This window comes from Sipha flava, unplaced genomic scaffold (genome assembly GCF_003268045.1).
Source record: "Sipha flava isolate LNK unplaced genomic scaffold, YSA_version1 237_pilon_pilon, whole genome shotgun sequence".
In the NCBI taxonomy this organism is placed as follows: Eukaryota; Metazoa; Arthropoda; class Insecta; order Hemiptera; family Aphididae; genus Sipha; species Sipha flava.
The window spans coordinates 393,235-465,323 of NW_020272879.1; the positions used below are offsets into that span (position 1 = coordinate 393,235).

Below are 72,089 nucleotides of genomic sequence, written 5' to 3' on the forward strand. Positions count from 1 at the left end.
ATAGAGTATACGGTCCCCCTAAGGGTAGCTGCAGCGCGTTCAGACAAGATACGCGCCGGGTGTCTCGGGATGGCCATCAATCATGGCGAGGTCGGGCAAGAGAGAGGCTCCTCCCGCGCACGCAGATGCGCGTACGCCGTACATCGCGTCCACTCGCGGACTCGCACGTACCGGCGCGCGGCGGGGTGCCGTTGTGCAGCGCACTCGGAGACGGCGCACACACGCACGCGCGCCAACGCGTACGCATGTGTGCGTGTAAACGCGCGTCGTTATCGCGGAGTGGGGCGGGGGCCGGTGGCGAGTATGTGTATGCCTCCTCCCCCACCCGCTGGCCCGCGGTGTTCTTAATTTAGAGCACGTTCAAGGACCCGCCATATCTCTATCGCGCGTACCTACTCGTCGTCGTCGTCGTGATCACCACCGTAGTCCCTTCGGCCGAAGAAAACGCGCGCGTTGACGGTTGCGCACACGCACTCCAGCGCGGAGATCTGCATCGCGCGCACCACTGCGACACACGTATACACAGCAACACGGCCATCGCACTTAAATCGCAGGTGATTTCGACGACCGGTACGTCGCGTCCCCGCCAACATGATGATGGACTCGGACTCTCCGTACAAGCCCAACGGCGATTACCTCATGTCCCCGTACGGCTGGCACACGCCGCAAGACCTGCAGTTCGCCAACGCGCCCATGTACCCGTACGGCGACTACGGGCCCGTCATAGTCAAGTCGGAGTACGAAGATTGCGGCGGAGCAGGTGGTGATGGCGGAGGTGGTGGTGATGGTGTTGGCGAAAATTTTCCAGGTGCCGGAGGCAGCGGGTGCAGCAGCAGTTCTCCCGACCTGGAACAAGACTCCTTGGAGACGAAAAAAGGTAAGCATGGAAAAAGTGCACCCCCGATTAGCTCGCAGTGATATGTATTTGTTCTACGTGCACACGTTTATGAACCCGTGCTCGTGAATGTAAATATGGTGGTGAGTAGGTAAGGCACCAGCCCTTCCTGTACCATCTTAATCATTAAGCTCTCCGTATAAGATAGGTGTGCAGTTGGTGATAGACGAAGCCCTCCATTTGTTCTTAAACTCTTTTAAACGTGTATTTGATCACCCTGATAACATCCATGCACATGTTGCACCGGCCAAAGGTATTCCGGGTTACGATTATATCTATAGGAGGTGGTACCTCGTCGCGTTTCCCATTTTAAATCCACAATAATACTATGTAATATTCGTAATAGTTAAATGAAACAAAAAGTAATATTTATGTTCAACTGACTTTGATTCAAATGAGAAATTTCTGTAATGAAGTCTGAAATAAATCCAAACATTGTAAGTGTTTAACTGCGAGTGAACTGCTATAAAACTAAAATCAACGGCTAGGTATAAAAATGAGGAACGCACTGAGGAGAAAACGATTCATTATTATCAGAATATAATTATTAAAAGGCAATATTTGCTACGTTTATATCAAACCTTAATACTAAATGTTTTTATGTTTCTCAACATGATCATATTATTACTTTTTTTCTTTGATAATCTTCCGGTTTACCCAACAAGTTTTAAGTAGAACGATAATAATGATAATCACAATTATAACTCAGACGTATGTTATAATAGATAGTTGTTTTAATTATTTTTGTTAATTATTAACAATTAATTATATGGCATGATGAAAAAAAAAATATAAAAAACGTTGAAAAATTGTTGTTACCTATTTTCATTAAATATTAATACACCATAGTAATATAGTATAATAAATTGTTATACACTTGATATATTGATAAATAATAATGAAATATTATCTTATCTCTAGTTTAGGTATATATTGATAATTTATGAGAAATAAATATTTCTTGATTTGTCCAAGAAAACGTATATTCAGGAATGACCATACATATATCAAAAAAGATGTTAAGCCCTCAAATTTTTGAATTTTTTGGATTTCGCACATAATATATATTTATACACATAAATAAATGGGGTTGACTTTTTAAACGTGAGACTCTTATAATGTATTTACATTGGCAAGATTCTATGCCTATGAGCGTATTCTCGTATTTCATTTTATAGTACCTAGTACATATTAATAGTTCGATGGATATTATATACATAGACAAATATAATCATTTTTAAATGTGCTAAATAATCACTTCGGAATTAAAACTGTGGTGAACGTATTAAAATATAAATCATAATCGGTCGCATTAGTTTATTTTACAACCACGAATAAAGATCTATCGCACGTACTCGAGTGACTAAACTAATGTGTGTACTATGTCTATTTAACCTGTTTAAAACGTTAATTTTTTGGAACTAATCGATTTTATCCCAACAAATAATACAAAATATGACCTCAATCAAACGGAAACAGGTGGAGACTTTTTTTTCCACCAGTTATCAGTTAGAGTACCTGTGGATTACGTTTTACAGTCAAATTTTGCTGCATTTACTTATTTCACTCGTCGATTTGATCAAAATATATGATTCTTTTTTATACGAAAATATTTGTGTGTCGTGCCTATTATAATTCATATATATATATATAAACTGCCTGCTCGGATGCCGGTACAACCCTAACCCGAACTATTTATATTACACGTGTGTAGTCATGTAATTCATATTTTGTACTTATTAATTATATTTCAACATTGTCGGCGAAGATTTTGATACTGTCACTTAGATTTTATTAGTCACTTTTTATACTTTCTTGCGTATTTTCAAGATTCGATTTCTAAACAGTATCCTGAATGTTAGTTTTTAATTAGTATACTTATAAAATATTATCATTTGTGTATTTCAAAAAATGAATTGTTAAATGTATATAATATACTATAAATTGATGTACCATACAGAACTACGTTTCGTAATGTATTAAAATTCCTCATCGGCATGCAGACGTAGCCTACAGTAGACATTTTCTAAATCCCAGTATTATACTACGAAGTCCGGGTATGACTAATAAAAATATTAATAGCTTTTCGTTATAAAAAATGTTTATTATTCTTATATTTCATTGCATATACCCAAGATTTTGAATTTATTATAGATCCGCCGTCATAGTGTCAATTGCTCATTGCTTTTGATAGAATCCAGGGGGAAGGGCGTGACCACTAATATGCCCTCCCTAGAATCATGGTTAGTAATAGATTCGTTTTAGTTAGGATCACATATCATATTGTGTTACAAAGTTAGAAATTCTCTTGTATAGTTGCATTATATGTTCAATGTTTTTAAAGTTAATAACGTAATATCTCATAACTGGACATGCATTTATTTAAATCATGATATTTTAAAATAAATATGCTCGAATTATAACTATTATAACTAGTTGGATCGTTAACTGTTTAATAATTTTTGTAATTTATAAATTATTAAAATGTTTTTAAATAAAATATCAATAAATTAAAAAGAACGGAAGATTATTTTGATATTTACATAATATAATTTACGGAGTATACTTGTATAGTTCTGACACTAAATATTTTAGTGACCCCTAGATCCAAAATTTCAAAAACCAAAATCTATTTCTGTAAGTATAATTATATTCGCAATACGGAGGTGAATATAAATCGAATGAGTAGCAGCTTTTACGCGTTCAAATGTATTATTTTCTTTATTCAACGAGAAATTATATTTATATGTAAAATTTTCAAACCACACTATTATGTTACTATTAATGTATTAGGTAGAAAACGGTCTTCTAGATCAAAAGAATTTCAAGCACCGTCAAAATCAAGAAAACGATCTCCGCAGACACCCGAAGAAATGCAAAGTCAACGGGTAATGGCCAATGTTCGGGAACGGCAACGGACTCAAAGTCTTAACGAAGCTTTTGCGTCTCTTCGGAAGATAATACCTACTCTCCCTTCGGACAAACTGTCGAAAATTCAAACGCTGAAGTTAGCCACGCGATACATAGACTTTTTATATCAAGTGCTGCACAAGGCTAACACGGACGAAGTGGCTGCTATTGGACACATTGATTCAGATTCTCAGCACTCCATCGGTATGCTTTAATTTAGTTAATTAATAATAAATATTTTCAATAACCTTAATGCTAAATATAACCATATTTTTACAATATTTATTAAATATTATATGAAATTATAACTTATCACGGTAGTATTTGTTGGTAATAATGTTTATATTATTCATGATTTATGAACACTAAATCAGTATACTAAATTTAAGTAATAATATATATGAGTATATACATCACAATTGAACGTTAAATCATTGAAGATACATTATCAGTAGTATAGTATGTTATAACATCAGAGTCCACCTCGACAAAATTTTGAAATTTAACTCCATGAGTCTAAGGAAAAAGCTGCTGATATCGATCCCATTTTGTTAAATTTTCTTCTTGGACTGGTTCTACAATTATCATTATTTATGAACACAATCATTATATATACACACATCAACTCATAGAGATATTCGAGTTAATGAAATTCGAATTATAAAAAAAAATGTATCTCACATATCATATATTGAAATTCAGGAGCTCAAGCGTTCCTTCGAGGTATCGAAAATTAAACTTATAGAGATTTGAGTTATCGAGTTATTGAGCAACATTGATAAATATATATATATATATAATTAATTATACATTTTGTAAATTTATTATTTAATATAATTAATCAATCATTATGGACAATGTTCACATTATATTACATAAATAATAATTTATCCATAGCACAAATGTGTACTCTAATACAAAACTCAATATGAATTTATCATTATGAGTATTAAATAAAAATTAAACTAAACTTGGAAAATTATTTAAAACGAAAATTTAATAAATTTAATATAACAATAAATTAAATTTTATTTACCTGAAATCGGTGATATTTTTTAACAAGTTTGTGCAATATTATATTTTAACAAATATTGATTACAAATTAATATTTGTACATAATAATATACTACTATAGTTTTAAATGTAAATAAAACTGAATATAGTTACCCAAGCTTAAATCATAATATTATATTTTTGTTTTGTACGAACGGATGTACTTTGTACTTAGTTTCGGTTTTTTTTTTTTTTTTTTTTTTTTTAATTGCTTTCTGCAAGGAATAATCCACATGGGTATTTTGTGTACCAGTCTCTAGTTCACTATTCGTGTATAGTTGTTATACAATAGGATTATCTGTTTCGGAACGTACGTCCCTTTAGTGTCACAAACGATTTACCATATAATAATAAATAAGGGAAAAATAAATACAGCATGAGGTCTTTTATAAGAAACAAGGGAAAAGTCACGTTTGATCTGATTTTAGTGACTAAAATATTATCTTCATGGTTTTGGACTGTAAATTATAATGTCATAAAAGTATAATATCTATATAAAATGTAACAAAATACAATTTTAAGATAACTTTAAGATAATTTTAAGATTTTAAGATATTTTAAGATAATGTCATGAACAAGTTGTGAAAAAAAAATAATTACAATTGATGAATATGTTTGAGTAATTGATGAAATGTAATACAAATATATATTTGTATTAGAAAATGCATTGTTTTGATTAACAACACATTTATTAGCCATTAAACTAGTTGATAATATATATTTAATAAAATATAATATAAGTTTTTATATTATCCTAATATGAATATCAAAATATTTCATATAAGTTTTAAGTCATATTATTTAAAATTATTTGATAGTACGCAAAGAGACTGATTCACCATATAATGTTATACAATATCTAGAAATCATTTCGACCGCATAAAAATCTATTCGAAATTAATAATATCCCTGGCATTATTCCGAAATTTTGTTCTTTCTTATAAACATCTACTAATGTGTTTAATTGTTTTTGTTTATAAAATGCGTAGGCACTAGTGAACTAGCCTATTATAAGGTAAACAATTCGTAATTAGATTAATAAAGAACATTTTCAATTTATATACCTTAAGAAATTAAGACGATTTGAAACTCAAAAATCTTAGAAAAAAAAAAATCTTTAAATAGATACGTTTAATTAGGATATCTAGTACATATTATGTGATTCTTTTTGTACTTACACAGTTCTCTAAATAATATTTATTCAGTCGAATTTAAAGTAATAATATGGGTATGATGATGAATATTAAGTGTTAAAACGGTCTGAAATACACTATAGTAATTTATGATATTTTTCCAATAAAAATATCTTCTCATTAATTTTGAATTAATATAAATTTCAAGCTCTTAAATTTATCTTTCAAATATACCTATTAACATAATTTTTTGACAAATGTCACAATTATTGGAGGAATGTGCACCGGAATCTCTGCTTATAAACATCTAATGATTATTTTATCAATATAAATTAAACATGGGTACCTTAACCAGGGGTGAACTGGGTATCAAGGAGCCCGGGGGGGGGGAGTAAACTGGACCTATTTTTTTTAAATTTTAATTAATAAATATTTTTAATTTATTGTGCTCAATTCATTCAAATTTGAATATTCTATTAGTAAATGATTGGTGTTTTACCATTATATTTTAACATTACATTTTGTACACTGTTAATTAATATGCAACTATCGAGGGCCCGGGAGGCGATCGCCCTTTTGCCTCCTTGGCCATCCGCCCCTGACCTTAACCTTTTCCATTAGATAAAATGTCGTCAAGAGGTTTACGAAAGTCTACAATTTTGTAATTGGTCTGCGATATAAGAAGTAATAATTTTTTTATAAAATGCGTAGGAAATAATTTTGAAAGTGGGATTATTATTGGTTTATTGATTTTTAATAATATATCATTAACTATCCCAACATATATATTATGTTTTCGATTGTAAATATAATATTTGTCGTTACATTTAAAAATAAATTAAATGTTAATATTCTCGAAAAATCTGACAGCATTACATCGACCCAAATCACTTGATTAACGAATTAAATTGGAATGTAACTATACAATTTAAAAAATATACATTACATATCATAAATGCATATATTTACGGAGTTGCCCGATTGCGGTCCGATCCAGGTAGTCGTATTTTATCCCAAATATAAGTATCCCGATTGCGTCCAGACACACATTGGTTCACAAAATGTTTAATATTTATTTTAAAAGTATAATTACAAGATTGCAGTAACAAATAGTAAAATAGTAAAATAATAATTTTTTTACAATATATAAAGATATGAAATACAATTATGTCAGTAAATAGTCAATAAATAGTCGAATATTAAAATAATAAATTGTCTACAATAAAAAAATAGTTAATAGTTGTTGTATACATCTATGGAAATTACCACGCCGAATATTGGTTATCGTGTGAATCGTGATAACGATAGTTGATTACGATGTCAAAATACGTATCTGATGCAATTGGGATATTTATTTGGTTTTGATAACCACTTGAATAGTAATTCCTACCTGTTATGTAGGGGCCGCAATCGGGATAGGTGAAAAGGTAAAAAGGTTAATTTGTGCCGCAATCGGGTGACGCCCTATATTTATAGCATATTATTTATGTATATTTGTGTACTGATAAAGAGAAATAGCTTCAGTAAAATGTAAAAAGTTTGTACAATTTAGATTAATTTACGTAAATTGAAAAATAGTAAAAGAGCTATTTTATTTATTTTTTATTTCTATTTTTTTTCTTACAAACAAAAAGTTTTAAAAAATAAAATAAAAAAATTATTCTTCGTACCTATTTTTATAAAATCGGTAACATTATAAACTCTAAATTTATCTCATACTATTACTTATCAGATCTTTCATTAAAAAAGAAAAGCTATTCAATCAAGATTTATGGAGTTAATTAAAAAGTAAAGTAAAGATAAAGGTTTTGTGATTTAGTATGAATTATTTTAATAAATATTAAGAGCTCACAAAAAAATATTTGTCAACATTTTTCGAGATATTTTAAGTATAGTTATTTCTGAATTATAGTTAATTAAAATAATGATATTATCATATTATCATAGTAAATAAATAGAGACATAATTCGTGATTTAACTAAAAATTAATCACATTTATTGATTACATACTTATAATAATATTAAAACAAAAATATCGTTAAAAATATTTATTTTTTTAATTAAAATCAATTTAATTAAAACTAAAAATCCACTGTATTGTATACCTGAACTAAATTTGCTTTCATTAATTTTCTTATTTTTTGGAATTTTGGAATCTTATAATACTATCCATTTTTTAAGTATCTACTGAATGAAATTTCAATTGTTAATAGATTTAATTGAAATATTAAAATTGTCTAACCATGGGAAATCGAAAAAAAACTTTAACGTAAAAGAAAAATCGAAAATTATTACTTGCTTTATTCAAAATGTAAAAATGGGCACGTAACATAGTAATATAAGAATTAGCATAACATTGGTGACGATATATTATTTTACATGTATACACTCATTTTTGCGGACATAATGTATACTTCTCAAGAGGTCTGTACATGAAGTACTTATCTGTAAATGTTTATAGTAAATATTACTAAGAAGTGGGTGAGTTAGGTAATTTATTTTCGCCATATAACTTAAAAATGAATTCGGCACTACTGAATCACAGTATGTTATAGTGTTGTATGACAGTTTTAGTATTATTATTTTCTGGCGCAAACTCAAACTAATAATTTTTTTCATATTTTAATCATTATACAGTCTAAATTCAAATATTTATTTTTTTATTTATTATCCATCAACTCAAATACTGTTTATATTAAACAGTATATTTTCAGAAATTTGTCGAATGCAATCTTTGTACTTTTTTTATCCCCATAAAATACATTTTTCTTTAATTCTAATCAGTTATTTCTATTGATCAACTATTCAATCAAATCTAAATATTTAAAAGAAACCATACTTTTAGAAGTATAAGTAATTTTATATGTTAAAAATATTTTACTTTGATATCTATATTATTTCTATATAAGTGTAACTGTCCATTGAGTACAACAATTAAATATACGTTTGTTATACCTACTATTCAATTTTCAATTATTATTTCAAGCATAAATAGGCTTATGACAACAAAAAAATTATTTTATAGTGTTAAATAATGTTCAATAGTGTTCAAAATACTGGGTGAGGTTTTCAGGGAGTGTGAAATAGTTTTAAATAGAATTTTTTCACTACGCATGGTTTTAAGTCGGTAGATGGGTTTGATCTTAAAATTACTATGGACCGTATTGTTGAAAATATATTAGGGAGCGGAAGAGTTTTAGATTGAAAAGCTTTGATAATATATATTTGAATCATTTGAGATGGTTTGGAATAGTCTTAATATTAGTATTTTGTTAAAAATTTAAGCCAAATTTGATAGCGATATTCTGAAATTTGAATTGTAATTAAAAAGGTATTCTCGATAAATATTTTTGAGTCTACTGAAAACGAAATGTTTACTTTTATTTCTTTAATCTAAAGCCGTATTGATACGAATTTTGTAACAATTTTAATTAAGTTATTAGTTTCCTTCAATAATTTAATACTTAATACTTGAGTACAGCTAATACAATCGTTTGTGTTTAATTTTAATCCCCGTTTAGAGTTAAAAATTAGATTTAAATTAGTGCAGGGGCGGAATGAGTTAATATTTCATGCCGGGAATTTTTTTTGCCAAGCCAAAAATTAACAGGGGACCAACGATTTGGTCATAAGTATGCAAAAAAAAAAAAAATAACAATGATAAAAACTTTTATTATTTAAAATATATTTTCAACATTTTATGTAAATGTATAAAATTACATATAATATATAAGATATTTTTTTTATAGATACAGTGTATACATTTTAATATAATACCTATATATTAAAATTAACTCTGAAAGTAATTCCTTTTTTACATAATTAGGTTTTATTTCCATAACTTCACTATTTTCCCCAATTCTGTCGATTAAAATATCGTCATACTATATTTTTAATTTCTAAAATATTAACAGGCCATTTAATCTATTTAATCATAATAGGCCATTGAGATTTGTCCCGGTGTCCCGCCCGGGATTATTTCGCCCCTGAATTAGTGTATAAAAATCAATTTAAACTTAATATTTCTTAATTTTTCAATTACATCAGTTAAGTGTAAATTTAAAAACAAATTCAATCAAATAAGATAGCTATACCAATATATTTCACATCTAACATTCGAAAATATAATCACATTTTTAATATTTTATCGTTTTTTATAATTTATGATTTGTTATTGTTTTAGAACAACCATCTTCCGGTACTGGATCTTGCAATTATGTTGCTCACGAACAACTCAGTTACGCATTCAGTGTTTGGAGGATGGAAGGCGAATGGAACAATGTCAATCAGGAATAACAATTTTATTTTAACTATAAAATACTTAAGGAACCTTGCGAGTATTGGTAAATCAGAAAGTATTGATATGCAATATTTTTCCTTTTGCTTGTATATTATTATACTTTTACAATATGTGTAATTTTTATACTTTAAACATTAAGTCATTTTTTATATTTATTATTTTTATGTATAAAATCCATTGTGTATTAATAAATTTTTATTAAGTTTATTTTTTTCTATACGTGCGTGGACAACTTTTTTCTCGATTACTGCAAAACTTAGTCTGACGATTATCGGGTGGGAGGAGGCCGTTCACATGCCTTCAGATTAGTAATAGTGTCTAAAAATACATTCGCGTCTCACGATTCCCGGGGGCAGATCAATCGATTGCAATTCGCGTTTGTGGTGTATAATTTACGGCGTAATGTTGCAAAGGAGGGGGTAAAATACTATAACCGGACGTAACCGATGATGTTGACTTCCTGTGGGCCTTTTATGATTCCGGAAAACACTAAATTTGTCAACACCGTGATATTTCTTATAAAATAAAATTTCTGCTAGTGAGTGAAAGTAAAGAAAACGTTTTTAATTGGCATGAGAGGGGAGAATAGTTTAAGTTAAGTACAAAAATAAATATGAGATTGCATTTGAAATTGAATCTGATAAAATAATATGCGCCAACTGCATAATTATCTCAACTAAGATGATAGATTGCCTGTAAAAAATATACGAGAAAAAATTAAATATTGTGTATACCATACATTATACAAAGTTAGTAGTTCCCATACGAATACCAATAACCGATAAAGAACAACTTGCAGTAAATTATTACATTTTTTTAAAAAGTTTACGAAATTATAAATGCACTTATTTCTACTATAAACCTCAGGGTTAAAGACATATTTTTTACAGGATAGTCATGAAAAAAAACCAAATAACTTAAACATAAAAAAACTTTTTACCGACGGTTTTTAAATGTGTCTCACTATTAGGTATTCTGAAAGAGGATATATATTTACGACGATATTCCTCATTAAAATTGGTAGGACGTCACGTACGTTATATAGAAATTGGTATTAGTGACGAGTTAATTAAAATATAAAGTGGTGACGGACTACACGCAAAGGGAAGATATTGGAAGACCATTAAAAACAATGTATCCTGCGGTGCTTATGTCGTTAAATATACGTTTAATGAGTTGAAAACGAGTAGAAATGCATGCATACGTCTCCGCAACAACCCAAATGCAATGTTTCTAATATTCTTATTACACACACACACACACACACACACACAAACACACACTTATATATATATATTTATAAGTGGTTCGTGTATAGAGCGTCGTTTTCATAGGACATGGACATGGACACTACTGCTTCTGTCGGCATTTGGTTCTAATTAGACACCGGGGCTAATATTCCGGCTGGTGCAGGCTTTACGGTTGGATTGTAATCTTTGTAATCGTTATAAATCCCTAGAGTGGATACAGGAGTAAAAATTATTATGACAATGCACGTATGAATTTATAATAATGTGAGCAAATTAATGTAACGAATAACGATAGATTTCGTGGGGAATGGAAAACGCACCAAATTCATCCGATGACTACGATGTGCCCAAAAAATATGATCCATGACTGAGATAATTCATTATGAACGGGATAACGTAACGTGAAACGTTTAAAGCGAACAATAATATCGAGTTACGTCAAGTAAACAATTTTTTCATGCCGTTCGTGGAAAACAGTATAACGGCATTTTTTTAAGAAACAATATTTTAAAATAGCCAAAAAAAAAAAATACTTCATGCTTATAATGCCAATTTTTAAATTTTATATACGTGATTTATACATTTTTAATTAATTACTTACAAAAGTTATTTGGTTTTTTCTAACCGTTATTCAAAATTCTATACATATTTGATATTTCGTACACAATACTAAGAAGACAAAAAAACTCACTAGTGATTGAGAAATACATTCTAGTCTGATGTTTCCTACTAGCTTGTGAGTTACAGGTAAATTATTATTTTTTAGATAGAACATGAGGTTCTGAATCTCGGGGTTGTCGGTTCGTGCTCCAAATCAGTCACCGATTTACTATAAAATAAACCCTTTGTAAGAGTGAGAGTTATTACGGGAGTGAATGTAATACACTCGTTGATATTAAAATTTCTCTTATTGTGTATATTATATATTATTTACCTGTTGTTTATCTTGCGTATAAAAACGACATGTTCGATGGTTTGTGTCCAATGGACTCTGAAACTACTCAACCGATTTTGTTAATAACCAAACACTCCATGTATGTGATTTTGTTCAAATTATACTATAGGACTGTTAATTTTCTATTAATATCGCAAATTAAATATTTATTACAGGACAGAATGTTATAATTATATGTCTAACAGAGTGGAGTTAGTTTATTGACACGGTAACAATAAACTTTACTACCAAAAAACGTTTAAAAACGTATAAGTATTACTTGCTTGCTTCTCGTTTTATTTTAATGCATATCCATAATCAGAGTATCAGAGAGGCACGATGTAAACCTGTTGAAAGAAAACTTTACTCGGTCAACCAAATTGCGGCGAGAAGCACTGTTTAAAAATTAGGACAAAAGAGAGTCTGTAACAAGTAATATCGAGTATAAGGGTAACGCATATAACCTTTAAACAACATTTTGAAAACAGTAAACATGTATATTTCAATGAAAAAAATGTTCTTGAAAGAGTACTTAAGCCACCAAAAACTACACTAATTAAATTTTTCTTATGGGGTCGAAAACATGACGTTTTCGAACAATTTGCATAACATAATCATATAACAATGTTCCATGCAATTTTACATGGAACCAATTTCACATAAGTATCAAAAATATCACAAGAATTATTTAAAGCAATTATTTTAAATGGAAAGTTTAAATGAGAAATCATCCTGTTGCCATGTATTTTATCAGAATCCCCAATACAATTTAAAAAGCTTCAATTTTCTATTCGTTTGACTCTCGCGATGATTATGAATAAGTCTGAAAGCTAAAAAATGTCCATTTGTGACTTGGACATGGAAAATCCATGTTTCTCTGATGAACATTTACATATTGCATGTTTATGTATAGGAAAAAGATCCAATATATTTGTGTTAACAAAAGATAGTAAAATATTGTGCAACGATGATAAATTTTGGTACTTAAAAATAATAAAAGCATTTATTAAAAATTATTCAAAACTAACCCGATGAGAAATCAATTATAATATGTGTATATAAATTGAATTATTATCTACGCTCATTAGAAATTAGTGATTTTGGATTTAGATCGTTAAAAATCTTGATATTAATATATATTTTTTTTAATTTTGAAAGTACCTATTTAAAATGGTGGTTTGTATACTACAAAAGTGTAAAAAAAAAAACAATTAAAAATCGATAAAATATTACTGATTTCACACATGAGTGCGTATCCGATCATAACAATACTAATATATTTCATTCAGAAGTATTAATCGAGAATCGTTATCAATAATACGCGTTAAATACTTTTATATTTGGAACGGAAAAAATAATATATACGTTGTGGTGCATAAAACTACTGTTCACAACACTTAATTTTATATTCCACATAAATGTTGACATAAAAAGTATGTTATGGTGAAGGGATATATTATACCTCCTGTGCGTCTCATGTATATAGGCTAGCAGAAAGGTCTGTCTCACGAAGTCACGACCCTCTTGTGGGAAGATGGTAGTCATGACAGATGTTGGTGATTTGTTTTTTTTTTTTTATTATTAATATTTTTATTTACTTACTGAACATGACGTAACACATTAATTCCGACGCCTTGTGACTATATTTTATACACGAATATATATATATATATATATGTACATATACGTATAAAATTTCACTAATTTTGCAATAACGCCATACAGTGGTGAAAAGTCATAACAAAGTCATATTTCAATTAAAATACTTCACTGAAATAATTTCCTATAGTAAAAATAAAAACGTACGGCATAAGATTTACAATCACAACCTATAGAAGTGTATTATATACAAACATATAATGTATAATAATTATGTCATCTCTCTCTTCACGTATTCAACTTTATGGTTGGTTTTGCAATTGGGTTTCACTTGATTCGTATGGTTTTAACTAGAAATCGTAATGCGGTGGGTTCGTTCACCTTCCACATCACAGTTGATAAGCCGGTACTGGACATCAAATCGAGCGTTAGTCCCACAAACATTGCAGCTGAGGTAGGCACCTCAACCTTAAGGGCTATCACTTTCGTAACTTGTACGACGTTTGAAAGGGTTCCCCTCTTCCGTAGTAACCGTTGGGTTTTAAGTTGATATTGGTTGATCAACCCAACACTTCTTTTAGAAGAGTCTCCCTCTAATTTTATCAACGGGTAGATCGACTAGTGGAGTGGGCTATTACCTTTAATCTTTTTTCACGACAACCCGGGAGGCAGCTGTATACATCATATGTAATATGTATCCAGGGGCGGATTGGCAATTATTTTCGGCCCAGAAAATATGAAACAAACCGGCTTATGAACTGCAAATTAAACTATTTTACCCCCCCCCCTCAAAAAAAAAAAAAAAATGCTTTATTTTGCATCAATTTAAAAATTTGTTTAGTTCCCCCCCACCCCTAAATTAATAAAATCTACAATAACTTTACTATAATTATAGCTATAATAGTTTTGGGTAAGTCACATTATTAATCAGTTCCAACTTGAACTTGAAGTTTGATCTTAATGCATCTTTAAATATATATTAATTTTTTTAATCATTTTTACTTAATTTACAAAATAATTTTTTTTTGCTGATTATATAATAATAAAGAGTGGCCCAAACAAGGACCGGCTCATCGGGAAGATTCCCGATTTCCCGATAGGCCAATCCTTCCCTGTATGTATCACACGCTAAACTTGGATCATGAACAGAACAAGCTTAGATTATCGTTTAATAATTTTTAACGAGTCTTTATAACCTTTGAGTATTTGTATACAAAATAACATATTACTAATATTTACGTTCCAAGATAAAATAAATAACTTATGAATGTATACTTATTTTGATTTTTTTTCAAATTCTTAAATTGTTTTAATTGTTATAAATATATAACAAACGTGCTATAGAATTGTAAATAATTATTAATTGCTTGCTTAGTAAGTAGAAATGCTTGTTTATTATGTCTCTTATGGTTAGGTTAGATTAAGTTAATCTATACAAAAAATAAATACGTTCGAAAAAACCAAATACATCGAAATACAATTTTTATTAGGTGTATATACTTTATGGAACAATTTTTCAGATCATTATCCAAGATAATTAAAATTAAAAACAAATGTATAAATTATTCTTAAAATTGATGTAGAATAATTAAGCGTTAATTATATTGATATTAGGATTAATGGACGGATGCATATAGCCACCCTCATATGTTCATCAAATAAAGTACAAACAACAAACACGTAAATATTTAAGAATTTTGAGTAATTAAAATACTCTTAAATTTGAATTCAAATTAATAAGGATAATTCAAAAAATATCTGTCCTACAAGGTGTACTGAGTAAGTACGTCTGTAGTGTTATGTGCCTTAGTCGAGACTTCGAGGATTTTTTTCTATGACAAAAAACAATTCAACAAATCTTCAGTCCCGTCACTATGAATAAAAGTAAAAATCAGTATTTAGTTATTTAATTCATCAAAATAAAGGTACTAATCTCAAATATTAACCTATTAAAATGAACACGTTAATAACTACACTTTAATTTACGAATAATAATTCGCATTGCAATATTTATACTTGCTGCGATGGACCAGAAGTCTGGAACTCCACATACAACACATATTATGAGTTTACCGATATTATATTAATAACAGTTCACTTTGTTGCAGCTGCAGCGAGACACATATATATAATTTGTTCATACACTCTCAGTATTAAAGCGTCGTCCTTCTTCGACATGTTGCAGCTGAAGAAAAAAAACAACGGTTCTCGTACGCATTGATGTGCTTGCATTTTCAAAGATGAGGGAGAGGGATATAGTCTCAGTTAACTGAAATTTGTGATAAATTAATTTGTTGTGTTTAATTAAAAACTGATAATGTATAATAATTTTAACTGAAAATTATATTAAACTGAAATATATTTAAGAATAGTGCCGAATAAACACTTGTGGGAATCTAGGCGTAAGAATGTGAAGTCTTGGGCCTTCTTGGGGGAATTCAACTCGAGAAAGTAAAATTGTTAGGAACATTGACAAAAAATAACATGAAAAGAAAATATTAATGTAAATGTTATTTAATTACAACAATTTATTTGAATAGATACTAAAAAATATTGACCGATGAAAGGTCTGTAGATTTAATAGTTTACATTCGTCCTCACTAAAATTTCCATTTTTATATAAATTTTAAGTTGAACTTTTTCTACATCACTTGCGAGAATATAACTATTAATATAACAATATATCAATTTGATATTTGTAACGTAAATGAAATACACAATTTTTTTTTTTTTTTAATATCAATTACTTTCGCATATTACTAATCAATGATAAAAAATATAATCCAAAAATGATAAATTTTAAAAAAAATTCGAGGTATTAAAAAATTATTCAATTCATTTCCGAATTAATATAATTATTAATTTTAAATTCATTGGTGTTCCCAGTGACGGTGCTAGAATTTGCGAAGCCCTGGGCAAAATTAATGTTGGGTCTTATAATTTATATTAATAAAATATTTTAAGTTCAGTTAAATCAGAACCGCGGAGTCTTAATTATAATTTAAGGCGTGGGGCCCTGGGCTACTACACCTATTGCCCACCCCCTCGCGTTATTCCTGGGTATTCCCATAGGGCAGCGATTCCCAAACTATGCACCACGGTCCTCTAGGGGCACCATGACCACTTTCTAAGGGCACCACGATCTGCGGTTCATAACAAATAGGTTAAAATGTATAAAATTGTTTTTATTTATTGTTTTCGTTAAAACTTTATAAATGATGTAATATTTTCTATAGTATAATCGGATATTCTCATTTTAACCTTATAATATTTCTTTATGATAATTATAATCATAATAACAATAATTTTTACTTATCTATTTTATAAGTTTAAAAATGCATTAAGTTGAATTTTATTAAAACTAAGAAAATTGGTTATCAATAGATTTTTTTTTGTTCTCTTTAATTTTATTCACAGCCAGGGCACCGTAGCTAAATTGGATCCAAAAAAAGGCACCGCGGAAAAAAAGTTTGAGAACTGCTGCCATATTAACATGTACGTTGTATACTCTCGTCTTAAAATTCGACTGCTTTACGTTTATCAACGTCGACCGATTTGGTCGATTAAAAAAGTTGAATAAGTGTAGACGAGAATCGATTGATGACGATCGATACCCAAGTTGACGTCGATGGGTGTCGACTGGAACCCGTATAAAGTCGGTCAAGATCAAAAGGTTTTGATAAAACCAAATTTCTATGTCTACATCATTCATAAATGTTGCTCGTGTGGATCAACATTGATCGACATAGAACAAATCTGAATTGAAACAGTGTGGACATCTTATTTGTGACATTTTATTTGAGACGTTCAGTTTTCTCTCAGACAACCAGTATATAATGAGTATGTATCACACGCTGAACTTGATTCATGAACAGAACGAGCTTAGGTTATCGTTTAATAATTTTTAACAAATTCTGAATAATTGGTTAAGACCAAAAGATAAAATTTTAGAATTGAATTCCTGCAAGTTGTGTGCAAGATTATAAACAACTATTAAAAAAATGCGTTCAATAATTGTACAAATTCAACTTTAACAAAAACTCAGTTAATCGCGAAATTCAACAAGGAATACATTTTATGCCTAGCGAGTATTGCATTGATGTACCTACATATTTTGACACTCTTTATAACCGTTAGCTCACTTTAATTACCCACTTATATTTATTATTTTATTATATTATGTTAAAAAAATATTTTGTTTTTTTTTGTGAATTTTAATATTTATTTATTTTATTTTAATATTTTTCTTATTTTAAAAAATGTTTGTAAAAAATAAAATAATTTAATGTAAAATTATGTTTAAATTCATTTTTTTTTGGTTATTTATTAGAGTTTTTAGGTAATATATGCATTTTTTTTAAATGGCAACTGTTTTATATTTTAAGGGCCTTTAAATCCCAGCTATCGAGATTGCTACTACGCGGATTTAAATTCTCGTAAAATACCTAAAATATAATGTTTATATTATCTTAAAAATTTGAATATATGTTTATAATATTCTTGAAAAATATTAGTAAGATGTTTGATGCCTAAGAAGAGAAGAGAGGATACAAGTAATTAATCTGACATTATAGTCTCTCAAGTACTTTATATATAAGGGACTAAGGGCTCCAAGATCAGTAACCGAAAATAAATCAACACTATATATACATACATAAACACACACATATATACATATACTTATAGGTAAGTATTCAGTTATTAAAATACCATAAATAATGGTATGTTAAAATTTAATTTTTATTACATTACAGTTTTATTTGATATTATTTAAAATTAAAATTTTAAACACACTTAAAGAAATCGGTTTAATCATATAATTTATATGCTACAAATTAAATAATCAAAGTATACACCAGAAATTCAACAATCAAATTATTATTTCATATATTTAACAATCTATCTAAAATAAATATCACAAACAATGAATACAATCAAATATACATAAGTTAATCATGTTATAATAAAATAAATAAATACCTTTACACAAGTTGTAATACAGATGGTTCATGTATAAATTTAATGTTTTTTATTAAAATTTTACATACCTGACTAACACCAAAACCAATAACAATTTAAATTAATTACTCTTGCTGTATTGATTGCATCCAATAAAGTGCATTTTTGATTTCGTATAACTTAGATCTATGCAAAAATGTAGTGATCAATTGATACTCTGTATAGGTGCGTTGTTTAGTATTTGAAGTAGACAACATTGCTCCACCTTCACACAATACTTTAGTGGTCAAGCACAACATCCATTGCAGTACCTGATAAATAATACAAAGTTCATAAAAAATTATAACATTTATAAAACTATATTTTTAATTAATTATAAATATTCAATTTTTACGCAAAATTTTTATAAGTTAAATAAATTTAAAATATTTAATAATATAATTTCATTATTACAGTTACAACTTTAAATAAGTATTTATAGTATTTATTTAAAAACTTATTTTTACAATATTAATAAATACTATAATTGAATTTTTGATTTAATTATTTTATTAAAATTAATTTAATAGTAAATATTTTGGGATAATGAGTTAGGAGTGCAAATAAATATTTGAAAAATCAGCTTACAATTTAACTTTATGCAGTTTATCATAACTGTGTTTTGTTTGTATATCACTATAACTCAACTACATTTATAATTTATCTATCAAGAGGGAAAAGATTTAATCATATATATTATTGGAGATCATTGTTGGTGTACAAATATATATATATATATATATATATATATATACATTAATATATAAAGATACTCATAATATGAGTATAAAATTATATAATACATAGGGTGTCTCAAAAAGAATGCAGGATTTAAATCTACAATAAATTTAATTTATTTCTATCAAAAAAACATAACAAATTTATCATTCTCTTCAGGAGAAGTTAAGGTTTAACAGTGAAAAAAAATATCGGGTATATGACCTTCCCTACTAGTTATACAGGTAATAGTTCTTTCCATACAATGTATCATCACTAGATAACACATTGCCCCATCAAGTTCGTTGAGGACACAACAAATTTCTTGCTGAAGTTTTAAGACATTTCAAACTTTATTCTGATAAACTCGTGACTTAGTGTATCTCCAAAAAAAAAAAAAATTAGACAGCGTCAAGTCACAAGATTGAAGTGGGTAACTTTGATCTCCACGCAATGAAATTAGTTTGTCTAAGAACTTCTTACGCATCAGAGTGATTTTCCCACTTCGATCTTGTGACTTAACGCTAACCAATGATTATAAAAGAAAATGTGACCCGTTCAACTTTCTGCCCACAACTATAAACCCCCCTAGCTCCCTTCTTGATTCAACACTGGTTTTATTTAACATTAGTCTCAGAAAACCCAGTTAAGTAGTTTTAAAAGAATTTTGCATTACCATTATGTAGTCACCCTAATTGTGTATTATAAGTCCAAAAGTCTACTACACATATGTTTGGGTTCTTACAAGTAGGTAAAATAGAACAATATTAATTATTATTATTAATGTAATATAATATTAATATACTTCGTTACTAGTAGGCATCACATATTTTGTATACCAAGATGATGGAGCCCATAAGTATATTTGACAAACAGTAGCAGCAAATGATGCATCTAATCTCTAAAAGTATAATTTGTGAATTAGTTATAAGTTATAACTAATAAAGATTAATAAGTTATCTAGTAAAAATTATTTTTCCGTTTTACCTTGGATGTAGATTTTTTTAATAGTGAGTAGATTAATGTACGAATAATTAATGGTATTTCACTTCCAAGTACTGGAAGATCTTTTTCATCATATGTAGAATTTTGCAATAATGGAGCTTTACCTCTTTCATAACTATAAAATGGATTAATACCAGAAAATATTTCATATGCCATTGCACCAACTGCCCATGCATCTGCTTTTGAATAATCAATATACCCAAATGTACCTGGTCGAGCAGTGACAACCTAAAAATAATTGTGATAATTAAATTTATTATAATACATATTGTACACTAATAATAATAAAAATAATTAATAAGGCATCAATATTATACCTCTGGTGCCATTAACGCAATATTTCCACCACGATCTGTATCCGCAGTTTTATATGGAAGATTAAGGCCATTAGTTTTATCAGCAAGACAACAACCAAAATCTGTAATCACTAATGTAGGACATACATCATTACCCTCAGAGACATCTAATAAGACATTATCAGTCTTTAAATCCCTAAAAACAAATTTGATTAATATTAAAATAAAATACTAATGTTTTAAATATTTATACATACCTGTGTGCCACGTTATGATTAGACATATGAGCAACAGCTTCTAATAATTGTGCAAGTAAAATAATTCTATCCCTAATACTTAATGGTTTTGTTTTTGCTAAATATTGTTTTAAACTCATACCATACCTAAATTATAAAGGAACATTTAATAATTACTCTAACAGTATTTATACAGATATTTTACCTTTTCATAACAAGAAATAAACTCATATTTCGACCATAGCCTTCAGGATTAATTCTAGTAGGTAGAGCTTGAGGATATAATGAATGAGAATCCATTAATTCTGGTACATAATCCGCAAAGCACGAATGCATCACAACAATATTTGGATGTGGTGGTAATGTAATTAAATTTTTTTCATAACTATAAAAACAAAGCATAAATTATATGTTAGTATTATATAAACCATTTACTAAACAAATAACTTAAATTTCAATGTTTAAACAATATTCAAGATTGAATATTCTTGTCTTGCAAGGGCATCAGAAAAATGAATTTCTAAGATTTTATAAAATACTTTACCATTATAATAAATAAAAATAAAGTCAAACTATTATTACATGAATATTTAATTATAATATTTATAGCGATTTCTAATATACTTAATACAATTTAAAAAAAAAAGGGTATTTGTATTTCAAAATTAATTGAGATACAAATAGATCATTTTTTTTTTTTTTATATTATATTAGATAACCACCTGCAAATTAAAGATTTATCTTTAAAAGAATATTTTTCTTCACAATATGAAAGCACATAATTCAGCAATCCAAGATAAAATAAATATGGAATAAGTATAAATATCATTGTATAGTGCCACCAAAATACCTACATGTTATTTATTAAGGTTTATATTTATCTTAATGTAATAACTTTTATATGTGATACTCTAAAAATTTAATTTTAGAATTTTAAGTTAGAGAAAAAATAAATGCACAACACAAAGTAATTAATCTTACTTTCTATGAACAAAATAAAATTGAAATGCAAATTTACAACATCTTTATCACATCCAACAAATGAAAACATATTATGAAAAATATCCTTGATATAGTAATAAAAAAAAATTGAAATATTAATGAATTAAATGTATGTGATATCTCCAATAACCAAAAATTAAAAAAAGTGTAGCATAATAACTATAATAATAAGTATTTTAAACAATTGTATTAGAAAATACTGATAAAATATTCAATATTATAATAAAAAAGGCCTGTTCTATTATACACAAATAATGTGTATTATGTTTAAACACATTTATAAGGATAATAAATATAATTTAAATTTGAGATATTTTAGAATGATTCATAATGTTATTACAGACTAATTAGGCTATTTTCAATTTATGTTAATTTGTATAGCAATTTTAATAATTTTATAGATTATGTATTTAACCATTTTATTGTTTTTTATAATAACTAGCTAAACAATAGTAAAATAACTAAAAATAACCCAATAAGCCATTGTTGATCAGTTTTAGAAGAATTGTGTTGTATACAGCGAGATGGAACTGTTTCTCTGCTCATTGCACGTAATATTGACATAGCATTACTTTCAGCATCATAGTTAAACATCATTTTGATAGCCAAAGGATAAGTTTTAACTGATGAATCTTGTTTTGACCTCTCACCATTATCTGTAAATTAATATAATTTTAAATAATTGATTTACAATACAACGATAATTATAATTATCAAATTATAAACTCTTAATAACTAATTAAAATAATAAAAGTTTATTATTGTTATTCACTATTATTTATAATTATTATATAAAGAAAACCATAATTTTTTGATTTGATTAATAAACTATAAAAACGAAAATCAATGAATTAAAATGTATTATTAAATTATATTATTGTTTATCCGTATTTACCATTAAAATATATCAAGATGCAGATAAATTTTATCCAAGTCTTTAAGTATATAGTAGGTATATCAATATTAAATAAAGTTTGCTCCCCATAAAAATTGCCAAGTTACATTCATGATGTTAATGATATAATTAGATATGTTTTAATATTTTTTCTAGTTTATATTTTTAATAAAGTTCATGTTAAAGTTAGTTAAAATGTTTATTATTACTAAAATGATTCAAAAAAAGGTTAATTTAGTTAATGATTAATCAAATAAAATAAGTAAGTAATAAAAATTAGTCAAATAAAACATTAATCAATTGATTAATTATACCATGTAGAGTAACTAAATTAGTCACATAATACTAATTATATATTACAGTCAAGTCGGGATAAGTCAAACCTCGATAACTTAAAAAACTTAACAACTTAAATTTTTTCTTATTTCCCTAGAAATTCTCATATCACTTAATGTATTATTAGTAATATCTTGTTAGCTTGAATATAAAATTGTGAAAAAAGCTTATTTGATGTATATTATTGTATCTGTTATTAAACAATTGTCAATCATTTAAAAAAACCGGATTCTATTTTAACGAAGAGCAGTATGCTGGTGATATATGTTTAGAAAACAATGAAGATGATGATGATGGATATGATTGGCAAATTATAGCAGGTAAACTTAATATCAAACAACAGAATACATTTCAATCGCTTGCTACAATCAATGATAATGTTTTAGTCAGTAGACTATTATTTGATAACAAAATCATGGGTTTAAATAATAGATTACTATTAAATATAAATATATCAAACAATAATTCCTGATGAGCCTAAAAGAACTTTAAATATGATTACGGTGAATCAAACAATGTCATCATTACAAACTGTTAAGTAATTTGTTGAATCTGTTAAAGGCATGGATACTATAATCAAAGTCATAGGCAAATTAGAAAATGTTGAGATAACATTTATGTATATATATTTATCATAACATATTTTATCGTAGCATTTTAAAATAATATTTTATTACATAACTCTAAGTTTCGATTTAGTTTTGATATTCGAGTTAGGTATCTCAAAGTGAATTGTTATCCCCCTTCAACTTAGAGTTATCGCGACTCAACTGTATTAATATAATTATTAATTAATATATTATAATAATATTATATATTATTAAAATAATTTATCGATGAAATTAGATATTTTAACTAGTTTCCATTTAATTAAAATTGTCATTTAGTTAAAAATATTTCACAGTTTCAAATTATTTTAATGAAATTAGTGCTGTTTATAGGCACTTGACATCTTTTTATAGAAGTTAGAACATTAGAATATAGTATAACCTAACTTATTAAAAAAATTGGTTCATTTATTATATTAAATTCAGAAATATTAACTGATCTACCCAACTTCTTCAATCAGAATAATTTTTTGAAAATAATATTACAATGCTTTTAAGTTAAAAACTAATTTAGTAATACCATTTACCAACATCTGTATCACTTCTGACCTAGAAGTCTTGCCTTTTTTATCTATTAATTACAATATGATTGATACTTCAGGCTAAAAATGTGTTATAATATATTATAATAAATTAATATGTAATAACAATATAAGGTAGTTATCAAACAAAATTATGAAAATGATAAATACCTATGTCTTCTATTTTTCGTGCCTCATATATAACTGCATTATTTCCTTTGGCAATGACAGATCCTAGTTCAAATTGCTTTAAGCCCAATGATGATTTTAAAATTAATCTTTCAGCAACTGTTAAATTCTTTTGCATTCGACCAACAGCTTCCTAAAAAATAAATAAATACACACATATATATATATATATATATATATATATATACATTTACAAATACTAATATAATAAATAATATAATTATATATATTATATATAATTTTTTTATAAAAATAAAAAAAATATTTACCCTGATTTCCCAACAAACACCTTCCAGCTGATTGTCATTAGTTAACATACCATTACCAGAAGCTAGGCTCATTCCAACCAAGGCAAAAAATGGTCTAGAGTTTCCATACATAAGCTGTCTAGCTGTACGCCTACGCAGGTCGGCTGACAAAGAGTTAGTTACCCGACTCAGCAGGTTGTCAACAAATGCCCTCCTGGCAAGGTTCCATCGGTTTTGCCAGCCAGAACTCTGTGGGCTGCAACGGTTACTGACGATTGGATTCACTGCTAGGGTGTGAGCGTTTCGTGGTGCCACCCTGGTACGCACCAGTAACTGAATATCATTGGTACGGCGGAAACGCAACAACGCCATACCATTTCTATAAAATATGTTCACTGAGAGTCGGAGAGACATTCAAAAAAAAAACCTGGATTGATAACGGAACTGCCGTTAAAAAACGTCCATGACGCATCAAGACAACTTAAATACTAAACGTATATCATAAAAATAGAATCTGATTTCAGTTGACATTGTTTTCATGACAAGAGTAAGGGCATTGAGTAATAATACCAAGAGTAATGATAATATTTTTGTTTACCAAACGAAATACCCATAAAATTATAAAAAAGAATATAATTCACCACTGATAAGAGTTACCATATGATTTGATAAGAAATAAGAATGCGTATATGAAACTGCGCATGCACGGAATCAAAAAGTAACAACCGTTGCGATTGGAGAAATTTTCTGTATTATGCTTCATCGACTGTACTTTCCACGAATGAAGTACTTGGTTTTGAAATCATCACTTGATGTGTTTCACAATAATTAGGATTATTGACCGTGTATTACGTTATGGCTTAGTAATATTCTCCTAACTTTACAGTCGTTTCTTGTTGCTGCCAAGGAAGAACGTTCGTCGTTCTGTTGCTTACTATTTGTCTCTTTTTTTTTTTTTCAAAGTTTTCATAGTTATTTTCAAATTCTAAGTGAATAATTAAGTCATAATTCCTTTAAAAATTAAATAACAAATTTCAAGTGAATACGAAACGCATTCTAAGGTAATATGAACGATTTAATATTTTGTAACTTTTTTGTCTAGGTTATGTTTCAAAATATTTTTCACTTCATTCGCATGTGTGTATAATTGTCGAGGTAGATAGAATTTGTATGTAGATAGAAATCTACCTTAAGTTAATTCGATCTTATGAAGTCTGTAAAAACCATTGTATTAATGATTTTCATTTTACCTAATCAATAATTATTGATTTTTCATTGTCATTTGGCCTTTGTTTTATTGTGTTGTATAACCTGTTATTGCGTCATACATTCAAGGTTTCCTTTGTAATCAGAAATCTGAATCACCAATTCATGAATCATAATGTCGTCTCTTCATATTAATTCTTAAATTATTATAAAAATGTTTAAGATATTTAATTTTTGATTAAACATGTATAAGTATACTAATCTATCTTACTTTTTTTCTTAAGATATTGTTCCTCTTATTTTTTTTCTCTTACGTCTTCCCCAACTATTTAGGGTCAGCCACCTTTGTCTTAAATCTCCACTTGTTTATATTTCTTTATCCCTTACGTACACACCTACAGCCTTCATATCATTGTCGATTTTATCCAACCATCTCTCTTTTTGGTCTTCCTCTTTTCCTTACAACTTTCATTTTCATAACAACTTACTGCATTTGTTTTTCTCGTCTCATCACATGTCCAAACCACCTTAGTCTATTTTTTCCCATTTTGTCTACTATAGATGTTATGCCAATACTACCTCTTAAATGTTCATTCCTTATTCTATCTTCTCTCATCACTCCATTCATCATTCAAAGTATTCTTATTTTCACAACATATACTCCTCTATTCTATTATTCTGTCATAAAATTTACCTTTCAACTTCATTGAGATTCTCCTATCACATAAAACGCCCAATGCTTCTCTCCATTTCAACTTACTCTATTTAATCCTATGTTATATATCTATTTCAAAGCTTTCGTCCTTTTATACAAACGTTCCTAAATATTTAAAGTTCTTAACTTATCACACCACCATTTATTCTCCTCATAACTTCTTGGTATCTTCCTCCAAAGTCATACTCTATTTTATTTATATTAATTTTCAATCAAAAAAAAATAATTTTAAAAATTAATTAATTAATTAATTTTCATCTTTTTAAATATAGTACAGTGAAGTGTCGATTATCCGCACTAATTAGGACCGAAGGGGGTGCGAATAATTGATTTGTGCGGATAATCAAAAAACCATTGAAAATTGTAATATAAAGTTAAATACTAATTTATTATATTAGATATAATACTAAACATAATTTTCATAAATAATATAAAAATTACACACACATATATATATTATAACATTATAATACATGATATAACATAACAAATAAAAACTGAATTAAATTAAACTAAAAATAAATTTGTACTCAAATTTTGTAGTCTGGATAATTGACCCTCCACTGTAATTCTAAATATGATATTGTTCCAATTTAATAATTTAAGTTAAAAATCACTTGAAGACTTTATCTCAAATATAATTTTAAAATTAAAATATATTTACCCATATATTAATCAATTATTATAAATATTTTTTTTATTTACTTAAGTATAAAAATATCATCTCTTAGCCTATTTAATCTTAGGTTTTTTAGATAACTATAACTATTTGATAGACTTTTCATTGATTTAAACAAAATCAATACAATCCATATGGAGACCATAGACAATAAGAACATATTTGTTTATTTTGAACATATTTAAAATTAAAGAATCAATTATATAACAATTTTATTATATTATGACTAAGTAATATTTTTTACTTTAATTTTAGTTTCAAAATGCAAATATTTGTGAAAACTTTGACTGGAAAAACCATCACTCTGGAAGTAGAATCATCGGACTCTATTGAAAACGTAAAAGCCAAGATTCAAGACAAAGAAGGAATTCCACCAGACCAACAACGATTGATCTTCGCTGGAAAACAATTAGAAGATGGCCGCACATTGTCTGACTACAATATCCAGAAAGAATCCACCCTTCACTTGGTACTTCGTCTTCGTGGTGGAAACATTTAGATACAGATCTTTTAAATGAGAATATATAAAAACATTTGTTAAAATGCTTTTTCACCCTATATAATTACAATTTTAATTGCTTTTTCAGTAGTTATAGTGTAATTGTAATATAGTTAACAAGCATTAATATATGACATAAATTTTGGTAATTCTGCATTTATTCTCAAAATAAATAAATATCACCACTACAGTTGTAAAATCTGTTTTATTTTTTATAATAATTTCCCTTAAATTCACCTTTTTCATATTTACCTTTGTTTTTTATTTTATATAAATTAATGTATTTCATTATTTTATTATATATATATTATAATTCATTAACTATAATCTTTGACCTTTATTGAATTGTCATTACCTAATAAATTTCAAATCAAACTGAAGTTGGTATTCAATAAACATTTTCTTTAATGTTTAGTGTATTAAATGAATGAATGCTACTTCAAATTTAATGTACTTTAACTTTTAATTTTACACTGTACTGAATTATGGCATTTTGCACCTTGGGCATCAGTTTGTTTAAATCTCCCTAAAATTCAGAACATGAAATTATTTTACTCTAATTTGGTATTTATTTTATTCTCTAGTAAAAGTATGAGTTGAGTAAGTGGTTTACCTTTTTCCCTGAAAATTGTTCAACTTATGGTTTTATCTATACCAGTGATCTCAAACATACAGCCCGTGGGTCACATAATATGTGACCATATGGCCCGCAATAAAAATACATTTTGAACAAAAAAATTTTTTTTATGCATCCTAAATATCTATATAAAATATTATCTGACGTCCAGTCAAACGATGAAACGTAAAATTGACCAAGACGGACTTTTCAAGAAAAATGGAGCTATGCATACTTTTTTATTAATTCTATTCTCTTCCAATATGTTTGATCTGTAAACAAAGTGTATCCGTCATGAAACATTAAAAGACAAGACGCAAATCATGGTAAGATTTACGATAAATTTGTAGGAAAATTACGCGAAGAAAAATTTGAAGAATCGTTCTAAATGTTTAAAATGAAAACGTATTAATAAAAGTTTAACCTAAGATGGCGTACTGCACGATTAGGGGTTTCATTTTCTTTTCCGTGTTAAGGTTTTGTTGTTCGCAGCATTTATTTAAAGACTAAAGAAAGTCTTAACGTTAATAAAGAACTTGAATTTCAGATTTTCTTCCCCATGTATTTATTATTCAGTAGGTACCGATTACCTGTATGGTTTATTTAGGAGATTTGAAGGAAGACTCAATCTAGACGACACGAAGGGAATTATTAGATATACGTAATTATTTTTTCGTAGGACAGTTTGTACATTATAATGTCATATGTGATGCGGTGTATCAATATATATATATATATATATATTAATAATTTATATAAATTATTTGTTCACCAAATCTAATTTTTATTTTGACGATGTCTCTGTGAAATCATTTTCGGCTAATAGTAAGACCCATATGAGTCGTCCAGTTGCAAAGGGTAGTATGTCCAAACAAATAAAGTTTTCACAAACAGCAAAAAACTGATATTTCCATTAATATTTTATAAAACGTCACCATTTTTTTTCCATAAATATATATAAAAAAAAAATATTTTACTTTTTTTAGACTATAGAAATCGTGGATAAGTAGTTTTTTAAATAATTTATATTTAAAATTGGACATATTCCCTTTTGCAACTAAAATATGGACATACTACCTTTTGCAACTGGACGACTCATATGATAGCTTCATGTTCTTCCCGTCAAACCCACCACAGGTAAAGATCAAAAGTAAATATACTCTGAGTAGCCCACGAATTCGTTATAACCCGCTCATTGCTTTAGCACCATAGACATATAAAGATAACTTTTACGTGTCTATGCTCAGCACCGAGGTACGTATTTTTTATTCCATATATATATTTTTTAATCTCTTATCAATAACTCTCGAAATCTTAAATATCAATTTTTGTTCTTGTTATTTGTGTAGATTCTAATTTTTGAGATTTAATTGATTCCCGAAAGTATCAATTTCCACCACATATTTAATGTCTGATATTGTGTTGGTTATGATTGTAATAGATTGTTCGAAGCGATCATAAATTGATTGCTCGACGTCTACATACATCACGTATTCGATACATGTTTGTTGCCATTTAGTGATGTTTACATATTCTTGAACACAGCACTGCTATTTTCGATCCTCTAACGCACACAACGTACATATTAAACATACACGCACTCACCTAATTCGTTTGAACAGAGTATGGCACCTAAGACTTCATCAGCTACACTTCGTCTGAAACAAGATTACGTACGGTTGAAAAATGATCCAGTGCCGTATGTAGTTGCTGAACCAAACCCGTCTAATATATTGGAGTGGTATGCTGTGCGAATGGAAAAGTGTTATTAATAATTGGTGATTGAAACTATTCTGTGTGTGATTCAGGTATTATGTGGTAAGTGGGCCCGATGATTCGCCGTATGCTGGTGGTTATTATTTGGGAAGGCTTGTGTTCCCCAGGGACTTTCCATTTAAACCACCCAGCATTTACATGGTGACGCCCAATGGTAGATTTAAAACCAACACTCGCCTGTGTTTGTCCATTAGTGATTACCATCCAGACACATGGAATCCGGCTTGGAGCGTATCTACCATACTTACTGGACTGCTCAGTTTCATGGTAAGAACTATCATTTTAAGTCACAAGTCTTTCAAATTCAATTTAATCGCTTCTATGCTTATATTTATTTCAGTTGGAAAATAGCCCTACAATGGGTAGCATTGAGATGACTGATTATGAAAGACGTCAGCTGGCTGCTCAGAGTTTAGAAGCAAATGTACGTGACGAAAATTTCTGTGAACTATTTCCAGATCTTACCGTGGTAAAATCAGTAAACATAAAATTCTATGCATTTATAATAATAATTTATATTTATCTTTTTGTAGACAATTCAAAAAGAAATAGAAAAACGAAATTTAGCTAGAGCTAGTGAAGAACAATTGCCAAGCACAGATAGTAGCCAACCAGAAAACAATATTTTTCACTCAGTTATCTATAACAGTGTTGTAATGGTTGGCTTTGCATTATTTATTTATTTGGTCAGATATGTTTTATATAATATGAATGTTGAGTGAAATTTCCTACTCATTCCCTCATTCCCTCTATATTTTATTAATTATTAGATTATTTTAATTTTATGTTTTAAATAAAATGTTGTGTTACAAGTTGAAGTTATGTGGGGATGGTCATTATACATTGAAAACTACTGGTCACTTTAGTTTATCAAGGTAGATTAGATGATCAATTGCATTAAAACTGGACGTTATACATTTTTTTTAATTGACTTAAAAAAAAATAACTAAATATTAAAATAAAATATACTTTTTCAGTTTTTTTTTTAAACTAATTATAAAATAATAAAGTATTTACCCTAGCTGAAATGTACTTCTTTGATTAGATAATATCGTGTTCTGATCAAAGCAACAACTTTTTTTATTATGTTCATTAAATGGTATCACTTATTTGTTTAACATCTATTCCAAATAATCCAAATGTCTGGAATAATTTGGTTACTGGTTATTTAATATTCCACACAAATATTTGTATGAACACAAAATATTTATAATTGTTATTTTTTTTTTAAGATAATATTTTTCGTGTGGAGAATACTTATGTTATACGTTTGTTGATTATTTATCTGAATTAATTGTTGCAAAATTCAATCTGATTATTTAAAATATGTTTTGGTGTGATTATACTTAGTCAATAAAGCATTTTACATCAATGTAAATAATTTTTGTATTATATTGGTTTTCTTTAATTAACCATAGTTTTATACAAGTAATTTTTGTATCCATTTTGAGCGAATCATTTTCATACTACATATTTTGTTTCAATGCGATAAAAATAAAAATTATAATACTGTTTTTGCAACAAATAATTCAAATATTTTTTTTTATTTTTAATAAAATATGTGAATTTTTTTTAAAACAAGAAATAACAGTTGTAAAATTATTTTAATTTCTGATCTAACAGTATTCAACAAATAAAACCTCAAAAATAATCTATATATATGATAAATATAATATAAATATTTTAAATGATTTTATAAATTAAATACAAGATATAATTTTCGATAGTTTGAGACAAGTAGCATATTTTAGTTATGTATTTCACGTTATAAATATATGTATATATTGAATGCATTTTATATATATTTATTCTATTTATTTTGAATGTCAGATATATAATATATGATGTCCATGTCATCAGCCTTCAATCCAAAGATATTTAAGAATTTTTTTATGTAAACATTGAATGTGTATTTTGTTTCAAAATTAGATTCTAAATAATTTTTCATTATTATTTGTGTATTAAATATACTGAAAGGCTGGAAATATGAAAATTTCATAATATAAAATCTTTGTCAAATCAAACATTTTTTCCTTTCTTTTGGGGAAAATTTTTATACAGTGAGTATATGAATTATTTATTTTTTATTTCAATCATTTGAATTGGTATTTTTCATTTTTATTATATTTGATTAAGGAATTTTGATTTTGATATTTCACAAAGAGTAAAATAAATTAAATAACAATTATAAAATCAATCAACTAATTAATTTGAAAAAATATCAAAATAATTGTGTGAAACAAAAAATAAACTCAACTAAATCAACTTCATCATTACAGGTTCTACTCGAATAATTTTAGAGTAATAGCTTTTAAACTGTAATATGTCTACACTGAGATGTATACATTAAACGTCAAAACAAACACATAGAATGTTTAAAAATATTGCTAGTTCCATATTATTGAAATTAAGAGGGATTTTTTGGCCTTCACATATTTTTATTATTCTCCTATTTGCGGGATTCCTATTTGTATAAATATTAACTGATTAATTTTTATTACAAATCAACTGAACAGCTGGATATTGAAATTGTTCCATTTCGAAATTTTACATATTTGTAAGACTAATTACTACCTCAAGGTCAAAAATGTTTAAATCTGTATAATAGAAGATGAACCAGTAATACATTTATTCAAATGATTATTTAGGATAAAAAGTAAAATGCACAGGATCAAACAAATTTTTTTTATTTAAATAACATTAAATATAAATTAAGTAGTAAAAACATTAATCATAATATACTTAATATTTAAAATTATTTCACTCAAAAATTAAAAACATTTTGGAAATTCTAAAGTTATATAATAAATAATAATGCTAATTTCATGGCTTACAAAATGCATATATATATATAATATTATTGCCCAAAAATAAAATATTCGGACAGTTAATGTGATGTGTTGTAAAAATTTGATATAATCATTAATTAATATTATATTTTTTATAAAACCTGCAATGGTACAATATTAATAATTAACTTATGACTTCGATAATTCCCAGTAGATAGGTTTTCACATAAATTAGCAACTTAAAATGTTGAAGTATTGTTGTACCATATGCTTTATTATCTCAATAAAAAATAATATTTGTATTTAATGTTTGACAATAGTGGTTTATTATGAGATCTTTGATTAGTTAATTTATCAAGTAAGCCACAAATATAGCCGTGTTTAATTCTAAGAAATATTAAATTTTAGATGGTAATAACTAAGCGATTCAAATTTAATTTTATAAAAAAAACAATAATACATTTTAATTGTCTCGGAAGTCTGAAAAAACATGAACTAATAAGTACAATAAACAATAACATAACAATAATTATTGATTAAAATATAAAATATCAAAATAATCATAACATTCCATATACAATGGCAATAATTTCATTAAACCTATTTTTAACCCTGGAATGAGTTCCTATATAATTAACGAGGAAGATCTTATTTGCATGTGTATAAATAAAATATGAATTATAATATAATAATAAATATATATATATATATATATATATATATATATATATAAATGGTAGTTAGTGTATTTGAGATATTTTACAAGATTATTTTGCAAAATTATCTTTGTTGTCCAGTGAAGGTTCCAAAGCATTGAAATTCTTTGATAACTCCACTATGTATCATAAAATTAGGTTATAGATATTTTTGGTATTTTGGTTACAGGGATGAAAAAAAAAATGTAAATGTTAGTTAACAGTTATTAACAATACATTCAATATATAAACAAAGTTGTTTTACATCTATCAATTTCCTTATTTTTCTACAACGAATTATTAGATACCTAAGAAACAAAAAATAAAAATAAATGAATATACACAAGCAAGACAATAATATATAATAAAATATAGCAATAGCAAAGAATTGTCAAATCAGCTATTGAATTATAAAAATAAGAGTTCAAAACTTTAAAATAAATAAAATTTTATTTGATGGATCATTGAATAAATTTAACTAATTATTAGTTTAATTAATATAACTTAAAGTTTAAGTTTCCAATAAAATAATTCAATTTTTTTATACTTCATTTCATAAATTTTTTTAAGTTTCCGAGTAGTTAAAATGTATTATTTATTTTTGAGATTTTTAATAAAAATTTAAAAAAGAAAGATACAATCAATAAATAAAAAACTATAGTATCTTAAAACAATTAATTTTGTTTAGTGTACAATTAAAATGCATAGATTTTATTCATCAGCCGACGTATCGTCTTCCAGAGCAGCTGTAAGAAATAAATTGTATAGTATTACATATATTTTAATCCTAATTTTAATATCTTTCACAACTATGAGTAAACATATTATTGTCAACTTTACCATCTTTATTCTGTGTTATAACTTTATCTAGTTCATTTCGAAGTGTTTGTACATTGCATTGATATATACTAGTAGAGTCCTCAGTAAATTCAGTTTTGTCAAAAGTGGGACTTGGCTCTGGAGTTCTACAGAGTGGTAATATCATTTCTGGTGAACTTATATGTCTACAATTTATGAATCAAGACAAGTTTTAAATTTAAGTTCTATAAATATACACACAGTATACTATTAGACAAATAATAATTACTTAGTGATACTATTCAAAAATTAATAGCAAATAAAGTTAATAAAAACTTCAACATTTCATACATACAAATTATTTATTCCATAAGTCTTATCCAATAATGTTTTCCATTTTTGGTCTTGTGTTTTCTCAATTTCTTGTGACAATATTTCACATCGTTCTCTTAATATTTGTTCTTCCATTTCTTTGGCTAAATAAAAATGTAAGGAAGTTGATAATGGTAAACATTTAAAAAAAGTACTCTACTTTTTTTTTAACTCACTCTTTAATGTTGTTTGAAGTTTAGCAATTTCAAGTTGAAATCTTTGTCTAGTATTTTCAAACTCTTGCTTTAATTGACTTTCAATTTTTTCTCTTTGAATCTCTAATTTTCCTTGTTGGTCCATCTATAAAAAAAAATATAAATAAATCGTGTTAAGAAATTATTATTAATAAATTTAAATATTTATTAAAATACACTTACTTGTTGAGATAATAATTTATCTAAATCATAAAATTTGTCTGCTAATTTCTTTTCTGATTCCATTTTCACTTTACTGATTCTCCTTTCTTGCTCAGTTTTCAATTTCAATATTTCTTTTTTGGGTACATAATCTTTATTTATTTTACATTGTAAATCTTTAAGTAATTCTACTGTTGAACTACAAGATTTATGTGCACTAACTTCTTCGGATAATAATCTAACACGTTCATCAAGTTCTTTACGTCTATTTTGTTCTATTTTTAATTGTTCTTGGAGTTGTTGTATCTACCATAAAAATATATAACTCAAAAATAATAATTTGAAAATATTTAATAAATTAATTAAATAATTTAAATTTGAATAAAATAATAAAATATATTTATATATTACATTTATTTTAAGTTTAAGATTTAATTTAGAAACTTATAGATTTATGTGATAAATATAATACATGGATAAAATGATTTATTTGAGGTAAGAAACTTAAAAAATAACATAATACTAATATAGAAAAGTGTCTTTCCTCAAATGAATTATATATATAAATATGTAAGAATACTTCACTTACAACTATTTTGCTATTATCGGTTTGATCATTTATATTGTCTGATTCATGTTTCTATACAAAAAAATTAGAGAAAAATTAAATTTTATAAGTTATAGTATATATTAATTTTTATAAGTACTCATTTAAAATAAATGTTGAAATAAGACTTACAGTTGATATTTTAACTGGGTTAGATGTACTGCTAGAAGTATATATGTTATTTATTTTGTCCATAAGCTGATAATAAAATATAATTATATTGTGTTTGAAATAAAAATACAAAATAATAAAATTTTCTTTACTTCGTCATTTATTTGTTTTAAATATTGATTTTCTTTGTCTAAATTGGTTGAAGATAATTCAAGTGTTTGAATCCTATCCAAAGCTTCTGTGTATTTAGTATCTAACTGATCTAGTTGTTCTTCAAGTCTTTTAGTTGTTTCATTTTGACTGGATATATCTTGTTTAAGATTTTCTAGCTTGTATTTGAGTAATTCAGTTATTTCTTTGTAACCCGATGATTCTTGTTGTAATCTGTCCTTATCAATGGTAACCCTTTTCAGATATGCTTTAAGCGATTCGGTTCTCTAAAATAAAAAGTGTAAATAAATTTCCAAAAAAAATATAGGTTAATCTATATGAGTTAATCTAAAATTTGTCACCTTTAAAGCATATCTTGTGCGTTTATGGGTTCCATAAATGTCTTCATGGCTGGTTGAAAATGATATTGTATTCTCCGTATCAGAGTTATCTGATGTACGATGTTCTTTAGTAATGCCTTTTATTAAATCATGTAAGATCAAATTGTATATTATTAAATAGATATTTGTTAATAATTTTTTATTTACAGAAAATAGATGGTTACAATTATATTTTTATTTTCAATTAAAAATCCACTGTGTATGTATTTTTTTTAATTACTAACTATGAATAATAATACTTAGTTTAATCAAAATAAGAAAAATATTGAGTATTTAAAACATAAATAAACAATAAAATATTAATTATTGTTTTAATAAATTATTTTACAAGTAAATTTTATATAATTATTAATATGGTATTTATTTTTTTTAATAGCTGGTAATATTTACCTGGTGTTGACTTAGATTTTGGTAGGCCAATTCCTTCAGAGCTGAAATTCATACAATTTTTTAGTTAATAAACTTAAAATTGAAATGTTGATAATATTTATGGATACATAGGTAAGTCTTAATAATATAAACATGAAACTTACTCGCTATCTTCAGATTCACTGTAGTTCCTTATTATGGTATCTTGTTGTACAATTTTATCATTTCTTTTATTTGGGCTATACCAATAATGTGGACCTTCGTCTTCAGATGTTTCACTGTCTTTAACTTCTAAATGGGTATCATCATGATGCTCGTCATGTACTTTAGGCATTCTCATAGATAACAAAAGACTACGCTTTGAGCGAAGACTATCATCACTTTGGCTATCCGAATCTCTCTGTTGATTTTCAGATGCATCATACTTAGATTTTATTTCTAAACATAATGATTTAGAACGTTCAAATTCTAAAGAATTATTTTTAATATTTTCAATTGGTTTATGTTCATTAAAAGATTTGCTTTTACTGAATGAAGAATGAGCAAAATTCATTTCTGGGCTAAGCTGATATAATGCTTTATTTACATCTGATGGAACAGTAAGTTTAAAAGTTCTTAGTGATGTAAAAGATTTATTTCTAACATGTTTATTAGAAGTAGTTTCCTGTTTACTCGTAGTAGAAGTTCCATCAATAATACTGTCTGCAGACGCAGAAACTTTTTTTTTATTTGTATTCATCAGTTTTGTAGTGATAAAATTATAAAATGTATTACATTTTTTACTTTCTACTTTTTTTTCATCTGTATCAGGACCTGTTTGATTGGGATCAGTTGGAAGACTTTCATCACTCCCCCATTCTAATTCTGAATCATCTGTATTTACTGAACAAATAATTGGATCAGGGATTTGTTCGATATTTTCTTGGGTTTCTTTTTCAGTCTTTTCATTGACATCTGTTGTGTGCATTATACTAGTCTGTATGAAATCCCAGCTTCTAGGTGGATCCATTGGTGGTGGCATTGTGCACTGAGATACTGATTCTTCATCTTTGATCGGTACAGTATTAACAGATGTGTTTTTATCAACTACAATTAATTTATTTTTCTCAACTAATTTTTTATTTGATTCTATTGAGCAATTATCTGCTTCACTTTCCAGTGTAGAATTTAAATCTATGTTTTCTTTTTCATTTTGATTGTTTTCAATTGCTATTTTTTTTGATTTTAAACTATCAGCATCAATAATTTTAGAGTTTACAGTTGTATTTTCTTTTTTTTGTACTTTTATATTATTTTTCTCAGTTTTTAAATCATTTACATTAATATCTGAAAGTGTAGAGGCAATGTTTTCTTTTTCATTTTGATTATCTTCATTGTTTAATTTTGTTACGTTGTGTTCTTTTTCATGAAGTATAGTTTCATTATTTGATTTTGTTACTATATGTTCTTTTTCTACAATTACAGTTTCAACATCAATAGTTTTTTTATCTTTTGAATTTTCTTTGATTTCTTGAATCTGAGGTTCTTTATTTTGGTCTGAATCATCCAAAACATTTTCCTGAGATCTAGTTCTAGCCATAACACTCATTTTTTGCATAGAAAGTTGATTGACTACTTTAGAATGTCCCTCTCTAGATGCATAGTCTTTCACAGATAAACCTAGAAAAAATATGTTGAATTAATACCATAATTATTAATATTACTTATTTTAATTATCTTGCCATTTATATCACGAGCATCAAGATGACTTCCTCGTTCTAATAACAAATCTATAATAGACATATTTCCCAGTTTTGCTGCTACCATCAAAGGTGTACGTCCTTGTTTATCTGCTAAATTTATTAACGCTCCATTGTCTAATATATATTCGATTAGGTCTCGATTTTCAGCAGCACATGCAATATGTAATACTGATTCACCTACCTAAAATTATAATTTTATATTACATTATTTATAAATATAACATAAATCATACTTCTCAAATGCTAATATACACCATACATGATGTTTTTTAATATTTTAATGAACATTAGGGAATGGTTTAAAATTAGATAGTTATACAAAAAAATAATTTATTATATTTGATGCAAAAATTGTATAGTCAATAAATCATTTGAGAAACATTTAGCAAGTGTAAAAAAGCAGTGCATTAGGTGGTTATACTTACAGCATTTTGTGCATTTATATTAATTCCCTTTTTAAGTAACATAGATATTATAGTGAATGAGCCCTGTTTTGCAGCTAAATGTAAAGCAGAATTTTTATTTATGTCTGTGCATGTTACATCAGCTCCTCTCTCCAACATTAAATGAACACATTCTTTTTGACCGCATTCTACAGCCTATACGTGCAATGTTATTTTACTGATATTTATATAATGCTAAATATTAGATGTTAAAATATAGTATATTACGTATAGTAAATTGTAGTTAATAAAATGTTAGTATTGAACAAATGACTTTGGAGAATTAATAATTTTATTGTGAAACATTATGTATCTGCTACATTTAATAATTATAATACAAAAATATTTATTATTTTTTTTATTAATATTAATAAATATTACCCATAGAAAATCATTAATTACTATTAATTTAACTTATGTAGGAATCATTCAACATATATTAATAATTTTTGTGGATTATCTTAAATTTAAAAATAAGTAATGAATTAATAAAAAGCAAATTTTAGCATACATTATTAGTGAGTTAAAGCAACATGTCAACATATATTTTTAATTCATCTTTAATTCTACGCCATTACCTACACCAAATTATTTAGTTCTTCAAAGTCATTGCTAAGAAAGATTAGAAAAAATCAAAAAAACTACCACCATATTTAAAAGATACCTTCAAGAACGGTGTAAACCCATCGCAATCAACATAATCTAAGCTAGCATTGTGATTCAACAGCACCCAAGCTATGTTATAGTAACCTTTAGCTATTGCCAGGTGCAATGGAGTTCTATCAAAACTGTCCACAGAATTCACATCATTAGGTTTCTTTTGTAACAACATTTTGACTTTTTCCAAGCTGCCATGCCATGAAGCTCTGTGTAATCGGGTCATTTTTTCCTCAGCTTCGGAGTCAATTTTATAGCAGTACATTGTACTATCCTGATCGTCGTCCAGCTCATCTCCTGAAGGTGTAGCAGAGCCACTTTTGTCTTCCTTCTTTCCTCCACCTTTTACTAATTTTAACATTTTCTTCATTTTGATTGTTTGGAATGTATCGTACTATCTCAAAAAAACATCTACAAACACTACTTTGGTGCAAAAAAAATAAATGTAATTAATACATTTGCAGTGTACGCGTTTAGTATTTAAACGCTATAGCTTTTATAATATCATGTGTGAGTGTGTAAGTATATGCAGTTTGTTTATTTTGCAGTTTCAACGACCACTTTGCGAGTTGGCGAAAAATCAATACTACCTTCAGCAGTGTTTTCGCTGCATGGAACTGTTTAACTATTCATTGTGCGCAAACGAGAAGAGTTACATCCCGTGTGTAACTGGACAAAGGGTCAATGGACAATCGGCAACGCGTTAAACATTACCGAAAAAGCAATGTTTACCGATAGAAACTATTAAAGACATTTCAAACGCAAACATTTTATCACAGAACATCCGGACGCTAAGTTCACATGCGCAAGACGCAAGTGAGCCAGTGTGAGTGTCGGTTGGACGTCGAAGCCCCGAGCGACCGAGCCGAGAGGGTTGAGGGATAATATATTAATTTTCAAACAATCCCCCACCGGCCGTCCAATCCCCACTTTCGGCTGGTGTACTTTTTCACCATACGTCAGTAGCACACTGGCCCGTCACTCGTCACCATGGATACTGATGCTACAAATAGTAAGCATTTTTGCTTTTTGCGTTCGCCGTTGGTTAAACTGTTGTTGTTGATATCGGCCAAATTGTTAATATTTTCATAATTCCACGGTGTCGGGTAACACGACCGCTACAATAGTTGACTAATAGTTGACCGTAGTCCGTTGGTTACGTGTTTGAAATGTTTCCCATAGTCCTTTCATGAGTCCACGACCCTGGTAGGCATGGGTCGTTTAATCGTTAGAAATGTATCGCCAGTGGCGTATTTTCAATTTTTTCTGGGGGAGTCCACAGTTTATACATAATTAATATAATATATAAACTAAATATTATATTGTAATAGTTACGTCCTTATGCAATTTTTGAAGGAGGTTGAACTAAATATATAATGTAGTAATCGTACAGTCTTATGTAATATTATATATTGTATTTAGCATTATATTTTATATTGTTATAAAATAAATTCCAGTTGTCTCGAATTTTTGGCCAACTCCTCTATCACTTCATCAACAGTAATTTCAACTTCCCTGCGAATGTTTAACATAGCCAATTCTGCAAATATGTAAGAATTATAGTTTATTTTTAATTTTTTTGAGAGGTTCTGGGAAAGGGTTCAGTACCCCTGGACCTCCCCGTAAATACGCTACTGTGTATCGGTGTATATCGTTTGTTATTCGCGTAGATTTCCGTAATCAAGTTGCGAATTGTTAAAATTTTTTAGCAGCTGTAAGCATTTTGTTTCACACAGCACAGGACCCTTTTTTGCGATCTAAATATATTTCTATAGGTATTTTTAAAACTACTCGTTTCATTCTGTTCCGTTGATTTTTTTTTTACACTGAAACTATATAAATAAGAAGTAAAAATGTATATCTCCCTAAGACTATCTCATGATTAATGATTACACGTTATATAACAATACTTTCAGATATAAAATGAATCCGAATATTTTAAGCATATGCCAAACTTGAAAATTCTATAATTAAATAAGGCTTTAAGTTAGAATATCTAACTAAACAATTTTTTTATTAATCAAAATAGCACATCTGCTTATTTAATTATGTATTTTATTAATCGTCTTAACGGCAGCACTTTTGTGACTTCTTGGTTCCGAACAAAACATGATAATACCGGCTTTTGCTTGGTCTGTTATTCACCTCCGATAAATAATATTTTACTATTTTTTTTAAAACCTACTTGTAAAAGACACGGTTGCATGTGGGCGACGATCTATCCTTCGTCTTTACGGTGGTAAGACTTATTCAAACTGAATGCTTTTGTTGTTAAGTCGATGAAAAATTACTATAACGGCTACTTGGCAAGGGCGTATTTGAGTTGAGGCCATGGGGGGGGGGGAACTATTTTTATTTCAATACAAACTTAAAAATAATTTACAGTTTATTACCTATAGCTCATGTTCCTGTTATAATGATAACATATAATGATAGACTAGTAATTTATATTATTAATTATTTATACATTACATTTTTTAAATAAATCAATGTATTATATTTAAAAAAATACGAGCCATGGGTTAGGCCCCTCCCCCCTCAAATACGCCCTTACTACTTGGTACATGTGACACCCGATTTTGACCTGAAACCGCAACCTAGTGTAACAAATAATTTTTCAATAGTTAAACGAGTTAATCGTGTCAATCAGGGTCAAAGATTTTGGCTTGAACATTTTTGAAAATTAAAACTTAAAATCGATTTGATTCACTGAAGCTAATTACTTTCAGTCTTTCTATAATTGAACAGTGAACTTGTAGGAATTAAAAAATGTAAACATTTTGGTGTTCATTTTTATGGTCAAACTAAGAATATTGAAAAAAAAATTCAATCCATTTTATATTATAAACAGTAAGATATAAGTTAGCGATTAAAATGTACATAACTTTTATGAAAATGTTGTCTATATTTAACTTGTACAATTTGGTAATGAACTAGGTTAGGTTAGTGGGAAAACATTCTAGTTTATGTTAAACGTCTATTTATATATAGTAGATGCATCTAAACGTAAGTTTACTTGACTTTTAGATTAAAAGCGTACAAAATACATTTGACCAGATCATAGTATAGGTATATAAATAAAAAAAATAGTATAAAATAAAAAATAAAACTAGTAATAAAATAAAAATAAAAATAATATGAATAGTAATTATAGTATATAAATTTAAAAAATGATATAGGTAAAACGAACTAATCACTAGTTATAAATTATTTGGTAACCCGACCGTTTTCTATCTATTCGAATAGATTAGCTATTATTTAGCTAATTGTTTTGAATAATATCTATATTTTCTAATACATTTAAAGTCACATTTTTAACAGTAAATGTAAAATGAAAACCGATGACACACCTTTCGCATGCAGTGCCGTAGCAAGACCGTTGCGAGGCCTTAGGCAAAATCAGTACAATTTTCTTACGTCTAAATATATTTAACTATTCTAATTTGACAAATTTTGGGCACCTGCATTTATTTTAAGTGCGAGGCTCTAGGCAATTTCTTAAGTTGCCTGCTCGCTAACGACGGCACTCGAAACCATCAAAATGCCCGTAGGATGGTATACGAATATTAAATATTTGTGTATTATTGCAATTTACAAAATATTAACAATAAAAATAAATTATAAATTGTAATCTATTTAGTGATTATCTATTTGATTATGTTTACCTTAGAAGACAGTGTTACTATATGTAATGAAATAACAGCATGTGTGAGGCGCGTTCACTATTGCGACGATGACAGTTGTTGAGTCTGATAACCAGTGATCACCGGCTTATCACCATGTGAGTTCAACTTCAACGATTTTTCGCGTACAAGTGTCCGCTTGATCTTCGTCTATTATAATATTAATTTGTGTTCTAAAAACTAAAACTAAATAAATTATAGAAAATGTTTTATTTCGCTTCTGCCGTAAGGCTGCGACCGGCTGTGATCGTTACGACGGCCATACGGTGTGTCGAGCGGAACCTATCTATCGGTCGTCCGTTTTTAGGAGGCGGATATTTGCGAAACTTAAACACTTGCAATGGGTCAACCGCGACTATTCAAGTTAAGGGTATCAAGAAACGTACTCAGAGGCGGAAGCCGATTTCTGTGGATGATATCGGCCAGATACCAGGGGTGAGTACCTCAATACAAAATTCGCACAGAAGTCTGTCGTGTATGTCGTATGTTATTTATCTTGGCTATTTTTCATTATTTCGGACAAGTATTATTGTGTACCTCTTGGTAGATAAGTCTAAGGTCTTCTAATCAACACATAGACATTAGACATTAGAATGCTACAAAAAAGATTTACGGCATGTACAAGACATTTTCCTGTTTTTGTGAAATATTTAAATGTAAAAAATGTTTTTTGAATATTTCATGTGTATATATTTAAATAAAAATTTGCTTCTTTATTTGCAGTTTTGGCGTGTATCTGCTTTTTCAACGTCAGAGGAATTTCGGTTGGAAGAACTTCATACAGCACTCTTAGAATCCAATATGTACCAGCCCACTAGTCTGTACAACGGTTCTGACGACAGTGCTGGTAAATGGATGAGTGGCAGAAGTGGTTTGCTCTATGCAGGATACATCATAACTTATATGTTTTAGAGCCTATGCCTCCTGACGTCATCCATGCAGTGTCCAAATTTCATGTGACCAGTGAGCCCAGACACTTGTATTTTTTTCGCGAAGGTTCAGTGGTAGGCTGGAACATGACTGACCTTGAGGTTAATACTTTGATGAGCTTCTTGTCTGAACATGAGATTGGGCCCTATAATGATGACATTGTCCAGAATGAGAAGGAGATTATGTTCTACACATACACTGAAGACAAGTAATGCCTGGTTTGTTGTTCAAGTGTATGATGATTTAAATTGTGTAACTTGAACTTTGATTTTTCTTAAATAGAACTGTAATTTAAATGGGAAGTATGATTCAAGTATTTCTGAGTAATGTCAATCAAGCTTTGAATTTTTTATTTTGATAGCTTTTAACTTATAAGCACAGGGTATTTATTTATTCTGGAGCATAATTACTTTTTTTTTTTCTGGAAATATAAGTATTTTTGTTAATAACTAATAAGCAACTCAAGTTACCAGCTATATTCATTTAAATGTTAGAAAAATAGGTTAACAAGAAAAATAAAGGAAGAATAAAATTTTATCTTAAAATTAAATTTCATAATATATGACTAAAAATTATTAATTATTTTAAACCTATAGGTTTTATAACTAGAAAAAGTATTAACAATCTGATATAAATCTTTTACCTTCTCAGCTACACTAACTATTATAAATTAGATTATTTAGTTAAGTGATAATAGACCAAGAAGACATGATAAAAAGAAATGTATGAACAAATTTAAAACTAATATTTAGGTTTGTTAATCATAAATACAAAATCAATTAGTTAATTATGATGTATCTGGATTATTAACATTTTGAAGTTGGTGGTATCATCATACCCAGATGTCTTTGTTTCTAAAGGATTTTTCATTATAATAAGAAATAAAAATATTAATTTTGTGATCTATGAGGTATAAATAAAAGTGAAGGAACATCTGAAAAATAAATAACTATTAAAAAATATTTGAAAATTAGGTAATTATTGATTTATTATTTTTTAACTATATTTTAATAATTTTTTTAAATTTCAAAATTATATATTTTAAATTAATTTTAATGTACTTCTAACATATTTATGTAATTTTTGCTATTTTGCATCAAAATGTTGATCATATTTGCATTAGTTATAACTAGGTCTTTTAATGGTGGTGTCTGCATTGTGTTTTCCAGGAGGAGTTCCATTCAAAAGGGAAATTTACATCTTATTACAAAAGACTGTGGCATGGCCTGTGATTTGGATAGGTATACATTCTCCAACGCTATGGCTCACAGTGTAAAACTGGGTACATGGGAAGCACAGCTCGAAGAATACATAGATTCTGTTGAGTTTGTGACCCAAGTGAGTTGGTCATCATCGTGATCACTCTTTAAACTTAGTGTACCTTTCATGGTACATCCCATTGTTTAGGATCTACAACATGGGCTGCCTATTCGAATCACTAGAAAAGAAGTAATGAAAAAAACTGGTGAATTGTTTGGATTGAGGCACAAAATTAATTTAAGTTCAGATCTCCTTGATTTACCAGATTTCTATTGGGAACGAGAACAACTAGAAAACTTCTATCGTTCTACGTGTAATTATTTTAGCATTTCTTCACGCCTTAAGGTAATACAATTATATTTTTTTTTTGTTTATATCAGTATTTTTTATTTGATTGCTTTTTCAGACAATGAACTTGAAAATAAACCATTGCCTAGAACTTGTTGAACTTTTGTCATATAATTTGAGTGACAAACATCATATTAGATTAGAATGGATGATCATTGTATTAATTATGGTAGAGGTTGGCTTTGAAATAATTCACTACATTGAGTTGTATGTAAAATAAAGACTGTTTCTAATTTCCTTTATTTATATTATTTTCTCTTGCTACTATTATAATTTTATAGAGCATTTGCTTTGTTTAATTTAAAACTTATTATAATTATTATTTTTATGTTTCTTAATAATGTGTAATAAATTGAAAATCTGTAATTATTTATTTTTATATTTTAACCAACATTTGAATACTTAAAAAAAAAAAAAAACATTAGTCTTCACTTGTACATATTCTATTTCTTCTTTGACAGTTATGACAAATTAATATAACCTACACTGATTTTTAGGGTTTATGAATTTCGACCATATTGATCACAATCATCTTTCCCAATATTAGACTTCTTTTGCATCTGCGAACCCTTCCTTTCTTGGTTTGATTCTTATTTTATAAATACAATTTAATGAGTTGATGTCCTCTCAGCTTTAGACTACTTCACATCTTTAGTTATACCCCAGGTGGTATTCTCCTCATTTCTGTTTGGTTAATTTATAAACTCGGCTGCTTTCGTCTTTCATAATGCAAAGCTCCAAACCTTATTTTTGCTGATATGAAAATTTTCTTCTAAATTAAACCTATCTCTGACTGTCAACTTCTTCACAATAATCTTCAGCGATTAGTGTCTTGGGGAGAATCCTTACGACTTGTTCTTAATGTCTCCAAAAGAAAATTTCTCTGTTTTCTGCTTATAAATTTAATATATCCTGTTCACCCCATGACTATACACCAGTATAGTATATATATCTTTTATAAAGTAAAGTCTTTGTGATCATTGACACAGCAAAAATACTATTCCTGTCTATCCTACTTTCCTTAAAAATTGACCGCCCTGAATCATTATATTGTTTTTTTTTTAATGGTTCTGTCCACTATAAACAATATGTTCTCTTTGAAATTTCATTCTTTTCCTCAAACTACTATTTTAACTTTCCAATCGTCCATTTAATGTGCATTGTCCATACTGATCTCTATCTCCCTCCAATAAAAGATTATTTTCCATAGAACATTTAATTTTCATTTGTATCTTATCTGTAATGGGCTTGTCTCATAATGTAATATAAAATAAAATAATATTAATATCTTAGTGCATATTATATATTAAAATAATAATAATAATAATAGATTAAAAGTTAATGTCTAATGGAGTGCTGGTGCATAACCAAAAAAACTGTTTATTTCATTAAAATTCATTACAAACAATTATTAAAAATACAAATAATTTTTACAATTAAACCACTAAGTATACAAAAAATGTATTGTATTTTTATCAAAAGAAAATAATAATTATTAATTCTCAAGTAATATAATTTAATGTTTACAATATCACATTTATAAAAATTTATTCAATAAAACAATAAAAAAAAAATATTGCACAGGGTTAAAATAACATTTTTGTTTTAACTTATATCTTATAACTTTATAATTCGTCAATATTAGATTAAAGAGTGTACTAGAACTATAATATTATTAAAATATTAATTTTTCTAGAATAATTTTAGAATAATTAATAATCAATTTGATAAAAATATGAACATAAAAACCCATACACGAGTTGTATAAATATTAAATTCGGTTCTGTAAATAAAGTTTGATAAACAAAATTAGAAGTAATCACCAAACTGATTTCTTTCTTCTGTGATCCTAAAAAAAAACATAAAATAATTAAATATGGAAGTGATTTTTTTTTTTTTAAATACCATTATTTTAGAATATTCAATGATCTTAAATTTCATATGTTATATTTTTATAAATTAAGAGGACGTAATAATTCAATTCAGTTGTCTAAAAAAAAATTATTTTGCGAATATTTTATAAATTTGATTGCATATACCAGGGTTTAGTAATTAATATGTATTTTTGTTTTGATATCAATGTAGAACAGTATTTTGAAACTATGTATCAAATCTAATTCTCTGTTCCAAAACAGCAGTCCGATTTTGTTTGCTTCCACCATTATCAAATTCTAAGTTGTGTTCATTTTTTTTTTTTTTACTAGTCATTTTTTTATTACATTATTCTATGCTCACCAGTAAAATAATTGTCACGTTATTTGTTAAAAAAATACATATTAATAATATAAATAACAAATATAAAATTGTTGCTGATAAGATTTGTCTTGCATCGCATAACGAAATATTTATGGAGAATTCGTTAAATCTTGGGTCTGTTGACGGCGGCTCCGATAATCTTAATTACCAACAGCTTCAATGCCATAGAGTTTAATATCTATGTTAGATAATAATGATAACGTAAAACATTCGAATCATGCAAATAAAAACAAATACGTAAATACAATGTTTATTAATGATCAAATACAAACGCCATTGATTAAGCAAATGTATGCTTAATCAATACAAACAGTGCTAATAAAAACTGAACCACATAGAAAAATAAAATACGTCATTGAAATTCTGAACTAGCATCACCTCGTCCACAACTTATATACAAAAGAAAAATATTTGCAACACCCAATCGTTTTAAATAAATCACACAAGAACCTGCTGAAAATCCGCTATCTGAAATTAAACACACTTCGATACTATTGAAAATGCATCTATTAAACCATCTCCGCCAATATTTGTTAAAGACGGGGATGATTTTCCAGAATTATACTTGGTTTTAACAGAAAAGATTGAAAACTTTATGTGTAAATCTACTGAGGAACGCATAGAAACCCAAACGACAAATCCTACTTCAAATAAAGTATTAGCTCTTAACGGGCCAATATACGTGATAATTGACACAAAAGCGCAATACCGATTTTGGATATAACACATATTTTTAGATTATTTAACGTTTTTTTAAAGATAGGTTAAAAATTTCTCGCTGGCTAGATTCGGCTTACGGGTCATAGTTTGGAGACCCCTGCTTATAGGTTAGCTCCAAGTCCAAATCAAACTCTCTATGGTATTCTTCTTTCGACCTAACGAATAGTTAAATAAAAATATAAATAAAATATCTTTACCGAAAGTTGGATTAATATTAAAATTATATTTACCTCTTATAGTTGTAAAAATTTAAATAGTCACAATGTGAATAAATAATATATTTATATTATTGTACTAAATATAAGATGTTAATTATCTAAATATAATGTTATAATAATTAATAAGCAATTATATATATACTGAGATAAAAATGGGTTATATTGAGAAACAAAGTGGTAACATAAAAGTATAAAAAAAGGTAATTCATAATTCTAAATACAAAAAAGATCAATCTTTTAATGTACATTTTAGAATGTAATGCATTAAATGTAACTAATGCACTGAGTATTGTGTTATATACTTACTGTCAATTTCTGATCTAATAAATTCATACGAGCCATTTCAGCCAACAACTTTTGTTCGCGGTCTGTGACCTTAAGAGCCATTTTTTCAAATTTTGTAGGATCTATATTATCCTGTAAAATATTAATTATCTATATTTCATATATTATATTAAATAGAAAATGAGGATTACCGATGATTGTTCATTATTGCCAAACTCTGGATAAAGTTTATAGAACTCAGCTGATTCGGCTTCCAAGCGTTTCAGTTCGTCATTACCCGTCTCAATGATTTTGATGAACTCTTCACGTTCACTTATCAAAATTCGTTGTTCGTTTAGACACTGGTCAATTTTCTGTTCCAACTAAAGCAAATTCATTGATCCTAATTAATCAAATTCTTTACACTCTGGAGATATTAGATCAAAATTATAGCAATTAATAATAGTTATAGACGGAAATATGTTGATTTAGGAGATGTTAGTTAATTTATTAATATTTCGAAAATAATATGAATTATAGCTTTTAATTTAATCAGCAATACGTCAACTTGCTGGAAACTCCTTTACGCAACACTTTTACACCATCATGTGACTTATAACTCAGAATTAAATAATTGTTATTTTATACACTAAGGGAATACATTTTTTAGACTTCATTAGATTTTTTCAGGTTTGTTTAGAAAAATGAGAATTATTTTTTGTACATTTTGTCCCGTGAATTTTCAAAAATATTTAAAATTATATTAAGGTTTAACATATTTAAACGGTATAGAATTTTAATTTAAACGTTTAATAATATTATGATTTACATAAATTTTAATTAATTATTTTCATCTAAAATACCATAGGTTCTTAACCCCATGTTAGGTTAGGGACCCATGGGTTAACCCCATATAAATCTGGAAAATAAATTACCATTAGGTACATACTTGGGTTTTTATAGTTGTAAATAAATCTTCAACTTTCATTTTCCGAAGGGCATGTTCGCTCTTCCATCGATCTTCTTGAGATCGCCACATATTTCGAGCTTCTTCTCTACAAAATACCATGGTATGAAATATTTTTTTTTTAAATATTACGAAAATAAGGCTAATAAGGAGTAATACAGAAGAGACTTGATTTTGAATCTCCGAATGATTCTATGTTTTTTAAATGGTGACATTTTAAAAGTAATAAAAACCTTCGCAAATGATAATTGATTCTAGTGTGCTGAGGGTATTGTATTTTTTTAACTTTTTTTTAATTGTTTATAAAATACTGAAGAAAATTTATATTGAGTTATCGATTTTTGTATAAAACCGGATGAAACTGTTCGGTTGATTAAATTTAATTGATTCAAAAAATAAACAGACCACTGTTAAACCAAAGGACTTTTTCGTTTCACTCGAGTGGAAGAGTGTAACAATACCTTTACGGTTTAGTACCTACTCGAACATAAAGTCCATCAGGTACAATCGCTGACATTCATCGTCTTCGAATCGGATGAATAAATCTTTCAATTCGTCTACTTTATCACCCAAATCGACCGCAGCCGCCGCATTCGAACGGTGCACAGTTTTGTCAAAATCGTCCAAAAGTTTGAGGTCTTCACGCAAGAATTCGATCATCTCTTTGGATCTCTGTTTCAACATGGTCAGGTATTGCCGAAGTGCCCTAGCCCTAAAAATGCAAGACGTGACCGTTAAAACTACACTTTTTTTCGTAGTTACTACCATTTATTTGTTACCACCTTGACAAGCTTTGAACTTTTCGCTGTTCCAATTCCTCATATTTTTGTTCAATATTTTCCATTTGACCTTGCAATGATAAATACGCAGACTCTTGTCTCTTGAGTTCTTCGCACCGGTCCGAACGTCTTCTAAACGAAATCAATAATTGTGTCAATATGTGATTTGATAATAAATCAATTTTGCGATTGAAACCAAGGACCAAGCAATATACTGCATATATATGTTATATTCGCATGGAGCTCTATTAATTTATCATTCTATACAGAATATTTTTCAGTTTATTTACTTTAACTCGGCTACTTGGTCAACGAGTTCGTTTTTTAACTGTGTCGCTCGAGCTTGTCGGGTTCGTTGTTTGTCTTCTTCAACCAACTGATCAGCTACCAACTGTTCTTCCGATAACCTCTGATCACGTTCTGATTGTTCCCGTCGTTTCTGGTTTGCTGACTTTTTCTCCTCCATCCGGTCGTCCCACGATGATTCCGACGAACGCTCACGTACCCGCATTTCATACTAAAAATATTAATAATCTATAAGTCAAACGGTTTGAGTAAAAGACTAAGTTTACGACGCAACCGAGAAAAAATATTTTACGAAAATATCATGTACTTGAATCATTTTTTTCAGAGGTATTAATAAACGTTTTATAGTTTTATACTATTAATATACATTTTTTTTAAAAAAGATACACGATTGGTTTCCGAAAAAGTATACGAAAATTAAAATATTTTATTTATATTGTTTAATTAAAGCTCTGGAAAATAGGTAATAGTCCAATAAGACAATATCACAATATAAATGGTTAGATAAATTACAGTACATATTTAAAGGATGTCGGATGTTCATTTAATAAGTAATATCTATGTCTACATAAAATCTAAACATTTACATGTATTTTCACATAAATTAAATTAAATTTTAAACGAAGAAAAATATTTTTCACAGCAAATCGAAGTAAATCTTGACATACACAGAAACGTGTCACTGTCTTAGATCACCCTTCTATTTTTATAAAACTTATTATCAATGATACGATTTGGAATCCGAACGTATATAGTATATTATATATAATTTACTTGTTTAGCTTGTTTAGGATCACACGATTTGGAGCGCACATGATGTTTTAACTCAATTTCCCTGTCCATAATTGCGTCTTGTTTGCGTTTCAATTCCATCGCCATTTCTTCACAAGGCGTTTTTTGCCCCACTGAATTTGGCCTTGATAACGGAATGGGCTTTTTTTTCATCTGACCTTTCTGTAAAAGTGGTAAAATATATAAAAATTAAATTAATATTCGACATTGTTATTAGAGATATATCCTGATTTTACCCACCTTAAATTCTTCATCTTCACGTTGTCTGTCCTGAATTTTCTTACGCCACTTTTTTAATTCCTCTTCTTCTTCCTCAAGTTTTCTCTGTTCCCGTTTTTGAATTTCCAATTGCAACTCAGAACTGTAAACATATAAAAATATACTATATTAATCGTTCGTAAATACTTTTACTTCTAAAATACGTGAGAAACTCTGTAATTGGGCTAAAATGAAATATTTTAGTAATTAGTACTTTGGTCTACAATTCAAAATTTATACAAGTCCTGAATAACTTGATATAATGGTAAGAATCGCATTTAAGAAATCAATGCAAGGCCGGTGCAAGGGTTGTGTAACCAGTAAACTTATACAGGGCTCCGCAGAAGTGGAGCTCACAACAGAAAATCATATTATCATTGAACAAATACTAAAAATGTAGAAAAAATGTCGTTATTAAAAATGTTATGTTTTTAAAATTATAGTTGAAATAATAGTTCTGTAATATCCTAGATAATGGTACTAATGTACTGTAATTATATTAATACTTGTTCTTGGCACGGTAAATATTATATACAGTGGCGTATACATCCCTTTTGTATGGGGGGATAATTTGGAAAGAAATCATTTTTTTTTTACGTTTCTAACGACCCCACACTAAGAAAATTATTTTATAACATTTAAAAAATGTCTTGGGGGATCTAACCCCCACAACCCCCTTGTATACGCCACTGATTATATTTGTAATATTATTGTTAATAGAGACTGTTATGTATTATTTCATTAAAACTATTTTGCACGCTATTTGTAGTACCGGCCCTAGTTCTGAGTATGAGGAAAAGATCTATAATATGTATTTTAACGTTAGGATTTACCATTTCTTGTAGTACTGTGGTGAAGTCCAACTAGTGAACTTGTTTGAGTTGTTCTCCCATGTTTTAAAATACTGCGTGACACCGGCCCATTGTTCTCTTGCTTCGCATTCAGCTGCACGTTTCTTGTGCAATGCTTCATAAACCTGTGCGGGGTTCGCACGCCGGTTATTATTGCCTTTATAACTCATGATTATTTCTTTCACGTCACGGTTTCACTAGAATCTATCAGCTGTGATATGAAATAAAAAAAATTTAAAAAAATTAGAATTTTTAGCGAAGTAAAACGGTTAACTTTACATGTTTATACAATCTAATGTAACTTAAGGGAAAAAAGAACAAAACGTCAATAGACAGGTAGTATACTAGATATATTTCTACATACTATATCGTAACTAAGGCTTAACGCTCCATTGTAAAAAACAGAAGTAAACATATTGTGCTTACTCATATTGATTTTTTTTAAGTATACGATGGCCTGCATAATAATTAATTTTAGTATTCTCTAGAACTGAAAGTCATTGGATTTTACTACAGTTAATATTTTCTGTAATTAACGCAATAGAAGCACTATATAGTTATAGAAAGTTCTTATCGTGCGCTACATTCACTAAACACTACTTAAAAAAATGCATTATCTGTTTCCTATCATAAAAGTTATATGTAATTTATTTTTGACAAACACAATGTTTTTCATTATTATATGTTGTGGTGATCTATAACCATGACATCAAAATAACTACTATACACAATACAAGGCCGTATCCTTGAAGGGGGAGGGTTCAGACACCCTCGACATTTTTTCTTAATAAAAAATAAATTGAATGATTTTAAATTCCTATTATATTTCTTCTTTTTCTTTTGAAAATTTAATTTAATTTAAATAAAAATTTTGAAATTTGACATTCAAAAAACATAATTATATTTTAAACCTCTCACAAATTTTTCGTTGGCTATGGCGTCGGCAGAATATGCTTAATACAAAAAGGTAATTAGATGCCTAAATTAAGAGGGTTGAGGACTCGAGGCTTATTTTTATAAAAACTAGTTATTTATATTAAAAAAAAAAAAAAATGTAATTCATAAAATTTATATTTTTCGTGTTAAAAAGAACTGAAGTTTATTGTTAATATTTGGGATTTATAGTTTTCATTTTACAAGTATTACAAGTAGAAAAAAAAATTAATATAAATAGTAATTGAATTTCATTTATTTGGTTAAAGATTATGTTAAGCGATTATACAAAATCAGTCAATACTTCGGAATGGCACTAAAGGTTAAATATAACATATGTATTGTAAAAAAAAACTGTTGAAACATAAACATTAGATAATATTTGATCATTACTTACTTTGGTCCATAATACATCTGAACCAGAATACCATACAACATTTATACAATTTTGTTCACACTTAATTTAAGTAGTTATATATTAAAACTGAATAGTATCGAACGTTGAATATTTAATAATTTACAATTATAATTATAATTTAAATGTTCAGCTGATGGTCATTGCGAAACTTAAAACAATATGTAATAAATTATTCGAAAAGATAACGACTTACTAGAGAATAATTTACTTATTAATATTAAAAAAACATGGAGATCAGTTATATCACATATAAATATTTAAATCAAACGACTTACAAATGTTGTGCAGCGTAAGAAATTTTTCATAATAAATATAAATCGTTACAAATAACGTTATCAACATTTTGAAAATGACAACAAATATCTTATCTTTATTGGTGATAACAAACATAACCTATAAAAACATTTAAACTATAAATTTGAAATCATTCAATAAAAAAACTGAAAATGAGCAATTGTTACAAATTCATATTATTTGTAAATATTTGTACATTATTTATTGGAGTAGCTACCATAGGGCAAAGCGAGGCAGTGCTCCGGGACCTCGGAGGTCAGAGAACCTTGGAATCCTTGGAAAATTCTAAGATTGTATTTCCTTAAAATAATTTAAAATGTTGATAAATTTAATTCCTAAATTATACATGGTAGTTTGATAATTTGATAATTTATTTATTAGTGTCCGTTAGAGAAAAGAGTATACATAATGTTATAAAGAACAGAAAATAATAAAAGTAAATACAGAATATTGAGAACATTAATTATGGAATATAATAAATGGAACAGAAATTATTAAATATTAAAATTAAGTATTACGTGGCAATTATTTATTCAAAATAAATTCTAGCTACGATTGAGTATTTAAATAGAATAATAATTCACGCAATATGCAATATGTTTTTTTTATTATTAAACTGGATTTCTTTTTTACTTTGTATAATTTTCAATTAATTAGTATCGTTTATCGTTTTATAGGAAAAACTCGAGTAGGGTCCTAGATTTTGAAAACAGCATGAATTGGATCCCGGTATATTTTATGGAGTACATGAGTTGCCTGTAAGCGTTACCCAAGAAACACCACACAGAAGTTGGCTAGAATGTTTCCTAAAAATTTTGTTTTTTGATGTGTTAAGTTAAGGTTTAATATAAAAATTATTAAAATATTAATTGAAATTATTATTAAATTAGCTTGATTTTGACATAAAAATATTGTGTTTTTTCTTTTTCTTATAAATATTTATACTATAATAAATTAATAATAAGTTTAACCTAGGAAATAAGTTTAAAAGATATGTCTTTTATAAAATTAATCGGGTCAACAATTTTCCACTTGTAAAACATCTTTTCTCATAAGACATTTTATTTTTACTGCTGTTTTTTTGATTAACTGTATGGCTGAGCTCTGAAGTGGTACCTAAATTTCACTCTGAATTCCAAGTAAAATTTCTATTAAAACAAAAATTTTAGGGTGACTGCATTTTGCATGAAAACTTTAAATAATATATAAAATAAAGATATTGGCGTGGACCTAATTTGAGTGTTATCGAATAACACCGCGGACCCAACTCGTGTTTTTTTTAAGTGATTAAATATCTTTGAACCCAACTAGTATTTTCCCATTTCATAGTAAGTATTCATAGCTAAAAGAACGATATGACGTATATATTTTGAATTTTTATATAAAGATAATATTAAAGAGGGGCCCAATTATTTTTACTGCATCGGAGCCCTTTCCTACCTAGTTACGCCTCTGACATTATTCATTTTCCATATTCGGAAATAAAATTATTCTATTTACATAAGTTGTTACTTGTTGTATGACATTGTAATTTGTTTTTATTTATTCAAAATTTAATAATCCTATATTATTTAAGTGTTTAAATCGAAAACTGCAGTGGAGTTTCTATGGAATATTGCTTCTCCAGTTTCTCTAATGGTCGTTTTTACTAAACTATTCTGTTATAATATAATTGAGTTAGTTATATTCGCAAGAGAGTTTATTAAAAATGTATATTATACAAACAAACATAAAACAATTCACTTAAACTAATAAAAGTTAGCGTTCAGTCCAGGTTTTTACCTTATTATCTTTTTAGATAATACGTATCAAAATTATTATATGCTTAACAATAAATATTGATCACATTATACATAACAGAAAAAAAACAGGAAAACTATGAATAGCTAAACAAAACAAGTAATTAAAATTGTATATTTAACCATGGCTAGTATACATTTTTTGTATTTTCCAGCCTACAAATACACGAAATATTCATTTTACAAAATATATGTGTTAAATTAATCTATTTTACATTTTTTCATATATGGTAATCATTTACACAAAAGAAACACCATTTAAGGGGGTGTAGATGTTATGAAGTGATTATGGTCATATGTGTATGTCCATGGTAAAAACTATACAATTTCGGGTTCACATTTACCCATTTTAAATCCTAATGATGCATACAATTATACATGACCTTCTGAATAATAAATTAGTTTTATGTAATAATGGCATAATTTGAAAAATGTATTAAAGTAATCTAACATGGGTAGTTGAACATTTTATTTATAATTTCGCAATTTATCAGCACTCCATTGACGTGAATGTAAGATATAAGGGAATTACGCTTACAATTAGCTTATGATTGCTGAGAAAAATCGACTTGCAGTAAAATTATTGTATTACGGGTATAATTTGATATAGGTGTACAAGATATATGATTTGATATTTTTGTTTGACGTAATTTTAACAAAGCAACGAAACAACATGCGTACATGTCCTTCAAATTTAAACATTTAAAAATAATTTTTTTAATCACCAATTAATCTTATAAGTACATACTAAGCGATGTTGAGGCAATATTTTTAATTTTTCTATTTCGCTTACCTGACACGATTTTGTGTACATCAGCCAACCAAATTTTACAGTCACAAAGATTTTTTTATGAATTTTTTTCAATAATTTTGAAAAAAAAAGTGATTATCGATCGTGTGATACGTTCGGCCGTCGTATACAATCTGCACGTTGTTGTTAAATAGCGCGTTCAGCAAGTACAAAAATACTACTCACCATCCCAGCGTCCGCAAAAAAGGCAAAATGTGCAATAACAATTATACTGGTAGTAGAGGTGAAAACGTCGACTGGTTTTTTTCTTCTTATTTTAGAAAATTGTTAAGACAAGTATATCGAGAAAGTCGCGTAAACGACCTACCACTTTTTTCTTCGTGTGATTTAACGGTGCAATAAGTCAATGAACGTGATTCTAATACGGGTAAGTAAAATTGTGTAATAATAAATCACAATTATCCATTAAAGCTGAATATTTGAACGCTGGGCCAAAACATTTTGGCTAATATATATTTTATTAGATGACGTACCTTTAATAATACACCTGTCAAAAATATGCATTTTCAGCCCAATACAATTTTATAAAGAAAAATATTTAGATATAACCAATTCTAGTTCAACAAAACCTTCTTTTAACGGTATTGTACTTACATCATAATTGCAAATTTGTAGATTTGTAGCATATATTTATCTGTTTGGATTACAATGTGCTGTTATAAAAATATCACGTCGGCGGTCATCAGCGCTGGCGAAAGATTTTGCAAGGCCCGAGGCCGATTTTTTCACGGAGTTCTAGAATTTTTTTTGTGAATTACTCATTTGACATATTTTTCTATTTTAAATAATTTATATAAAAATATTTTTCCTTAGTATTTTATCATCAAAGCGTCAATAATATATTAATGTTTTTGTTGTTAGTTGCGGTAGCTGCTTCTTCTACTCGTCCGTCGGAGTTGTCGGTTGTAATTATTGGAATCGTTAACGAGCGATACCAACTCATTTGAAATGTCCACACGCAAATCGTAACAGTAGTGTCGTATTGTTTTCGCGATTGAATACATCATGCATAAACGAAATACTACATAATATATTGCAAGTACATACAAAGGCGCCCATATGGGGGGGGGCAATGGAGGGACATGTCCCCCCCTGGAAAATGTCAAAAATCTTGGAAAATTGCTCACTATGATCAGAATATATTTAAATGAAATTTAAAAATTTAATTTAATATATGAAAATCTATAATTTGTTTATGAAAAATCTATTTATTTAGTTTGGAAAATCAGGTTATCAGCTATAAAGCTATTAGAAGCTATCGAATCAGTTCAGAATAATTTCCTACGATTTATCTCTTTCAACTTCAATATGTGTAGGCCTCCTCGTGGTTCCTACGATACAGTATTAAAATTTATCAACCTTTCATCGCTTTAAAATAGACAAGTATTATTATCTAAATTCTTGCATAATTTACTATTAGGCAATATTGATTGTGAAGAGCTCCTTTCCTCTATTTGTTTTAAAATCCACTCCCTTAGCACAAGGAACAATGGTTTATTCTATCCTATCCCTTATAAAACGAACTATATGAAGAACAGTCCTTCTAACGTCTTAATGGCTGCGGGTAATTCCATTACCTTTGATTTTGTCTAACACGTCTCATTTTTACATTCTCTCTTGTTATTACTTACCTCATATGTTTCTTTTTATCTACTTATAACTGTATTCATAAGTATAACTGTATAACTGTATTCATTTTAGTTTATATTTGTAACTCTTAAGTCTTTTCGCTGTATATAATATTTCACATACCATGTACTATTTCTATTACCGTTCTCACGCTTACATTATTGTAAAGGACTCACGTCCGTTTATATATATATAAATAAATAAATAACAATAATCTTTTTCGTTTCTATTCTATAGATAATTATCAATTCTTAAAATATTGTGTTTCCAGAAATACGGTATATATATGTGTGTGTGTAAACCACCATAATATTTATATAGTATTTGTAAATTAATATTTCAATAAGTATAACTAATGTTTTTAGTGTCCAATTTATATTATTAATTAAATAAAGATTTCAATAAATTACTTTTATGGTAAATCGGTTGAATAATTATTATATTATAGTTTTCCAGTTTGATATACCTATATAATGTAATAATATAACGTAAAATTCTAAACCCCTTCTTATATCGTGGGTCATTCCTATTCAAGAGCAGATTGATAAATTAAAATGTTGTCCCCCTCCCCTTGAGAATTTTCCTATGGGCGCCCTTGAGTACATAATATACTCATCACCGTATCCACTCGTATCTATATTAACGTATTGCGTTCGAACGTCGCCGTCACTGCGGCGAGTTTTTAATTTCGCAAAAAGCCAACGCGCGGAATCGTAAAAGTTAAACGTACCGTGAACGCGCACCCGCCGCCGTAGACTCAAATCAAATTAGCTTCGTGATGTTCGCCAGACTCTGTTCGACCACCGCCCACCGCGCCGCGTCGTTGCGTACACCTAAACGTTCATCTCCGAAGCGTCGTCGTCGCGGCGTGTCGCCTTCAACGTCGCCCGCGCGCACATTAATAACGGAGAAATTGCATAACGCGTGTATAACGTCCACTGTCGAGCACCTCACTCCGTTAAAATTACGCGCTGCCTTGTCTATTTATATATACGTTTCAATGCGATTGCTACGTCTAATAAAAAATAACAATATATTACAATTAATTCCATACGGCATCGTGGTATCGACCATAGTGGGAGTAACCGAATTGCTTCCCGTCTGAAAAAGGTATTTTATCGGGTATATCCGAATTGGTTCCCGTTTAAAAAACACAAGAAAAAAGTGGAGCTGTGTATGTATATACATTTATTCATTTATCTATTTGGTACATTTATTTACATTATTTACCTACAACAAAACTATTTTTTTAAATTTCTATACAGTTGTCCGACATCAATTCAGCTTTTTGCTTGTATTTAATTGTCAATATTTAATATGAGCATAGTAGCGTGTGATTTCATAAGTGTCCGGAGGGTAAACTGGAGAATTTGCCACCCTGACTTTTCAGAAATTTTCAGAAATTTAATTGGCACCTATGTGTATTTTATGTATTACATGTTCGTAGATGTTCTTAAAAGTAATACCATGCAATTCGTGCAGTTTGATTTTAATATGTGGTGCAAACAATTTTTTTTATATTATTATGCAAACATGTGTGAATACTTTTATTTTTTCCAATGTACACATTTATTTATTAAGTTTAATTATATAGACAAATTGTTATAGAAACGATACGGGTGATATGATTTTACTAGGACTTTTCGCTGTACCATATGGCAAATATAACAAAAAATATGTATGAGAATAAACATAAACAATACAATAATAGTTTATAATTATTAATGTCGGTAGTCCTCCATAATATGGATTGTACCTACTGATATGGAAGACGAGAATTACAATTTGTTAGTAATAATTTTCAAGTTATACCTGCAAATAACGATTTATATTCATTATCAATTTAGCATGCGGTTTTTTTTATGATAGAAAAATAAAAATAAATGTTAAACATAAAAACTGAAATTGCATATAATACATTATCTTACTTTACGTTGTATTACAACTAGATATTTTATAATCGTATGTTTACTAATGGATGTCATATAATATACATGCCATCACAATATTTATAATGTAAATTATAAAACAATATGTGTCTATCAATTATATCTGTCATACCATATGTATTTACTGAGATTAAAACACTATACAAATACTCCCATCGTAATCGCGTAATAAGAGTGATGTCTGTCTTAAAATATGTATGTATTTTAAAAGTGATAATAGATAAAAATGAAATCAAGTTTTGTCCTTGACATTTGACATAATTTTTACACGTTGAAAGTATCTATTATAAATTAAAAGGAAATATAATTAATTATATATTTTTTATTCTACCTACACTTACGCAAATAATTCACAGTGTGTTTTACTATCACTCGAAAGTTTAATAAGCTTAAAAGCCACAGAGTAATGTTACCGACATTAATTTATCACTGTATAGACTTAAATATTCAAAATAGTAAGTCTTCATGCAATATTCTGTCTCTTTCAAAATAATAATATTATATCACATGTAATACAAGTATCTAGCTAGTAGAAAAAATAGTTTTTTTGGAGGTGTGTAAATAATAATTGCCTTCGTCGCTCGCTTCACTGCGGCCTTCTGTCATCGTCAATCGGTTCATTATGAGGATAATTAATACTTTAACGTCACCGGGTGTTTATACAAGCAACATAACGACACGCGTATAAGTACGTTACGTTTAATATATTATATTATAGAACTTCATGCATATTATTATTATATATTCATTTCAACGTCGTAAGATATTTGATATGGCTTGATTTACGGTAAGGTAAACATAGACTAAAGGTTAGTTTTTTCGATTCGATGGCGGTGGCGATTGAAAAAGAAATAAATAATGAAATGCGAACTCTATACCCGCACGTATTATTGTTATTGTTATTACTTTTTTACTTGTTTGACGTTCGATGATGGACATGATGGGGCGACTGGTTTATACCGTTTCGTAATAGTCAAAAAATAACGAAATAAACGTCTTCCTGAATGTATATATTTTAATAATACTACCGTGCGAGCGTGTAGTGTTTGCCAACTTTCATGTATACGAGTATAGCTGTACACGAAAGACTCGTAAACGAAATTTTATTGTAATTAGTATGGTGCATTAAAAACGTATTAAATTTGTGTATAATGAACGTATGTTTTTGTGTGTGTGACTGCGTTTGTTTATGTACGTTAGCCTTTCACGCGAAGCAATAAACGCTGCCGTAATCGACAGAATCGCAAACAGACATTGACCAGATCTATCGGAAAACCTAAGATCGACGACAACAACGATGACGATTTTTCAAAAATCGTTTATCTACGTTTCAATTAAATTAAATTTTACAATTTATTATTATTTTTCATCATTACACCCGATACCACGGTTTTTACTGGGTCATTTTGTATACCTTAACGAAGGCTAGATTAGTTAATGTGATTCAATCCTTATCCCTACCAAAAACATATATATTCGTATATTAATTCGTTGTAAAAGCTATTTATGTACTTCTATGTTTCTTATGTTCTTATATTTTTACGTAGTATCATAATATAGGTAATTTTTCATTTTTCATTCACTAACAACACGGTCACAGTACATTATAATTTATAATATTCATTAAATTTTTTATCGTTTATCAATATAGATATATTATATCATAGGTCCAATGAAATACTTCAAGTATATTGCAATTATAATCAGGATTTAGTACTTGAAGTTATAGATACCAGATTCAATTTTAGCACCCGAAAATATATTTTTGCATTAAATAATCAAAAACTACATTTGGAAAGCTAACGAAATAAGAAAGCTTAAGATATTATTTTTATAACAACTTACTGAATTTACTTGGAATTGTGGAAGTCGATCCAAAAGAAATGTATAACTGTTTTTATTTTTTTTTTTAGGTGAAAATAAATAAATACTCGCTAGTAAATAGAAAAGAAAATATTAAACGACGTACAGTATTAAATTTTTAAATGGTTAGTTAAACTAAGAAATATTATATTTTATTACAACTTGTTTTATACTCAGTTATAACAAGTTGTAATTTTTATAAATAAAATACAAAAACAAATAGGAACTATTTATAAGAATTATTAAAAAAACCCGGCATTTTTTTATATTTATGTAACACTACGATCATATCTTTTTTTTACTATTATAAACCAAAGTTCCTGTTTACACCATGTTCATCCGCTCGTCCGTCGTCTTCGACATTTTTTTCATTGTTTTATTATTAATAAAAACATACAGACACACAAGTATAAATAGCCACGTGCGCATAGAATCATAATTATTGTGTATTTATGTACGTATTAAACTTCTCATGTACATAACACACAAAATACGAAACTACACTATAGCTGTTCCCAGTTGTATATATTGTATAATACTCTAATAAATGTCTATAATATACATATTATGTTTATAGTTCAACAGTCGGTCTTTTTGAGCTGTTGCTCGGCCGACGAACCCTCAAGCACCCAAGCACGATATCAAAGTAAAGACAATAATAAAAAAATTATCCTGTATATTATATATAGTTATAGTAGATATATTTAGTCCCTGGTTTTTTGGCAAGTACAAGAGCACAGAACCATTTAAGACGATTACGCTAACAAGTGGCTGAAAGTTTGCAATTTTATACTCTATAACAAAAAGAAATTATATCAAAAATAATATATTTTTATTACTACAATTTCATCTTGTCAATATTACTTATTTTCATGTCATTACATTGTCTGGATCAATTTAAAAATTATATGTACAAAATAGTTCGTGAACGAAATTGTTATTTCAAATTGTTTCTTTTACAAATAATTGAAAACTTAACTTATATGATATAGTGTACATTTTTTACACTTTGTATAAAAAATTATTGATAATTTCCATATTTTTGATATTTCCTAAATGTATCAGCTGTGAAAATACTATATAGTTGCAATACATAAATATTTTCGAAACTGTAATAATACCTTTATTTATATGAATATATCAGCGATATTATTTCAAGAAACATCCTGTATGATATTATATTCAGTAAATAATAATACGAAATCATTTTCGAATAATAATCTTTAGCGATTTAGAATTTGATAGGATGTTATGAGGGTATGCCTTAGATTTCATTGAACTCAACGTTATATTTTAATAACGTTATTAATACATATAAAATATACATATATAATACATATATCATTACAGAGTGAACTTTCTGTCATATTTTTTTGTTATGTGGTTGTATTTGCTGCAGACTGCAGTTGCGTTTTTATTATGCAATTATTTTAAAATATCGAAGTTTCTCTATAGCGAATAACGGCACGTTTGAGTGCAGGAAAGCCGTTTTTATATCTTGCAGTAATAATTTATCTCCAGTTTCCGATAAGTCATATATGTATCTATGCAAGCACACACACACATATATAATCGGGTAAGACATGACGATTCGAAATTACGAGACGACGTTTTTAGTAGGTTGAGATTGCGTTTATAATATACAGTTACCATTTATAGACATCGCAAACGGATTCATGATTCTCATACGCAATAACTTACCATTATTACAAAACTATATTACTATTTAGTATCCTATCACGCGGTTACAGCTATTATTATTCGTTTTTTGTTATTCTGTTATTGCAAAATTAATTTGTTGGTTATTTAAAATGGTATAATTTAACTAAAAGGATTATTTAATAAGCACGCGTATGAAGTCTGTATATTGATTGTTGATGGCAAGGGGGTATTTGAGGGGGGGGTGGCGAAGGGGACATTCGCCCCCTCTTCATGGCTCGTATTTTTTATGAATATAATGCATTGATTTATTTAAAAAAAGGTAATGTATAAATAATTGAGAATTTAAATTACTAGTCTATCATTATAACAGGAACATGAGCTGTAGTTAATGAACTGTAAATTATTTTTAAGTTTGTATTGAAGAAAATTAGTTTTGTCCCCCCCCCCCCTATGGCCTCAACACAAATACGCTCTTGGTTGATGGTAAAATCGGATGAGTCTGAATGCTCATATTTATTTATAACATTTTCTTTGGACAGCTTTGGCCCGTGATTTGTTATCTTTTTTCGTTTAATAAATTAATAAATGATTAACTAAAAATTACTTTTCCGTATATTTTATTGAATACATACTTAAAATTTTAAAACCATATAAATGGGTAATACTTCAAATTACATTACCTACAAAATAATGACTGTCAATTGAACACATAACTCATCGAACCTTAATTAAAACAACCATATGATTTAAGGGTTAACTGGGTTATCTAATGTGTTCATCTTTTAAGTAAACTGAGACACCATTTTAAGAGAAAAGCGTTAACTACCAGGTATAAATATTTTTCAAAGTGAGGACTAAATTAAAAAATAGGTGCTAAGTGGTTAAAACTATAATTTTCCAACATTTCAATTATTTTATTCAATTTTAAACAGGAAAATATTAAATTAGGTAAAAAATGTGATATAAAATGAAAAAGTGATGAAATCATTACCAAATTACTTATTGTTTTCTTTACATTTTTTTCCAGCTCTCTATGAGTTTAGAAAAGTGAAACTTGTGAAATCAAATACGATACTTAACCATTTTTATATCTATTTAAACGTCATTGGCATATTTTGTGTGAATCTTTAGGATCTTTAGCAACCCTTCCCCCGACTTCTTACTATGGCACCATCGACATTTTCGAATAGTATTTCTCGTGAATTTTATGTTTTTTTTTTTAATGTTTATTTCCGAATAAGGTTTTGCAACTTCCTCAATAGTTTCACGGTTCACTAATGTTGGACGTATATTCATGTTAGTACTAACAGTACAGGAGTCGCCGCAGACAGGATATAACACAACAGTAGCAATTATTTAATAAAAACGAACACAATTGGACGAAATGCTTTTTATTATAAAGATAATTCGTGATTTTGCAGGGTCTCTTGAATACTGCTCAAAACGAAGGACGGTAAAAAACTAAAAAAAATCAAATCTCGTACGCGTAACAAATTCAAATAATTGCTGTGATCGTAATAACTACAGACGATAAACGTTGTACAGGTAAGCGCACGGAGCGGTAAATCAAAAGATATTCCAAACTTCCCGTTGAAACGGGAACGCGACTGTGATATTTCAACCTCTCTCGCGGCGGTCGCTCCTCCCCCCCTGGATAATTTACTCAGCAACTGGCTGCAGTCATGCGTCTTCGCGCCACGTGGTCAACCCACGAGTTACCAATATTGACCTGATCGGCGGCGGCAGCATTGACCGCGTTGTCGGTAACGCTACGGCGACCGCGAAACGATGTCGGTCGCGACCCGGTGCACTACATACGCGCCGTCCTCATGCCGATTCCGATTCGGCCATGTGCCGTTTTCACTGACGCTATGCAATCAGGCCGCCGACCGACTATCCCCTCGACTAGCACCTCGCGCGTACTCCGAATCCTTTTTCGTTCGGTTTTCTTTCCGTAAACGGTTCAATGGGTTACGCGCGAGACAGGTGTTGGGGGGGGGGGAGGAAACTACTTCGTGCAACCACGACTGGAGGACATGTGCACAGCGATTTAGGTTTGGTGGCACCGTACTTGTTATCAACGCTGTCGTCGCGGTCCTGGTTGCGATGAACGCAGTGGGTCGCAGATTTTTCTCACATTTCCGCTCGTTAGACTATAATACCCGTTACACTACAGGTAGTGTACCCCGTTTGCAGTAAACTGTTGTTATAGTTACGTCTGCTCCGCAGGATACCGATACAACCGTGATTCGTCCCGCACAAGCATTTCGCGTACGCTGCACAGCGGTCGGTTGATTTCAAGAACGTTGCCGCAATGGACCGGTATTTGTTTTCACATTTTTTCCTTTATATTATTTACGTTTAAATTTTATCAATTCAATTATTTTTTATTGCTAGGTTTAATATACTAAGTTTTGATTATTGATAATACCACGAACAGTTCCAATAACGAATAAGTCATTAAGCCAATAAGCCATTCAGTAAAATGAGAAACAAATCGAAAATTTAGAATTACTTTGAAAAGTATCCGTCTGAAGGCCTTTACATAGTTTGTTGGAAATAAAAATTGTAAAGGTGGAAACACAGTGAATTCCGCTTATAAAACTTACTTTGGGACCAGCATAAAGTGAGTTTTACGAATAATACCGAATAAATCTTAAAGACGAAGTTAAAAAAATACAAATAAAAAATCTGAATATAATTATTAACTTTATTTTGCTTTCCTTGCATATTAGATATTACATAATTAATTTGAATTTTAACATTTAGGTTGTCTATTAACGCGGGTACACACACAAATAAGTGCATCGATCAGTAAATCATTTAAAAAATCTGAAATGTAATATTTTCTGTAATGCAGTCCACGGGTAACCCATTAAAGCCGCAATATTAGTGTATATTGGTGTATATATAGACTAAAATAATTTATTGCATACCATCGATGAATTTAATTTTAATATGGACTGTGCGGTGGTTATACATTTATATATATGGTTGTACACACACATACATAATACAATATAGTCAACGGTTTTCACACGGACCGAAACACTCGAAATTCCAAGTCCACTCACTAATTCAGCCACTTGACGGCGATTTTTAAAATAATAATAATCAATTTCATAAACATTTATATATATGAAGGTATAATAACATAACTGCCATCACCGTCATACTAAATTACTATAAAGGTTATATTATATAATTGTCGGCATAAAAGCTTATTCACGTTATAACTGTCAAAAATATATCGTACACAACACGTTTTGTATATTATATTTATAAAATGAATAACATTGTGTAGAAATAATTTTTTTATGTTTTTCTTACTCTCATTATACACCCACGTGTGTACACTAAAACCTACTATAAACTTTTATTAGTAATTGTTTTATACACTTTAGTTTACATAAAATGTTTGTCAAAAAAATGAACAGTAAAATAGACAAGAATCATATTATACTCGTATACTAACTACAATGTAATTTCATCGTCGTATTCTTTTCTTCGATGAATTCTTTGTATTTGGTCGATTTTATACTTCACAATAATGACGTATGATTACCATTATTTATTACTAATATGATTTATAATTACTTATAATATTATTTATTATGTTATTATTTATATTAATAAAAATAAAATTTAATATAAACCTAAAATGAAAATAGTTTAACTTATAAATAATATATATATATAATATACTTATAAATGTATTATTTTATTTTTTTATTGATTTAAGGCTTCAACAACAATGGTAATTAATCTACTTAAATTAAAAAAATAAGTAATATATTATTGTACTAAGCAGTTATGAACGGTGATATTTAAAATTGCATACATTGAGTATTGGTGTATTACAATTTATTAATTATATTAATATATTAATGTATTCACAATGTATATACCTATGTTTTAATATATTATATTACTACATCTAATGAAAAAGTAATTATTAAAACGACCAACTTATGTTACACGTATATTGTTGTTACTTAATGTATTTTGATTAGTGATTTTAGTTGTATTAATTCATCACTCATAATATTTTTTAAAATTACTTATCTAGTACATAATATTCAACTACAATTATATAAGCTACTTATATAATGCAGAACATTTAACATTATTATTCTATTATTTAGCACGGTGCATGAACAATATGATTGATTTATATATGATTTTGTAGGCAAAAAGCTATCAAAAGTAAGATAAAGCATTGTAGTTTTTTAGTTCTACTTTAAATATTTACGTTATTATATTACGCATAATATTGTAAGATGGTTATTATGGTTGGGTATTGTATAATATATTTCTATAGTTTTGAATTCTGCTCGCACAGTATCCTATGTATTATAGCATCCATACAAGTACATATTTAATTAAAAAGATTTTCCCCGTGTTTGCCCAAGTATCGAATTTTATAGAAAAAAAAAACAAATAAAGAGTAATACATACGTATATTAGTTCTATATGGTCTGAGAAATTTAGTTCTATATTACGAGGTAAACCACACAACGTGTCTGGCGCAGTCGTCTGCCTGCTACACTGAAACACTGAAACGTATATACATATACTATATGTATAATATAATGTATGTACTACATAGGATTAAAGGAAAATGAAAAAAACCCTTGATTTGTTTTCTAAAACTAACAAGTGGTTGGAGAATCGTTTCGCTTTTATGGTCCCGCCAAGAAATGTACACACACACACACACACACACATAGAACACTATCTCGTTATAGATGGTACAATTTTTGAGACTAAAACACTAAAAATGACAAAATTATGTGACTCGAAATCACTCATAATTATCGCGGTCTAGGCGGTCCTGCGACACGAGTTCGAAGGTATAGGCACTAGGCGCGCGTATGTTTTTTTAAATTTTTTCCACCCGTATACGAACGGAACGAGATCCCTTTAGACCGACCGCTAAGGCATCATAGCACTTTGTCGGCGCACCCGCGTGGTAATCATTTTTTATTTATGTAACGTCGAGAAGAGAAAAACACGAATCTGTGTCTGTGCTTTATAATAATAAATATACACGGCGGTGCGACTATATCGAATCATTCCAATCAACCCTGATTTATTATGTTGTTGTTTTTTTCGCCCTAGTATAATTTTTACCCATTACCACAAAACACGTGTTCCAAATGACGTAAAGTGCTACTATAAAGATACTACTGCATTCAGTACGTCAGTATATATATTATTTGTAATAATTGGTATACTAGCTGTATCGTTCAAATAGAAGACAGATTAATAGATAATTGTGCTTCACGATTAAGTATGTGTGGTTAAATTTGAATATTTTTAGTATCTTGATAGTATCTACAGGCGAAAACACCATCAATATTGTATTTTATTTTCAACGCTTTTTTAAACATCTGTGCACGATGATAAATTAAAATATAATTAATAATACGATATTTATTTTATTTCAATTTTTATTATATTGTACTCGTATTTCGTTAATATTTAATAATATTCATAAAAAATAAAATAAATTGTAATCTTTACGTTTTACAAAATAGGAATATTATTATAAATTCATAATATATTTGTAATTTATCATATGTATATAGGTTAGAGACTTGTTACTGTTATAGTAGTATTTTAGAACTTGCACTGCATATTATTGTGTTAACGGTAAAATAATGATAGCGCTTAGTACAGTGGTCGCCAATTTTTTCAAATAAGTGAGTTACATTTGAAATGTTAAGTTTCTACTGATCGACATCTAGAACATGTTATGAGGAGATTGGTTTAAAGTGGAAAAAAAATTAAAAAAATGGTCTAATAATTATTTATCGTTTCTCTTTTGTTTCTTAATAATAATAAATAATAATAATCTAATATTCTAATAATACACAAGAAAAGAAAAAATAAGTTTATTTATGTGATACCTGACATTGGTTTTTTACAAAACCAATGACAAAACTTTTTATTACGATCGACAAATATCCCTAGAAAGATCGATAAATCAATCTCGATCGACCCTGCGACCCTGCGAGTACAATATGCTAACATATTAATATTATCAGAGTTATTACTGGCTAGTGCATAATGGTTAGAGATTTTTTGGCATTGCGAATGCCTACAGTTATGTAAGTTGTTTAATTCTAATTATTATTACTGTATTTTGCATTGTGCCTGCTGGAAACTCTTCTACTTATTATAATTATATTGTGCCTAACTGACAACTATCAATATTATTGTATTATATGTTAAACATTTTGTATGGCAATTTTATTGATTATAATACAGATCACACATTAACATTTATTCTGTCATTAATCCAATATCATACCTTGGTATCTAAACCCATCTTTTATAATCATAGGCATTCACAACAACAGAGAATATTACTATCATTAGAACTAAAACTTATGAAAAGTAAAAATGTATAACATAATAAGAGCTTTATAATTATTTATAATTTAAACTTACAATTTAGTTTTTTTTTTTTTTTACTTACTATTTGAGTTGAATTGTAAACCTTTTGTCTAGAACAGATATAACTATGGTAGACATGCGACTACCAATTTTAAGAGACAAAATAAAAAATAAATAGTGAAAAAAATTATTAAATATAAGTGTCATGTCGCAACTATCGTAGATTCTGAGATAATGTTATATTTGGTATACACTATTACGTTTTATATTCTAATAAACTGTTATCGAGTAAGCTTTATTGATGGTTTTATATGAATATAAATATAATAATAAAAATATTTTTTTCGTCAAATTTTTATGCACGGCCCGCGTGGTAAACTATTCAATATATTTAGCACACTTGATACTTTAAGTTCGGTAAAATACGATTGAGAACATTATTTTTAACTAACTTTTTTTCCAATGTTGCCAAATTTAATCGAATGATAATTTTGAGTACAATAATCGGCTATCGAACGATTAATAAAATTATACCTCTTGGCTGAACGATTGATACGGTTGATATTTATCAGATTAACCGGATGTTATTAG

The 72,089-nt window shown here is 28.3% G+C and overlaps 7 protein-coding genes and 1 long non-coding RNA gene across 15 annotated transcripts; 5 read left to right on the top strand and 3 right to left on the bottom strand.

The window, feature by feature from the left end:
• The first annotated feature begins 265 nt into the window (after positions 1-265).
• Positions 266-10,426, top strand: LOC112683943 (twist-related protein 2-like). Its single transcript, XM_025555197.1, has 3 exons — positions 266-877; positions 3,689-4,009; positions 10,175-10,426. Exons 1-3 carry the CDS (start codon positions 592-594, stop codon positions 10,285-10,287), a joined length of 720 nt encoding a protein of 239 aa, XP_025410982.1. The 5' UTR covers positions 266-591; the 3' UTR covers positions 10,288-10,426.
• Positions 10,427-19,033: 8,607 nt separating this feature from the next.
• Positions 19,034-25,743, bottom strand: LOC112683911 (serine/threonine-protein kinase PINK1, mitochondrial). The gene is made up of 9 exons (XM_025555119.1): positions 25,147-25,743; positions 24,860-25,010; positions 22,801-22,984; positions 21,532-21,711; positions 21,348-21,473; positions 21,112-21,286; positions 20,777-21,022; positions 20,595-20,690; positions 19,034-19,344 (listed from the first exon to the last, which is right to left on the bottom strand). Exons 1-9 carry the CDS (start codon positions 25,537-25,539, stop codon positions 19,159-19,161), a joined length of 1,737 nt encoding a protein of 578 aa, XP_025410904.1. The 5' UTR covers positions 25,540-25,743; the 3' UTR covers positions 19,034-19,158.
• Positions 25,744-26,005: 262 nt separating this feature from the next.
• Positions 26,006-28,373, top strand: LOC112683914 (ubiquitin-like). Its single transcript, XM_025555122.1, has 2 exons — positions 26,006-26,186; positions 27,981-28,373. The coding sequence occupies exon 2, from the start codon at positions 27,988-27,990 to the stop codon at positions 28,222-28,224; it is 237 nt and encodes a 78-aa protein (XP_025410907.1). The 5' UTR covers positions 26,006-26,186; positions 27,981-27,987; the 3' UTR covers positions 28,225-28,373.
• A 1,774-nt stretch (positions 28,374-30,147) lies between these two features.
• LOC112683913 (ubiquitin-conjugating enzyme E2 J2) lies at positions 30,148-31,434 on the top strand. Its single transcript, XM_025555121.1, has 4 exons — positions 30,148-30,581; positions 30,649-30,883; positions 30,957-31,085; positions 31,150-31,434. The coding sequence occupies exons 1-4, from the start codon at positions 30,466-30,468 to the stop codon at positions 31,336-31,338; spliced, it is 669 nt and encodes a 222-aa protein (XP_025410906.1). The 5' UTR covers positions 30,148-30,465; the 3' UTR covers positions 31,339-31,434.
• Positions 31,435-34,711: 3,277 nt separating this feature from the next.
• On the bottom strand, positions 34,712-41,326 carry LOC112683910 (ankyrin repeat domain-containing protein 20A2-like). 4 transcript variants are annotated; one of them, XM_025555114.1, is made up of 14 exons: positions 40,114-41,323; positions 39,432-39,605; positions 38,986-39,187; positions 37,429-38,923; positions 37,286-37,326; positions 36,857-36,972; positions 36,497-36,781; positions 36,366-36,431; positions 36,216-36,266; positions 35,648-35,932; positions 35,447-35,570; positions 35,254-35,374; positions 34,941-35,104; positions 34,712-34,846 (listed from the first exon to the last, which is right to left on the bottom strand). In XM_025555114.1, the coding sequence occupies exons 1-14, from the start codon at positions 40,474-40,476 to the stop codon at positions 34,812-34,814; spliced, it is 3,522 nt and encodes a 1,173-aa protein (XP_025410899.1). In that variant the 5' UTR covers positions 40,477-41,323; the 3' UTR covers positions 34,712-34,811. The 4 variants fall into 4 exon arrangements, with proteins under 4 accessions (XP_025410899.1, XP_025410903.1, XP_025410902.1 ...); XM_025555118.1 differs by lacking the exon at positions 39,432-39,605 and having other exon boundaries at positions 40,697-41,320; XM_025555117.1 differs by lacking the exon at positions 39,432-39,605 and having other exon boundaries at positions 40,200-40,287.
• A 2,550-nt stretch (positions 41,327-43,876) lies between these two features.
• LOC112683912 (required for meiotic nuclear division protein 1 homolog) lies at positions 43,877-46,569 on the top strand. The gene is made up of 6 exons (XM_025555120.1): positions 43,877-44,224; positions 44,513-44,636; positions 44,702-44,927; positions 45,889-46,057; positions 46,127-46,324; positions 46,386-46,569. Exons 1-6 carry the CDS (start codon positions 43,994-43,996, stop codon positions 46,545-46,547), a joined length of 1,110 nt encoding a protein of 369 aa, XP_025410905.1. The 5' UTR covers positions 43,877-43,993; the 3' UTR covers positions 46,548-46,569.
• Positions 46,570-48,068: 1,499 nt separating this feature from the next.
• On the bottom strand, positions 48,069-58,260 carry LOC112683951 (trichoplein keratin filament-binding protein). 3 transcript variants are annotated; one of them, XM_025555214.1, is made up of 11 exons: positions 57,976-58,260; positions 53,721-53,949; positions 52,870-52,990; positions 52,612-52,791; positions 51,822-52,048; positions 51,535-51,663; positions 51,234-51,464; positions 50,735-50,840; positions 49,998-50,168; positions 49,828-49,938; positions 48,069-48,176 (listed from the first exon to the last, which is right to left on the bottom strand). In XM_025555214.1, exons 2-11 carry the CDS (start codon positions 53,906-53,908, stop codon positions 48,147-48,149), a joined length of 1,494 nt encoding a protein of 497 aa, XP_025410999.1. In that variant the 5' UTR covers positions 53,909-53,949; positions 57,976-58,260; the 3' UTR covers positions 48,069-48,146. The 3 variants fall into 3 exon arrangements, with proteins under 3 accessions (XP_025410999.1, XP_025410998.1, XP_025411000.1); XM_025555213.1 differs by lacking the exon at positions 57,976-58,260 and adding an exon at positions 55,069-55,176; XM_025555215.1 differs by lacking the exon at positions 57,976-58,260 and adding an exon at positions 54,165-54,354.
• A 2,324-nt stretch (positions 58,261-60,584) lies between these two features.
• Positions 60,585-68,443, top strand: LOC112683952. 3 transcript variants are annotated; one of them, XR_003148630.1, is made up of 5 exons: positions 60,585-60,796; positions 66,518-66,641; positions 67,326-67,418; positions 67,494-67,722; positions 67,866-68,443. It is a non-coding gene; the product is annotated as an uncharacterized LOC112683952 (long non-coding RNA). The 3 variants fall into 3 exon arrangements; XR_003148631.1 differs by lacking the exons at positions 60,585-60,796; positions 66,518-66,641 and adding an exon at positions 66,932-67,272; XR_003148629.1 differs by lacking the exons at positions 60,585-60,796; positions 66,518-66,641 and having other exon boundaries at positions 66,936-67,418.
• Positions 68,444-72,089: the final 3,646 nt, after the last annotated feature.

Coding starts and splice junctions, on each gene's coding strand:
- LOC112683943 (XM_025555197.1), top strand. CDS start 592: ATGATGATGGACTCGGACTCTCCGTACAAGCCCAACGGCGATTACCTC. Junction 878..3,688: donor CTCCTTGGAGACGAAAAAAG/GTAAGCATGGAA, acceptor TTAATGTATTAG/GTAGAAAACGGTCTTCTAGA. Junction 4,010..10,174: donor AGATTCTCAGCACTCCATCG/GTATGCTTTAAT, acceptor TTATTGTTTTAG/AACAACCATCTTCCGGTACT.
- LOC112683911 (XM_025555119.1), bottom strand. CDS start 25,539: ATGTCTCTCCGACTCTCAGTGAACATATTTTATAGAAATGGTATGGCG. Junction 22,985..24,859: donor ACGAAAAATAGAAGACATAG/GTATTTATCATT, acceptor ATTAATTTACAG/ATAATGGTGAGAGGTCAAAA. Junction 20,691..20,776: donor TAAAAAAATCTACATCCAAG/GTAAAACGGAAA, acceptor TTATACTTTTAG/AGATTAGATGCATCATTTGC.
- LOC112683914 (XM_025555122.1), top strand. CDS start 27,988: ATGCAAATATTTGTGAAAACTTTGACTGGAAAAACCATCACTCTGGAA.
- LOC112683913 (XM_025555121.1), top strand. CDS start 30,466: ATGGCACCTAAGACTTCATCAGCTACACTTCGTCTGAAACAAGATTAC. Junction 30,582..30,648: donor CCGTCTAATATATTGGAGTG/GTATGCTGTGCG, acceptor TGTGTGATTCAG/GTATTATGTGGTAAGTGGGC. Junction 30,884..30,956: donor CTGGACTGCTCAGTTTCATG/GTAAGAACTATC, acceptor TATTTATTTCAG/TTGGAAAATAGCCCTACAAT.
- LOC112683910 (XM_025555114.1), bottom strand. CDS start 40,476: ATGAAGAAAATGTTAAAATTAGTAAAAGGTGGAGGAAAGAAGGAAGAC. Junction 36,973..37,285: donor AAAATCTAAGTCAACACCAG/GTAAATATTACC, acceptor ATTTAATAAAAG/GCATTACTAAAGAACATCGT. Junction 36,782..36,856: donor GCACAAGATATGCTTTAAAG/GTGACAAATTTT, acceptor TTTTTATTTTAG/AGAACCGAATCGCTTAAAGC.
- LOC112683912 (XM_025555120.1), top strand. CDS start 43,994: ATGTTTTATTTCGCTTCTGCCGTAAGGCTGCGACCGGCTGTGATCGTT. Junction 44,637..44,701: donor CGGTTCTGACGACAGTGCTG/GTAAATGGATGA, acceptor TATATGTTTTAG/AGCCTATGCCTCCTGACGTC. Junction 44,928..45,888: donor TACACATACACTGAAGACAA/GTAATGCCTGGT, acceptor TGTGTTTTCCAG/GAGGAGTTCCATTCAAAAGG.
- LOC112683951 (XM_025555214.1), bottom strand. CDS start 53,908: ATGAGTTATAAAGGCAATAATAACCGGCGTGCGAACCCCGCACAGGTT. Junction 49,939..49,997: donor GCAATAATGAACAATCATCG/GTAATCCTCATT, acceptor AATATTTTACAG/GATAATATAGATCCTACAAA. Junction 48,177..49,827: donor TATTAGATCAGAAATTGACA/GTAAGTATATAA, acceptor GTTTTTTTTTAG/GATCACAGAAGAAAGAAATC.